This window comes from Rhamphochromis sp. 'chilingali' (assembly GCF_963969265.1).
Source record: "Rhamphochromis sp. 'chilingali' genome assembly, chromosome: 10".
NCBI lineage: Eukaryota > Metazoa > Chordata > Actinopteri > Cichliformes > Cichlidae > Rhamphochromis > Rhamphochromis sp. 'chilingali'.
Window position 1 is genome coordinate 19,548,952 of NC_137937.1, and position 72,089 is coordinate 19,621,040.

General features: G+C 43.7%; 1 protein-coding gene across 3 annotated transcripts; it reads left to right on the forward strand.

Annotated features, from left to right (window-relative positions):
* The first annotated feature begins 4,909 nt into the window (after nucleotides 1–4,909).
* Nucleotides 4,910–42,829, forward strand: setbp1 (SET binding protein 1). Of its 3 annotated transcripts, none has more exons than XM_080895193.1 (8): nucleotides 4,910–5,725; nucleotides 6,552–6,617; nucleotides 11,228–11,820; nucleotides 29,269–29,690; nucleotides 29,918–31,858; nucleotides 31,980–32,187; nucleotides 32,305–33,373; nucleotides 37,931–42,829. In XM_080895193.1, exons 3-8 carry the CDS (start codon nucleotides 11,386–11,388, stop codon nucleotides 38,434–38,436), a joined length of 4,581 nt encoding a protein of 1,526 aa, XP_080751319.1. In that variant the 5' UTR covers nucleotides 4,910–5,725; nucleotides 6,552–6,617; nucleotides 11,228–11,385; the 3' UTR covers nucleotides 38,437–42,829. The 3 variants fall into 3 exon arrangements, with proteins under 3 accessions (XP_080751319.1, XP_080751317.1, XP_080751318.1); XM_080895192.1 differs by lacking the exons at nucleotides 4,910–5,725; nucleotides 6,552–6,617 and adding exons at nucleotides 9,446–10,982; nucleotides 11,098–11,137; XM_080895191.1 differs by lacking the exon at nucleotides 6,552–6,617.
* Nucleotides 42,830–72,089: the final 29,260 nt, after the last annotated feature.

Below are 72,089 nucleotides of genomic sequence, written 5' to 3' on the forward strand. Positions count from 1 at the left end.
TTGAGGTGTGAAGGTTCACACAAGCCGTGACAAACAATATCTGTTTCTCAGAACAAATTATTCATTATTTATACGTCTAATAGATGCTGACATTTGTATTTTTACTTTTTTTTCACCTCTATTTTTTTATTGAAGCACATAGACCAGGTTTTGCACACCATTTTTTTAAACTACTGACTTACTGCTAAAGCATCAGCCACACATGGTCCACAAACATGCTTCACTTTGCCCCTTTCATTCTCTGCAGATGTCTGTAGTGACAAGACAATAAGAAAGCAGAAGGACAAACAGAAGGACAATCATTATTTTCCGTGCTGCTGTGTGTTTACAACCAACGCAGAGATTTGTCAAATTGGTGCTGTCAGTCCTGGGCTGCATTGTTAGATGCCAGAGCTGTCAGTCTGAATTAATATTAGGGCAGAAATGTTTTTGTTCACCACTGTCTTCCTCAGGCATCTGAAGCATCTGCGTACACCGGGGCTTGTGGACGACTTCAAGATGAGCCCACTTGATAGCTGAGCTCGTACGGAGCCAACATTATGATAATGTCCTTATAAGTAGCAGGGGGATGGGCGCAGTGTCATCTCTTCACATAGACAGAGCCAGCGGGGAGTCCACAGTCAGCTGCATTTAGGGCGTCTTTGTTGTTGTGGTAGCACCCATCTGTATTGTTGTTTTGTTCTGGTCTGTGTCTTTTCTCAGACATCATTATTGCTCTCATTAGAAAAATCTCTATCGCAGCCTCAAATGGGGAACAAAGTCTCGCAGTGTTTCTTTTCCTTTCCTTTGTTTGTCTGCGTGTTTGTGCGTGTGTGCGCATCTTCTCTTGAATATGTAAGTCTGGCTGTATTTGCAAACTACATGTGGCCACTTAAATCCTTCAAAGAGGCTGAACACTCTGTGCTGAGCTCCCTTGTTTTAATGCTGTACATACAGAAAATATTCCATTGTTTGCCTTACCTCTTATATAGGCTTATTTGTCTTCTAGTTTGCAGCAGGGTGTTGTAAGAGAACTTTGGGATGAAAGAATATGTGAAATGTAGCACCAAGATTAATTCAAAACCCACAATGGCCAAAAGCACAGTGAGGGAAGTTATAGTTGGAAGGCAAAGGAAGAAAAGGCCACTTTGTTTGTGTGTATCAGGATCTGGAGAGATGGCCCCAGTGGTGTGCTATCCAAAGAGCCATTTACTTCATTAACCCAGTCAGATCACTGAGGCCTCAGTAATCAACCTTGTCACACGTCCCATTAACTTCTCATTCCATCAGCACGGCCCTCGCACCTTCTGACACACACAGACATGCGCATGTGTGCACAGATGCACTTTGGTTATGCACATTTGTGTCTGCATCACACACAACTGTGTTTCTTTATTTTTTTCCCCCCCTCACTGATGCCCATATACACACTCCTTCTCCCACTCTCTCAGCTCACCCCATTACCTCCATCAGTCCCAGAGGTCTCGGAGCTCTGATGAGCCCGCCGCTGCCCTGCGAGATTAGTGGACTCCCTGAGAGAAGCCCCTCGCTGATTGACCGTGAGTCTCGGCTGCTCACAATGTCAGCTCAAGGTTAGTGTGTTCACTCACGGCGCAGTCAAGCTGCGTAGCTCTGTTATGAATACAAGTGCGTTATTAGTATTTTACCTCTGCAGATGCCAGCGATTATAATATTTATAAAGATCCCCAAATCAATTACTGCCATTCACCTTTGCTTTCCCTCTCAGCTTTTGCATCTCTGCTTTGCTCTCTAGTGGCCCCCGCACTTGAAACATTTGTCAAAGCATTTATTAATTAACTTGTTTTTTTCTCCCCTCCTACTCCACGTCTTCATCTCAATCTTTCAATCTCCCCTCTCCCCATTGATCAAACCACAGAGGAGCCCAGCATTCGGCTAAAGTGGTTTGAATTCACTGTTATGTGCTGCACATCAAGCACAGGGAAGCATTTACTTTGCATCCCACTTGAGGGAATGAAGATCTTCCACACACAAAATGGCAGGGAGAGATGAAGGAATGAGGGCAGCTCTCGGTCTGTTATAGAGCGTCACATAAGTGGCTGGATCCGTAAGACAGATTGATCTTTTTATGTTGAACTTGATGAGCATGAATGATGCACCAGATTTCCTGTAGCGGTGAATAGAGATGAAAGGATTATCCAGATATTTAGATCATTCAGGCAGGAACGTTGCCCTGCACTGCTGTCTCTTTTCTCCCCATCATAATTCAATATTTACAGTTTAAGCTGGAAAACTGCTCCCTCTTGGCCGCCTGTATCTGGTATCCATGGAAACAGATTTGAGAAGAGAGTGCTGTCTTTATGTGTCCGGGCGCGTGCGCGCGCATATGTGTGTGTGTGTGTATGAGAGAGAGAGAGAGAGAGAGAGAGAGAGAGAGAGCGAGAGTGTAATGTTTACTGATACACTGCAATTGATTGGTTGTTGGGGAGCAGCTGTTGACCCCTCTCTCTCAGGGGTCTCTTTCTGTTCTTGCACACAACCCAGATCAATAGACACACACGGACGTGAACACAGACACACACAGATTTTGCTATTTTAAATTTATTCTAGAGTCAGTTTCTGTTTCTCTCCTCCAAAACCCATAAAAATCACCCCTTCCCAGATTAATTCAAATTTAAAGGTAGCCTTGACTCGTAGCCATAAACCTGAGCCTTATTTTAATGAATATGTTGAGCAGATCATGCCAAATCTGTTTAGAAATCCTGGGACTGTTGCTTTCACTGTCATAACATTTGGTCTACATAAAGATAAAGTAAAACACGCAGAAATACACACACGCTATAATGTAATACCGGCCCCATGCCCTTATATGGAGAGATGATCAAAGGCGCTGTTATGAAAGCGCTCTCAATATAATAAAGACACAGACACACAGACACAATTGTGAAACTAGTCAATGTGGCACAGCAGGCAACGTGCAAAGCAGTAGCATCCACACTGCTGATGGCATTGCAGATTTTTAACTACAAGTCTGAAATTGTGCCGAGTGTTTACGTGCTACTGAGCACACCACCCTGGCTAATGAAACATCTCCCAGTGGGTGCTCTACACAGGGACACATGGGCATGCATGCACTCACGGACACACACATACAGACAAACACACACATGCCAGGGATGAGTAACAGCTAGTAACTGTGGGGCACCAAGAGAGAAAGGTCATCTGACATCATTTGCATTGCTTGTTAATGTTAAAGAATGTTTTCCATACAGGGAAGGTCAAGTTTTGCATGGAGACCCGATATAAACATAACTTCTGACAAAGATGAATTAATGGAACAACTCCGGCTTGTTCATGCCTGGTTGATGTGGGTTTTCCATCCTCCTCTAATGTGACATATTAAGGGGAAAGCACCAGCACTAGCATGACACACACACACACACACACACACACACACACACACACACACACACACACACACACACACACACATGCACACCCCACTCTAATCTGCCTTTTTTGTTCACCCACTCAACCCCACCCACGCACCCACCTTGTCTTACTCTGAATACAACGTGTCAGCAGCGCAGCGTGGAGTGGCAGCGTTTGTCTCGCTGAACACACACGTTGAATTAGAATAAATGAATACCACGCTCACCAAATAGCACCATCGCAGCTCATTCCAGTAGTAGTGGTTTGCGCACAAGCCATTTCGTACGAAGACAAAGGTGATAAACTTTATTTATAGTTCAGCCCACGGGCTTGCAAAATGTTTCATGTCAAACACCCCCAGAGGATATGCATTAGAACCACTACTGATAAGATTTATGTATTAAGTTATGACTCAGCAGAAGCCGCCTATTCTGGATGAGCGAAGTGAAGGCAATGATCACAGCATCTCTAATATTCTAAATCGGTTATCTCTTATTCATTTTGACTATATGGAAAAAGATAGCTTTTATTGTAACCCCAACCCTGATAAGGATAAGCCAAAGAGAATGAATGGATGGACCTTTTTTTTGCCTTTAGTATATCTGTTATATCATTAAGGCTGCTAATTGTGTGCTTTTTAATTTGTTTTCTGATGACAGAGCTTTTTTCATCTTAAATTAAGTGAAGCCCTTTACTGGTTAAATAAAACGCTACAGCTGAATTATGCCCAATTGTTCATGCAGGTGCCCGGTTAGTGTTCAAATGAAGCCACAGTAGCTCAGATGCTGATTCAAACAGGACTGGCCAGATGTTGAGCCGAATTAACATCTGTTGTCTGGTATAATTGCTCTGAGACAGTGATTCTCAAACTTTTTCTGGCTTGCCCCCACTTCAGAAGTCAACAGCCCCAAAACACCAATGCATAACAATAAAAAAAAATCTACAACTTTAATGAAACTTTAGTGAATTTAAACACCAACTCTTAGTTTGCCTACAAATTATATTCACTCAAACTTAGCTGTAGTCCATATTTTACCCCTGTTTGTTTATGTCCAGCCAATTAATCAAATCCCACAGCTCTAAGACCATTAAATATTTATTTATCATTACAATTCAGGCATTTTAAAGCCAGGCTCAGTAGACTACAGTTACATAGTATCAGATGCATATTTCCCTTAAAATATTTATTTCAGTCGCAGTCTCTTCTGCTCTGTATGCAGGTACGTATCTGAACCTGTTGAAAACCAGTGCCAAACATGTTTCTCCTCACAGCAGTGACTCAGTCAAAACAACAAGCCTTTTGCCAGATGTTGCTTTCCCTATTTGCATTACATTAAAATAACACCGTGCCAGTATGAGAGCAGTCCCACGGGAGAAAGCCCTGGGAATTAGGGGGAGGTTTGGAAAAGAAAAAAAAAGAAAAAAAGGGGGGAAAAGGGAGACTCGTTGAGGTTGTTTGCTGCCAGGGGGAGGCGATGTCGCTCCTCCTCTTCTCATCTCTCCCCTCTGCTTTGCTCTGCTAGAGCTTTTAGTCTGCTGGGTGAGATCATTACCAGACACCAGGCTCCGGGACCTGACATTCACCGATCGGAAAAGCAGAGAGAGAGAGAGCAAGAGCGAGCGAGAGAGAGGCACAGAGAGAGAGAGGTAGAGAAAAGCTTGACCCAGTGCAACCGGCGACGAGCAACCCCCACCACCATCTCCTGCCTCTTGTGCAGCCCACTGACGACTAAAAGCGCGGTCTTGTCGCTGAAATTCCACCCCCCGCTGCTGGATTTGGGCTTGTAGTCGGATGCGGGCTTGTTTTGACTGCAGTAACAGTCCTGCTCTCACCCCCTCCTCCTCCCAAACCAGCCGAGTAGCGGATTTGCGAGGGATCTCAGTGCCGTGCAAGCTCCCCGAGTGACCAGCGATCCCGCAAGGCATCGGAGATTCAGTGCGCACGGCGGCGGCGTCAGCGGCGGCTCTCCACAGCGCGAGTCAACACGCCAGAGCCTCTAAAGATCTTATTTCTACCAGGAACTGGACCCAAGTTTCCGATTGGATTTTTTCTCCTCCCCTGTGCGGCTACCTTGATTCTGCCACCAGATCGACTGCAAATCCTATTTTCTCGCTCTCTTTTTTTCGCTCTTTGCTTTCCAAAGCACCGTTGACGCCATTTTCCCCGGGATTTTCTGTCAAAAAACATATCCGTCTCTTCTGGCACCGTTTGACAGCTCCACGGGAGGCTGTCACCCCATCCGTCGCTTTCGTAAAATGTCTCTAAATGGATTGTAAATGATCGTGATAAAATATTTACACGTTAGAGCCGAGTGTGAGACAACATTAGACATGGGTAAGTAGCCCCGGTTGACTGACCACATTCCACACCTGAATGCACCTCTCCGGTGAAAAACTGTGTTCGTGTTTGTAACGCCACTTGGCCGCCTGTGTCTGCTTTCCATGTGTGCTGTTTGAGCTGCCTGTCACCTCCTACAAAGCCTTCCACATTCTGCCCGCGAGACTGTTATTCCTTAAATGTGAAATTGCTTGCAGTCACATGCCAGCAAAATCGCCCGAAACACACGCGCACGCGCGCACATGCTCGCGCCACCACTCAACGAGACGCACACCAGCCCCAAACAACTGTGGTACTACTCGGTCTCCATCTGTTATTACTGTGTAATACCTTGGTAATTAGATGGTGGTGGTAGGGGCGGGTAAGAGAAAACAACCAATTAAGGCCAATGGGATAAAGTGTCCACTGCTCAGATCAGGGTTTAACTCAACCACAGCTCGGCCTCTTAAGTTTAAATCTGTTTCTGCTGTAGTGGACCACCTGCGCCTTCACTGACATGGACAGTCCATCACATAGCATCACAATCTGTGGCATGCAGCAAGCAGATGGTTGTCACTCTTTCGACCTGTCAGTTGTTCCTTTATCTGAAGTTAAGCTGTGATTTTTGTTTGCATGTTTGTTTCTAAATGTTTTCAGTGTTTTTTTGTTGTTGTTGTTTTAGAGGGAAAAATGTGATGTCATGTTGACTTTATCTTTATTCTGATTATCATCATTTTTTACTAGTAGCACAGTGTGCACAAACTGTAGCATCGTCATCACAGATGTGTGCCCAAATGTAGTAGCTTGGTAAAACAGCTCTGCCCACTGTGGTTGCATTTATCAGCAGGTCATCAATTTCACGTGGGTGTCAGAAACTACGTGTCCAAATGCCATGGCCCTGTGGAGGAAGGTAAGGACCGGGGGTCGGTGGTTATCATTAGCACCTAGAAACCTCTGTCACAACCAGACCACCAAAAGATCAATGGATAAACATGACCAAGTCTCACTGCGGGCTGACGTGCGATCAGGTTCTCTTGGATATATATGAGGGCTTGATTTTATAAAAAGAAAAAGAACAAGGGTTAAAGTAAAGGACAACTGTAAGAGAGGTGCGTGAGTAGGTGGAAGGAAAGGAGGCTGAGGAACGGATAATAGAGGTGATTCAAGCTCGGATGGAACCATCGATCTTGTCTTGTTAACAGTTTCAGCTCCCCCAGACCTGGCGGCATTTTTGTGGTGCGAAAGTATGAAACAGGCTATTAGACTCCCGGTTAAGTAATGAGATGCCTGCATGCCACCTTTAAATTAAAGTATGAGAAATCGATTAGGTGTATCCCCTTCTGCGCTGGATACCTTGGGTCGAAATAGGATAACAGAGAAGGTGGGTGGGGGAGGAGGGAATGTGAACGGGATCCAAGGACAAATCTAACTGTTGGCAGGCTCTCTTAACAGAATATCAGCACTGGAGCACCTTTTGGCAGAGCGCACAGAAAGAGGGGAGGGAGGGATAGGGAGGTGGAGGGGAAAGGGAAGAGGTAGCAATGAGGAGAGGGGAGAGAACAGAGGTTGAGGGGGAGTGAGGTGAGGGGAAGGAGGAAGACAGTTGGGGAGTAGGGGAGGTGTTTTTGCTGACAGCCATTTTGTGGCTTCTGCTGCAGTTAAAATGGTTTAACATTCATCTGCTTCAGCCGGGGAGTTACGTGAGGATGGTTTTAGTGCTACCTGGCATATGGCTCATCCAGTGGATGTGCGCGCGTGACTGCGTGAAGCAGCTTTAAGGCCATCTTTTTCAATTATGGCTGTCCCACACATGATATTTTACGATTGTCCTTCTCGCTGCCCTGCAGCTGAACACATGCACATGAACTGGGGAGAGAGAGAGAAAGAGAGAGAGGGCTTTATTTTGTATTTCATATCCAAATATATATATGCATTTATCCTGCTGGGAAAAAAACCAAATAGGCACTTTTTAGGGCTTCCATCACCTCGCTCTGCTCCGAGGGACTAATAGACATCAAACTTGAAACCTCATGCTGTGCCCATTGGACTTGTGAATACTAGAAATCTGGGCCCATTCTCTTTGGTTTGTCTCCAAGCAAAGACTGGAACCTTCTAGAAACATTGGCATATGTGGCTACACTTCACTTGAGAGCCCGAGGAACAAAATAAGGGGAAAAAAACTGCAAATGACAGCCAGACTAGGATCATCAGCTCACACCAAGATGCTCATCTACATCCAGGGATGGTCGTGCTTCTGCTACGTTTGCATAAAAAAGCATGAAAAAAAAAAAAAAAAAGGATATTCACCTTGTGCAATCACGCAGGCGTTTGGTGCGTGTGCGCGCGTGCATCTGTCTGCATTTGTGTATGAGCTATTTGTGTGTGCACCTCAGGCACTGGGCTGCTGGGTATGCAGCCTTAAAAGGTTGTGTTTCTGCTGCCATCCCTCTCTCTCTCTCTCTTTCCCGCTCTGTGTCTCTCGCTCACACTTGGACTCCCCTACCTGTTTTGTCTGCCGTCTGTATCGTTCACCATCACCGTTCTGTCCATCTGTATTCCATTATCAATGCTTTATCATAATTGTCGGTAAAAGTACAAGGCGAAATGTTGGAGGACTGTCTCATTCACAGCCTTTCACATCCAGCACAGGCAATGACCTTATGCTATTTAAGAGGGAAGCTGGTTAGCACTGGCAGTTTTGAGAACATAATAAAGCTATTTATGCAGCGAGTCTGGCCTCTTACAATCACCCTGCTGTCTGAGGCTGGTCGAGGTGTGTGTGCGTGTATGTGTGTGTGTGCATCGCTGTGTTTGTGTGCATAAAAGAGAGAGTGAGAGCGGGGAGAGGAGACAGTGAGGCTCAGGCTAAGTAAGTGAGGGAGGCCCGAGGAGGGGTCAGTCTTACATAAACTCTCAGCTTGTCTGCCAGTAACAGAACTAACACCGCTTAGGGTAGCGAGCAGGGAGGGGAGAAGGAATAGTCATGACCCAGCTAAGGGGCTTATGCAGTAATGGCCCAGAATGACCAGAATTGTACTAATGCACGATGCCATTTTGCTGTCATACTGAGCGATAGCTGTGAAGGGGTACTAAGTCGTAGGCACAGAGTGGATGTGTGTCTATTTAATGTGTGTGTGTGACTGAGTGAGTGATGTTGTGATTGGCAGCTGTCTCTTTTTCCTGTCTTTGTCCTCAGTCACATGACATCCAGGGCAGCTTTCACACATGCCATTAGGGCGAGTCACCGAGCTGACATTAGGAACTGGGAGGTTCCTGAAGGACCAAAGGGGGTCATGTGGGCACTGTAAGACCAGGCTGGGACTACACCTGGACTGCACCGCCTTTTGTTTATATCTGTAAAACTTTGTATGCTTAAAAGTGTGATTGTACAAGCACGGCGATGGCTGTGGAGTTTGCGGGAATGAGTTTCTAACTTCCAGGCAGTCAGCAGTTTTCATTCTTGCTGGCAGGGTGTATGCAAAATCACTCTTGAAACAGGCTATCCATCAAACTGAGCATTATTTATGTCTCAGTGTTACTGATTGATGTAACACTTGCCATGGTGTGGTTGTGCACTGAGCACAGTCTGCTTTGAAGACTCGTGTTAGGAGGCTCTGGGATGTGAAATTTTACCCTGCCAAGAAAGCTTTGCACTTAAATTCTTAGTTGTCACGATGTCACCCCCCCCCCCCCCAAAAAAAGCAAAAAAAGTGAATTTGGTATATTCTTCCATTAAACAGGCTGCTGTCGAGGAGCTAAGTTTAAAAACCAGTTATTTTGAATGAAAACCTGTGATTTCCAAGGTAGGAAATCAATCTGAGAATGTATTAATGTGCTTTGGGAAATGTTTGGCAGTACAGCCATGTGAGCAATTTGGGCTTCATAAGCTTAAACATGCAAAACCGCTGTTACGCTCCCTTAAATTTTTTGATCCTTGACCGCCACTGGGCTACCAGAACCTACATCAATAACCCTTGTAAGTGGTTTCAGATTGGCAAACTTTACGGTTAAAGAGAGGGTTCGTTGAAACAAGTCTTTTTTGACTTTTTTTAATTTAAGGGCATGCAGAAGAAAAAGGACACACGGCTAACTTTGAGAGCTGGACACTGTGTGCAGTCTTGCAATGGTTTGTTGGAAAATTTGCTGTGGATTAAGACTGCTCAGTCACACTGCAAGCATGTGCTCTGAGGCCCCTTAGATATTATGATGGGATCAGCTGTTTGTACAGTAGCGTGGGCTGGTACAGTACAGCACACTGAGAAAACACATACAGCTAAAGGAAAATGACTGTAGTAGTCATGCCAGGGAGTGTATTAGGTTAATAGGTATGCAAATCTTGATATATGCTCTGAGCCAGTTGTGCTCTTTCAGATCTTTTTAAGTCTGCGGGAAGCAAGATCCCTTTACTTGAGTCATGTCGACAGGTAGTGGTCTAGTCTGGGTTCACATCAGTGTAAATGGTGTCAGGCTAAGCTCAGCATGTGAGACAGCATTCCCCACTTCCCACTCAGTCATGCCTCATGTCATATTGACTGATGGGATTCCCTCGAGCTGTAGTGAGAAGTGTAGTCCACTGTTTGTTTTGGTTGCTTTCTGTTTATACGCCTGTGTGTAAGTAGGCCTGTGCAAGCGCACGTGTGTATGTACGTATGGCGTGAGCGTGTAATATGGATCTGTGTCTGCACGTGCAATGATCCAAAACAGAAATCCTGAATCCTCCTGACAAGCAGCGGCCACAGTGTTTTTCTCCAGAGAGCAGGAATAGCAGCAGGGGGTGCAGCATGTGTATGGCAACGTTGTCATTTTGGATGTGCGTCTGTGTGGATGCGCGCACTGTTTTTTTTTACTGTGTATGTGTGTAGCAATGCGGCTGCATGCGTGTGTAAAATGGTTCAGACGCTAGTTTTTCCAGACCAGCTCGTAAACCACATCTGGGGAAAGAATTTAGATTCCTTCTCTCCGTTTTTCTCTGCTGCTTTTCCTTTCCCCCCTTGTGTGTTCCCCTCCCTCCTCCTTCACTCCTCTGAAGAAGAAAAAAACAACAACAAAAAAAACGGAGCCAGCTTCGTTCATTTTTTTTCTGTGTTGTGTCCTCAGGCTAACTTCAGCCTGGTTTTAGTGCAGAGAAGAGGAATGTCTTATTTTGCACTGATCACTCTAGTGTCTGCGCAGCTCCGCTTCAGATCTGTCACAAGGATGGAATAAGTAATGAAGGGTGAGAGAGAAGATTTAGCAAAGAGGGAGTAAAGAAGAGAGCAGGAAGAGAGGAAGGCAAGTGGGTGTCAGAAATGAGTTTGTTTATGCGAGGTACAAAATGCAAATGATAGCTAGGCAGCATGCCTCTGCAGCTCTGTGATGAGTGTGTGTTTGTCTTCATACTTAACAGGCAGGCAATGATGGCGATGACAGAGAACAGGCCTGTGCTGAGAGGTAGCAGTGGAATGGAAGCTATGGGGATGACGGAACGGGTCTCATACGCCCTTTTTTCCTAATTATGTCATTCACCTGCTCTTTCTGCAGACTGTCCCTGGCTTCGCTGTGTTCCTGTGGGACAATCAACACAACCTCAGTAGCTGATTGACAACAACCAACCAGCCCGACAGACTACTGCTTTCTATCTTCCTATTGGCTGGCTGCCAAGGCTTCCCCCATCCTGACTGGCTCTGGTGGGAGAGTGGATGGAGCAAAGGGATCTGGTTGGCTCAGCCCGACCCAAAGAGGCTGACCTTCAGGGAGGTAGGGTGGGGCCAAATGAAGGGGACCAAGAAGGAGCAGGAGGCATCGGGTTGGCACGCAGCGATGATGTGATTAACGGTGCCATCAGTGAAGGTGAGGGGTTAGAGGAACAGGGGGACGGGCTAATGGAGGAGCAGGAGTTCTCCATCAAGGAAGCAAGTTTCCAGGAAGGAAGTCTAAAGCTGAAGATACAGACCACCAAGCGCACCAAGAAGCCCCCAAAGAGCCTTGAGAACTACATTTGCCCACCGGAGATCCGGACGACCATCAGACCTGCAGTTGGAGAGGGCAAAGGGGGACGGCAGGGGCGAACAGGTAGTGGAGGAGGGGCGGGGCGGGCCCCAAAGGAAGAAGAACGAGGGCCCCCCAGAAAAAGGGTAAGTCATGACACTGTGATGCAAGTTTGAGCGTTATTGAGTGAAAAAAAAGGCTTCTCTCACTCTCGAGATCTCTGAGTTGACCGCTCCCTTTCTCACACACACCTTTCTCGGTAGCTCCCTTCCCGGCTTGGTTACACGGGGTCAAAGTTTGCCCCGTAATTGAAACCAGCCTAACTGAGATCACACAGCGACACACATACAAGCACACAACACACACTCACATAAGAGCTGAGAATAGGGCTGACATAAGCAAGTGACAGCTGGCGTCTGCTCTCTCCATTTGTGGTCATATACACAGAGACCTTTACTGTCTCCTCTCCTCTCCTTTCCTCTCCTTCCCTTTAATGAAATCAGCTTTTGCGGGTCAGTGCCTTCAACGCCGCCCCCCTCCTCTTGCCTCCATCACACCCTCTACACACTATACTGGTGTTGTACAGGTCCTTGGGGGAATCTAGTGTTGCAGTGTGTGTTGACCTACACAGTGGTGTGTGTGTCCAAACCTGACAGCCATCTCGATGTCACCGAGCTCGACAGGCCAAGCAGGAGTAAAGGCGTCATGTTGTCAACATGATGTTGTGTCGTGTTTTCCTCCGCTGTGCCTCACTTCTGTGGCTTCGGCTCTTAATTGGCTCGTGAGACGCGCCCGTGATTGGTGTTTTTTCATCAGTGTCAATAACAGTCCTGCCTAGTCTCCATTCAGTAAACGCTTTGGGTCAAAGTTCAAGCGAGGGCTGCTCCAAGATGAACATGATATTGTCACTTGTTGGGATGTTTTTCTCATTTTTCTCAAGTAGATGGATTTAGAGTAAGGCAGTGAAAACAAGCGCAGCATTCAGCTATTTGGGGCTTTCATTTTACTTGAAAGGGTTCGCGCATTCAGGCTAGTCACCATCGAATTATCTGCCACCCTGCTAGCTACAGAGGTATTGTTAGGCTATTAAAGAAGTTTTTATTGAAATTGTTTTCAATAAAAGTTTAGTTTATGGCTGTCAAGCAGTGTGGTACAGCACCTGCGAGGGCAAGAGTGGCAGAAATAAGTGCAATCATATGGCAGGAAGAAGACAGCAGAAAATAGACAAAACCGCAGACTAGAGTGCATATGAGGTTAGTTTTTAATATAGCGAAGGGTTCTTTGAAATATCTTTAGTAAAAAAAAAAAGAAATCTTTGTTGACTTTAGCTTTTATGATGTGTTTAAAGGCTGTATTGTAGTTTTAAGTGTTTAGCTTACAAGTGGAGTGTCATGAGTAGTGAGAATAAACACAAAGAAAACTAATTTTTTTATTTCTATTGACAGTAGGCATGTCAAAACAGTAGAATTTTAAACTTGATACCGATACCCGTGAAAATATTTGGTACTCGTCACGACATTTATATTCCAAAATTAAGAGGCACATTTTAAAAATATATATTAGAACAAATGATGGTCCAGTCAAATGTAATCAGCTACAGCCCTGTTTCATTTATACCTCTGCTTCTGACTACTTGGTATCATAATTCTTTGCTGAGCAAAGCTGCTGAGCACTGTTTCTGTCTAGCTGCCTGTGGACCTTTCATAATATACTTATTAGACACAAATAGTTCTATTACCCTGTCAACTTATCACTGTTTAGTAGCAGTAGTTATAGTAGTTTAGTAGTAGTTTACACACCGATAGGCAGGATTGTGAATAAAGTTTGCCGCTAGCATTAGCAATAGCTGCTACTTTAGCCGCTACCTTATGATAACCTAACTAATTTGGCTAATATGGCTGTCATATAATTGCTAATAGTTAAACTGGCCAGGGCAAAACTTCTGACTATTGTTTGGCAAATTTCTGTTGTTGAAATGAGAACTTTATTAACCTCAGGAAACTCTTCGTAAAGATTGGGGGTTTCAAACTTTAAGATGCTTTGCTACGTGTTTTGCTAGTATTCGTGTGTTCACGTGTTCAGCTGCTAGTGAGGGCAGCGGCTGCACGCCTGTCTGTTTGCAGAGGTGCTGTATGAAGTTCTCTGTCAGCTGGAGGAAGCTAAGCCGGTGCTGCTGACATCGATACTGTTGGAAATGAGTATTTCAGCTGATTGTTTTTTGTAGTATCAATCAAGGATCAACTTTTTCCGATGACATTATTCACTACAAATGCTGCTTCTGGTGAAATCTTCAATTGACAGTGCCGTGCCCCATGTCTTAGTAATTTGGTGCATAATGAAACCCTGCAACACGTCAATTCAATGAGCGCCTCGGTCGATAAAGTAGAATTAAAAAATGCATTATTGGCAGGTTGTTAAGTCACAACTCAGCGAGCAGATTGTTCTCTAAATAAACTGGGAGTGAGTGGGTGTCAAGTGTCGCCCCACGAGTGACCTATCCAGGCAGCAATGCTAATGCTAACCCGAACAAACAAAGCATTTCCAGTAGTGTTGTGTATTACATGTGAAATAAAACAAATTTTGTAACTTTACAATTGTCCAGACTTCATGTGTGAAAATGGCTTTGACAAGTTGCACTTTCATAATATCTTTATGGGAAAAGGTTTTGTTTTTTACGTTTTTTAATGAATTGCTGGATCGTTCTAGTCCTCTCTAAGTTTTTGGTTGTTTATAGATATTTGCAATTGGTAGACAACAGTTTACGTAAAGATTGCTCGCCAACATGATTGCTCTACACTTGTGTTTTTCCAACAATTGGAACACTGGCTTGGAAAAGAAATTCATGGTCATTTCTTTGTTGCTGGCAGATTTCAGTGTGATTTACAGCCACAATTTCCAGTAGTTGTCTTCAGGATGTGTATTCTTGTCTGAGCTTTTCTGTAAATAAAGTATGAACAGGCCTCTGAAAAATTTCAGTGTTTACATCCATTAGTAAGCTGAATGAGCTGAGCTCGGCGCTGTGATGTTTTTAGCAGCCATTCCTAATCTAGCGCCATCGGCCCCCACTGGGAAGCCCACTGCTACAGTATGATTGACAGGGGTTGTCATAGTGACACGGGCAGCAAGCTGGTCTCTATTGAGGTTTGAGGTTTGGGGAGGGGAGAGGGGGGTTGTGGAGGATGTGTTGGTGTTGATTCAGATCAGTTTCAACCCTTCATCCCTTGCACTCTGTCCCTCAATCACACCCCCACCATCCCTCTCCCCCTCTCTTTCCCCCTTACATCCTTTCCCTCCATCTAGCCATCACCTGCCACCCCAAGGGTGTAATACAGGCAGGCTCAGTGGAGAGGAACGGGTTAAAGAGAGAGGCCGGGCTGCTTTTTCTGTCTCACTCTTTTTCTGTATGTGTGTGTTGAGGTTAAATACTCTCTTTGTGGTGTACGTGAGGCTGTGAGTCAGGAGGGGGACGGGAGGTGAGGGGGAGCAGATGGACAGCCTCTCTCCTCTCTGTTGTATTGTGTCCACATATATGCTTTCTCCCTCTATTCTTTTAATCAATCTCTCTTTCCACACGTTTCCCCCTCCAGCTTTTCTTTCCCTATGTCTTCCTCTTTCCAAGCACTGTCTTTCATCGTGCTTTTCTCTCTCTTTCACCCTCTGTTGTCTTGTAGCAGATGGCAGCGTGGGGCAGCAGCAGCAGCAGCAGCAACAGAGCAGAAGCCAGAGTGTGAGCAAGAGAGAGGGGTAGAGGGGAAGGGGGTCGTGGAACGAGGAGGAGGAGGAGAAAGGAGGTGGGGGTCAGGCATATGGAGAGCCTGGTTAAGGGGCCTCCTCAGAGGGAGTGTGTATATGCGTGTGGTAGTGTGGTGAATAGAGGAGGGGGAGAGGCAGGATACAATAGAAGCCCATTAAGACAGAGATTTGACTCTAATAGACAGAGAGGGAAAGAGACAGGCAGACAGATAAGAAGGCAAACATGTAGAATGGTGCAAAGAAACAGATGGAAATTGTGTTTTTTAGCCATTCTTTCTTTTGTAGCAGCCTAAGAATCTGCCGTCAGAAAGGCCCCTTCTCCTCTCTTCCCTCTGCTGACTTGTAATAACATTAAAATTTTAGGTTATTCCATGTGGGAAAGCTGTCGTTTTGCAAACCCCAAAAACAGCAGCCTAAAAAGATAAATCCGAGTTATGCAAATTGCATTTTTACACTAGAGACGTGGCAGAATGTCAACAAAGGCTGTGCTTGCAATCCCTTGTATTAGTATTTACCCCTGACCATTTTATATGATTGTCCATATTCACAGTGTAAAATTTAAATACCGCACGGATCCATCGCTGGCATTGATAATTACAGTGCACAGTGCAGTGCATCACATTTTATAGGCTTAAAAGTTATATTCATTTGACTCTACGCCTGTCAATGATGACCAATAATGGCCTGGATTTATTTACCGCTCTCTATAAAATGCTATTTATTATGCAGTGAACATGGCTGCAAAGGCAAGAGAAAAGAGCAGAGTTAGCCTGTCTTAAAGGGAAGGGAAAGGGGAGTTTCATCCACCTATCATCTTCATAGCGAGCATCCATAACCGAGGAGTCAATGAGGAAGCGTAGTGTGTCAGAGGACAGACCCAAACACACATTAACGGGATATGATGGGCTCCCCTTCTCTGTCTCCAGCTGACATCACACACATGCTGAACGTCCTCTCACACACGGCTCTTTGTCTGGGCGCGCTGTGTGTGTTTGGAAGATGAATGTGTGTGTTTTAATGGATTGGGTCCTGGGTCAACCACTGCATCACTCCTCCAGACACACACTCTTCTCACGCGCACACACACACACTTAGAAACACACACTGACACACAGTTAGCGGTCCGATGCCTTCACATGGGGGAGCGTGCGCTAGCTAAAATACATCCACTCTTTTACTATCTCTTCTATACACACACACACATACATACAAATCATGTTGAACAGCGATTGCAGTTAGAGAGAGTGTTTTCCTGGTTATCTGTCCAGTTCCCTGGACGTGCCAAATGTGGCTCTTAATCCATTTCACTATCTGTGGGGAGAGATAAGCCAGAGCTTTTCCAGGAGTCCAGACCAGGCCTTGTGTTGTTGTTGTTGTGTGTATATGTGTCTGCGTGTGTGTGTGTGTGTATTAGTGGGTGCACGCGAAAGCTCGACGGTAAGACACACACTTATCTTGTCTTGACAGCCCCTCTGCTTGGTGGTCCTCCTGGCTATGTGTGTGTACGTTGCTGCTTGGTGGTCTCCCAGCAGTGTTTGGGATTATTATGTGTTAGTCAAGTGCATTCACAAGGAAATTAATGCTGCCACAGTCGCCACGCCAAGTGTGTGTATGCAGTACGTGCACATGCGTGTGTGTGAAATGGTTTGCCTTTTGATGTGAGCTTTTTTATCCCTGGCTGAAATGGCGGTTGGTGACCTGAGGGACTTGATGAGCTCATAAAATAGGAGTGTGTATGGGTGTGTGTGTGTGTGTGTGTGTGCGGGCGTCAGCTTGAGCGGATAGCATCGTGCTTACCCACAGAGAGCACCCCCTGACTGATTTATGAATATGTATGAACATGAAATGATCACCTATAATATGGCCTGACCCACCTGTCATATTGGAGTTTTTTTCTCTGGTGACTGTCACTGTGGTCCAAAGACCCAGGCTTTTATATTCAGTGTGTGTGTGCGTGTGTGTGTGTGTGTGTGTGTGAGTGAGTGTGTGTGTTTGTGTACGTGTGCCCTCACTGTGCTGTCTTTGAGAGTACGGATCGGGAATGCTTTAAAGGGGCGTTTCCCTGTAGTGGATGGGGGGATGGGACATGTGAATGTGTTTGTGTGCATGTGTGCTCGCATGCTGGGGAGGGGTGAGTGATTTAGCACCGCTGAAACACCAGCTGTCCATCTGTGTCTGACCCCCCATACACACCCCGTGCACACTTGAAACACACACAGACACACACACAGACACGTCTCCTCGCGTCTAAACTCTGATCTGCTCTTCAGTATCTCTCAAATCTGAAGAAAGTCCAGACAAAACACAATCTGTTCATCGGCCTTTCTCCCTCCAAACACAGGCACACTCGTGCTCACATTCATCATAACACAGACTTACATTAATTTCCTTTGGATATAACTACTGTTTGCTTAACCCTAACCCTCAAGCCAAGTCTTCCTACTAAAATTTAATCATTTGCCTTATTATCAGAAGTGAGATGAATCCCCAGAAACTGATTGTCTGTCCCTACAACACACACACACACACAAGGGCACACACACATCTACACACACACACTAAGGAAGACTGCTCCCTAATAAGCTCTGCGGTAGTGCTGGTGCTGCAGTGTATCCACAATGAATGACTCTGCAAGGTCACTCCTAGTGAGCACATGTAAATGCTACACACACACACACACACACACACACACACACACACACACACACACACACACACACACACACACACACACACACACACACACACAAAGGAGCGCTGAAGGCTGGCAGCAGAAGAGATGAACTTTGACCCTGCTGGACATTCAGAAGTCGAGGTGATAGCTGAACTCCACAGTTGTATAAGCCCTAGTGTCTGTGTGTGTTCGTGTGTGTATGCTGTGTGTTTCTGCCTGTGTGTGTGTGCTGTATTGTTTGTTTGTGAGAGTGGGTCAGGGTTGAGACAACTGGAGTCTGGCCTTTGCTTTCTTAGCCTCAGGGCTGGATTTGGTGTCTGTGTACGCGCATGTGTGTGTGTGTTTGTGTTGACCATTTGGTTGGAACTGTAGCTAATTTCTCAATCAGACACACACATACCATCTTCTCAATCTGTCCTAAAGGTCAAGACCTATTCATTCACTATTGTATCCAGTCTCAGTGGGTTGCTTTTCCTCTTAAGTCTGATGCAGGGCAGCAATAATAGGCAGTCTAGCTGAAGGTACATTTTAATAAAGACCTGAGGCAACTACACTTAAAGAAATGCCAGTGGGTCACTTAGGCAGCATCTGCCAGTGAACATGAAGGCATTTTGTGTTGCCTTTTTTTTCTGGCAAATATATTTTTATATTTTCCAAAAACAAAACAAACCCAAAACAAAACAAACATATCAGGTTCTGTCTTTTAAAGATACAGCTGATAGGCTTCAGCCTTTTTCAAACAGCGTGACATTACCCAACAGAGATGCACGTGAGAACTGTCTGAAGCTACAATTAAACATCAACTTCGATTAATTTAACCTGCTAGCTCTGAATTGCAAAACCTGTGATATTGCAATATTTTATTTTTTTGCATCATGCCTGTCTACATTGGGTAGTGTAGACAGGAAAGCAGGTGAGGGAAGAATGGGAAACTTGGACCTCTGCATTGGCCTTTTGCATATGGCTAATGTAGATGTATGAACTATACCAGTATCAGTGTAACAGATATTTGATTGCACAGGTCATTTACTAGTTAAAAGGTTGGTGGTTGAATCCCCGCCTCACTCAGTCTGCACGTTCACGACCCAGCCCCAAACTGCCCCTTCGATTCTGATGTGTCCGTATAATGAAGCCTAGGTTATACTCTGTTGCAGACATGGAAATGGACATCATTCATCAGTCATTCCTGTTATACTTCTCTAAAATCTGCTGCTTGTGGTGGATTCTTGGTTGGTGCATTATAATGAAAAGTTGGCATGAACAGCTCTACGTGGTCACAAAAAACTGACAGGTGTCTGCACTGACCCTCGCACCTTCTGAAGATGTCATTTACTTTTACCAACTTACCATAATTTGCCACTGGGATCTAAGTGGACCCTAGCGGACTTTTGGACAGCAAGCCCTTAAAGGCATAGCATAAAGTACACTATAAATGTGTGTGTAAATGGCTGTGAAAAAAGTGCTTTGAGTCTTCCATTACAAGAGCTCTTTAAGTGCCAGTATGCTTACCATTTAATAATCTGGTGAATTTACAGCGAGTGACTGGTTATCCTGCCATTTGAATCCTCTAGTAAGGCAGTAATCTCACCTAAACCAGAGTATTTCTAGTAGTGAGAACATGTGCAATGTCTAAACCAATATTTGTGGTTCTCGTGTCTAAAAACCTCATATGGGTCATAAAAAGAACAAAAGTCAAACTTCCTGGAATATCATTCCTGAAATTAAAATAAGGCATAATAAGCATATGTTTACCTCACATTTGCTGTTGTTTGCTGCTGTGGCCAAAATCACTAAGTTTCACAAAGCTGTCATGGTTTTATGCCACTGGGCCATTGTTATTTTTCTCACTCTAGGGGGGCTTCAGCCTAATAGCACAACTTTCACAGACTTCCACTGTTCCATTACCAACTCGTTTTTTATAGCATCAGGATGATCCCTGTAATGTAGATATTGACTGAAAAACCAACGAGAGATCGTGTAATCTCCCTTTACTGATGACTGATCCAGGCTATAATTTTATAAAAAGCATAAAATATTTATTACTGCACTGTTGAATAGTTGTAAACTCAACTGGAAGTTATGACTTGTTTATAAAAACGTAATTGTAATACATCATTTTGACATTGTTTGCCCTTTTTTATTCATTGAGGTCTTCAAAAAGAACAGATTGCAATAAACATCAAGAGCAAACTGTATAGAAAACACACAGGCCTGAATTTGATTTGTGCGACAGCACAGCGGTTGACTGTGACTCACTTGACTGTGGGATGATCTGGAGGGCAGCCATTTTTGATGTCCTCTGCAGGCACGGATGATGTTGAGTCACAGCATCATGTGTTCCCGGTGGCTGCTTTGTTAGTGTGGCTCCATCATGCCTCTGCCTCTGTGGTTAGTCAGTGTGTGTGTGTGTCTGTCTGTGTGAGGAGGAGTGTATGCTGTGGTTTTCAGAGGAGGTCCGACAGGAATAGATGCGGATGTTTGGTGAGAGGAGTGAAGGAGACGGGGAGTCAAAGGAAGAGAAGGGAAGAAGGCGACGAGTATTGACTTTCACTGTGTCTCACTGCAAGTGTGTTTGTCAGTGAAATCTGATGGGGCCCATCAGCTGTCTATGATGTGCCTGTCAGAAGGTTGGGGGCGTGTGTGTTTCTGAAAAAGAGGTTACAGTGTTCACAACACATAATTCGATAAAAGACATTTTGGCATTTACAAATGTTTTCATCAAATTTAGTGGATTCATCTCTACTTATTTTTTTTTTTACACTGTATTGATGTATTGTATTGCACGGATGGATACGAGAGATTCACCAAGCCGACCTTTTACAGTTGTAATCCTTCCTTTATGATAGGTACCGATACCAAGCCACAGTGTGATAACAGCATTAAATTATTAAGCTGTTCATCACAGCCTGGAATTTCTTTCTTTTATGCATAAGGCTCAACTTCAACATTAAAAAATTTAATGTAGCAAATAAATATTTTCTGAATTGGTATTTATTAGTATCCGAGATAGGCTCCAGCCCCCACATGACTGAGAATTGGATAAACTGAAGAGGATTCATGGTATTTGAAAGCATATGAAATTAAAAGTAAATAATGTATTTGTGTTAGTCACCCGATAGATCACGCACTAGTTTCGCTTTCAGCTCAGTATGAAAGTCATCAGGCTGCTGCAAACTGCTGTTACATATGGTGATGCTCATGCTTAATTTACGGTACCGCAGTTGTGTCCTTTTGAACAGTTTTCGACCTACGCAAAAACGCTTTTGTGCCATCCTCCAAAAACCCAACACCACGCAGCATGCATGCATGAGGCTATGCCGAGCGCTAATTGGCTGCAATAGGCAAGGGAGCGACGAGCAGAAGTGCAAACAAACATCAAAGATTATACATATACAATATATATATAAATATATATATATGTAGACGAACGGTAGAGCTTTCCGTACGACCACAACAGAAGCATGTTTGAGCCCTCAGTCTGAGGGCACCGCCTTTTACTGCTCGTCACACACATTGTGTGTGAAGTGGAGCCTACTGAAGATAGTTAATGTGTAAAAATAACAGGTTATGTTACCGTAACTTTAGCAAAACCTTCCGTACAACAAGTGTTGTATGAAATATGACAGTGAGATCAAGTTTAAAAGAAAGAGGAAGCTCGCTTAACCACAAATCAAAAACTGTTGTAAAGATACAAAAGCTGTCGGTGGAGCTCCAATTAAATACCTCCACCCTGTTACACCTTTGCTTTTAGCTTCCTTCATGCTGCTTTAGTTCTCCTGCTAGCACCTGACGCACTGCTGCTAAAGCTGTAAAGCTAAACTGAATGGATCAGCTGTAGATCGTCACTGACTTCCGATTCAGTGTTTTGAATGCGGATCAGATCGATACACAATCTAAACATCGTAGAAGTGTATCGCTAAAAATTTTCAACCTAGCCCTTCCAATGTTGGCCAGGCTCTAAAACTGTTAATATTCTTCAAGTGTTTGGTTTGAAAAGATTCTGAACTTTATATAAACACATCAATGCGCTACATGTTTCACACTGAACATTCAAAAGCATGGAAGCCAGCTGCTTTTTACAGTCTTTTTCTTTCTGCCCAGTTTTATCTCTTTGCACCAGGATTTGTAAAATAATCATGCTGCACTTCTGCTGTTTATGCTCGTTGTCTCTTAAGTATGGATACAGACATGAATAAATGATATAAATGTGTCTGTCTATCCCTCTGTCTGTGTGTCTGTCCCTTGGGGCAGCTCAGACTAAACAAACAGCTGTGTTTATGAAGCAAAGAAGAGCCACAAGGGTCCTCTGTTTACTGGTCCATTTCAGCACACAGGCATACAAAATGTTCACATGCACGCACTGAAATACACACTCACGAATGCCCCGTGCTCCTCATCTTTTACCTGCCCCGCTCTGTTGCTTATTTGACCCCTGGTGTTTTCTACTCTCTCTCTTTCCCTCTTCCCCCTCTGCTCAGTGCTCGCTCGCTCTCAGACCGAGAGGAATGCCACTTTGTGTGACCTCTCACCCACACCAAGGAGGGGTGCTGCTTTAGATGAGGGAGTGAGGGGGCAGCTGCAGTCATGTGCCTGGGCTTGAAGGGAAATGCACGTACACACTCACACGCACTCACACACACATACACAGAGAGCCAGGTTTCTAGCTAGCTAAAAGACATTAATTCTGGCAGGTTTGTATATGCATACATGTAGTTGTTGTAGATGTGCTGCTCTCCTTCACCCACCTCTTTTTGTGACCATCTGAGAAAGTGTAGGATGCTGCGGTCTGTGTGTGTGTGTGTGTGTGCGAACACACGAGTGGAGTGCAGCCTCACACAAAGGCGTTATTGTTGGTGAGAGGGGGCCTGAGGGGAGGCAGGCAGTCTGATTGGTTAAGACTATTGTGTCTCACTTTGCCCATTCTCCCTGTCACTGAGGATGTCATTACGGTGGCTCTCTAACTTGTTCTCCGTCTCCTTCCTTGCCACCCCCACTCCCCCACACCCTTACAAGCCAGAGATCATCTGAGGACTTGAGATATTCACAGAAACATTCAGACCGAGCAATGAAAATGTTCCTTCGCAAACTTCAAAACTTGCCTTGCAGACACCAGAGTCCTTCTACAAGACATATATTTAGTCATCCATTAACAATTGTTTGCAGGCATTTTACATGTGACATGTGGCGTGACACGCTAAGGTGTCCTTACTCCATATGCCATGACAAGCAGAAAAAAACATACATGAAATATACACTAATACATGAGATGCATGGCTAATGTAATGTGCAATGAGTTTTTCATTTGCTTTTCTTTATCAATGTGAGTATGATATTGCAGTGTTATATAGTAATATATGCTGGATGGTAAAGAAGCGAAAAAACCTGCAGGTGATGTGGCTGCATATCGATTCACTAACCAGACAGACAACAATAACTTGCAGTGAATTATTTTTAAGTAGCTAATCAGTGAGTGGGGCTGTTACAGACTGCTGTTTGCCAGAGAGGAAGTGTTTAATCTCAGCGCAGCTTCTGTCTTGAATTACCCATCATTCCACACAGGAAGTCATCCCTAAGGACTTTGAGCAGCTCATTGGAGCTTAATTGTTTCCTGTTGTACAGAAGTGCTATGATTGGGTCATATGGTGCACAGAGTAAAGTGACCAACACAATGCGTTGGTTTTATACTATGTGCAGCAGCACATGTGCCTGTTTTGTTGTATAATTTCCTTACCCTAAAAGATGCGCTGTTCTAACAACTTTCTGTAGTCATGTTGCATCCAAAAAGCATTACACTTGTTCTAATGTTGTACATTTTCTTTGTTTTTAAACTTATGTGCTGACTGACATCTATAGATTGTTTGAACACGTACATACAGGGAACAATTTGTGGATAATTGCCATTTAAAAAAAGTCAAATGTGGTTGTTAAAGCTATTCAAAAACCGGGCACACCAGCGCCCATGCACACCATTAATGCTAATCGCAGGGATTAGATATACACTATATGTAGCATGTAAATGTGTCTGTCATTACTGAGGGGGTGAAAACCTCCAAATGCACCATAATAGCATGCTTCGGTTCAGCCAATCACGGGCTTTGTTCAGATTGAGTCATCTACCTCTGAGCGTGTCTGAAGAGAGTGTGACAAGGAGACTCTTTGGTGTTTCGCTGCTATCTTTAGGAGCACTCCAATCTGAAGGATTACTGCTGTGGACGTAGGAGGAAACATTTTACTTGAGACCTACTGCTGTGCCTTGAATGCGGCTTGTGCTTTACAGCTATCTAAAGGAAGAATACACAATAGATCGAAGGCTTGATCATGCTCAGCAGGAAGGGTACATAAAAAGGCACGTAAGAAAGAAAATACTGCAGAAAAAGTTAGCTCGAGCCCCTTTTTCCTACTGTGGCTGTAGGCTGAACGCATAGTTTTGGAATTGCAGCATTAAGTGGAGAGTGGAAGTTTTTCAATGGAGCCCAGTTTCCAAACTTTCCCACCCAAGTTTCCCAGATGAAGCTTTGTCTGGCACAGATGCCACCAGATCTGAGATAGTAAAGCGCTGGCTGAGCGGGAATATGCTGAGTGAAAACAGACATGCAGACACACAAACACAATTTTAGGCAGTAGGCCTGATCCCAGTGATCCACAAACTGTCCCACCTTGACAACCCCTCCTTTTTCCTCCCATTTCTCCTCCCTCTTTTCTCTCCCCTGCTGTGGGTTGCCTCAGGCGCATGAATGGAAGTCTTTATTCCCGGGAGAACTGGTGGGAAGAACGAGAGAACGAGAAACAAGGATAAGGGGGTTGGCAAGGAGGGAGGGGGGAGGTCTGTGAGAGTGGCCACAAGATCAACACAGTGCCACAGCTCCTCTTTTCTCCTCCATCGCTTTTCCCTCCTTTTCTCTGCGCTCACCCCTCCGCCCCCTCCCTCTTCCAAACCCGCGCCTTTCTATCCCGTTTTAAGTGCTGTGGATACAAAGCCCTGTTAGTATTCATGGTGTTTGTTTGCAGAGGAACTCTGTGTGTGTGTGTGTGTGTGTGTGTGTGTGTGTGTGTGTGTGTGTGTGTGTGTGTGTGTGTGTGTGTGTGTGTGTGTGTGTGTGTGCAGACCTGTCAGAAACACAGATCACAGAGAAGCAGCGCTGTGAATGGAGCTGGGGAGAAGCGGGCGGGGTGGTGGGGTGGTAGTTCCCACAGGAGGAAAATGGTCAGCTCCAAAAAAAGGGAAAAAAGAAGAAGAAGAAAAGGACGATGGGATGAAGGGGGGGGGGGTTAGTGCACAAGGCCACGGGGGCAGAGGGAGACAGTATGGTGTCAAAACCAAGAGAGGCTGCGTGACAAGGTGTTACAGAGAGGAAAGGAGAGGATCATATCAATCATAAGGTTTCGGAGGGGAACCAGTAGCAAACGAGTCTAGGCACCTCTCTTCTTGTTTTTCTGCTGGTCCTCTTCTTCCCTCCCTTTCTGCTGCTCTCATTCTTTTAGTTGCACCCCATTCCTTCCTCCCACTCTCTCCCTTCTCTCTCTCTCTCTCTGCCTCTCTCTCACTCTCTTTTTCTCTTTGTGTGTCTGTCTGGACAGCTGCCCAGTTCCATACACAGGGAAAAATGAAACACTCTAACCGCTGGGCGTGCAGCCAAATAAAAGGCTGCGAAAAACTATTTGAAGGGCAGCGTGTTTGTGTGCGCCTGTGTGTGTGTGTGTGTGTGTGTGTGTGTGTGTGTGTGTCTGTGTGCGCGTGCAAGGAGGTTGTGTATATGTTTGCCCCTGTATATGTGTGTGTTTATATGCGGGTCTGGTTGTGAGATTTGGGTGTGCCTGTTTAGGGTGTTCTTTCCCAGTATAATGGTGCAGCCAGGGTGCTATGTGCATGTGTGTGTGTGTGTCAGGGAGCGGGAGCAGTTCCTGAATTTCAGTTTGTTGGTGGAGAAATGAAAGGTTGCAGGAGAGGAAAAGGACAGCAGGGACCGGCACATACCTCCCCTCACATCAAACTGGAGGATAGAAGAACACTGTGTTTTACATCCAGATTGTCATTTAAAACAGCCTGCTCAGCGTGATACATTTATACACACACACACACACACACACACACACACACACACACACACACACACACACACACACACACACACACACACACACACACTTATTTGTCAGTAAATATATGCTGACTCATTTGCAAAGTGCCTTTCAGTTGGGTGATTGCAGCACTTAGTCACATATTATCCATGACCTCCTCCTCCTGTGCTCTGACCTTATCTGATGGTTACGTCACCACCGGAAAGGAATGTACAGCTCCATATCTGCCTGCACTCAGGTGTTGGACAGCCAGCATTAAATCCATGTTGCTGCGGTGCTGATCCAGAGAAAGACATCTTAGAAAAAAGGCAGTTGACTCAGCCGTGTTGTAAACACAGCCCCAAGAGCTCCAAGGGCCCCGGGGGGAAGAAGAGTGCGTCGGATGGGTTGAGAAGCAAAGATGCTTTGGTTCGGCCCTGAGCTGGTGTTTATCGTTATGTGATCAGTAGGGGTCTTGTAGAAAGATGGCCTGTGTGGAAAAAGGTTGAAGCTTCACAGTTCTTTTTCACTTGTGAGCTGCACACGGGTCAGAGTCCAGCGCTTATGCTCATTTCCCGACCGCTGCCCCCTGCTGCAGGTCAGCAGTAGCACAGGGAGATAATGGCTTATTCACAGAGTGCACCACAAGAGCAGGCAGTGTATAAAACAAACATTAGAAAAAAACTCATCTGAATCAATTTGCTTGCTTATGCAGGCTCTGGAGACCTATGAGTAACAAGTTTTTAGTGAATGGTATTGACCACCAGTGTGGTGATGAAAGGGCAATACAAAGCATGCAAGTGCAAATTTGGAGTTCTTTATGAAATGTAAATCAAAATGTGAATAAGTGAATGGTTAAGCGAGTAAGCTGACCCTGTCAGGAAAAGACAAAGAAGGAAAGTTTCACTGTGCTCACAGCAACAACAACAACAACTATGGGAGTGCCTCAGTTTGTATGGCAACTATTTGTATTTGCTTGCTGGAATATCAGACATTGCGTGTTTTTTCCCTGGAAATGCTTTGTCGAGTATAAGAGGCATAGAGGAGGGGAGACGGAGGAGAGTGGTAGAAGGGAGGAAACTAAGAACAAAAAGCTGAACTGGTGCCAGCAACCCAGCTTCAACCGGAAAAAAGTAGGAGGAGGGGGCTTTCTATTTCTTAATTTTTTTTCTTCTCTTTTGCTCTCCGGTCTCTTGTAGGAAAGGTGTCCCTCTCTTTATTATCTCTCTGTGGTTGTGTGTGTGTGTGTGTGTGTGTGTGTGTGTGTGTGTGTGTGTGTGTGTGTGTGTGTGTGTGTGTATACACATTTGGTCCCCACTGACCACAAATGTGTATGTGGTCAGTGGGGAAGATACATTTTCTCTGTGTGCGTAGTGTATGTCTGCCGGTCGCACTCTTAACTGCCCCCATCGCCCTGGTGTCTGTTTTTTTACCTGTGCCCTCCTTTAACCTGAAACAGCAGGTATTCTAGGACAGGTTAAATGAGAAAGCAAGTGTGTATCAGGTGTCTGTCATCTTACCCCTCTGTGGACTCACAGCGCCTCTTCTCCAGTGTCAATGTGTATACACACACACACACACACACACACATATACTTCACAACTGAAAGGATACCATGGCAGTGCGTTCAGGAGATAAATTTGAGGGTGCATTTACATACCTGCATTTGCTGGCTTCGTTAATCATTTACAGCGCTCAGCATTTGCGCACGTGCCCAGTATGTGTTTTCACCCATGTGTTGTGAGTGTTGTGCCTCTCAGCATTTTTGTGTGTGTGTGTGTGTGTGTTTTTGTGCTTGTGAATTCGTGCAGACTGCTTCTGGCCAATAAACAGCTTCTGCAACAAGTGTGGAAACATAATGAGTGTCACTACTTGACTACCGACAGCAGTCGGGAGAGCAGAGAGAGTGATAGGGAAGCAACAGAGGAGATGAAGGCTGAACTGGATGTTAGCAGGGAAGGGAAATATATGGCACTCTTGACCTCGCAAATATGTACGCTGTCATAAAAGTGCACGATAGATTTTATTGTTGTGCGTCTGTGTGGCTGTGTATATTTATCTGTGAAGAGGAGATATCTTATCAACTGACAAGGAGCTGCTCCATCTAGACCAGATTAGCGTTTTCAAACGTGTGTAGCCGGGATTTTGAGTCTTTGAAATGTGTGCATCTACTGTATACAAGCGTGAGTGTGTGCGTGTGCACTTGCACGCCCCTGTGTACATGCTGAGAGGCAGGCCTGTGGTTAGGTTACATCTCCCTGCAGCGCAGCAGAACAGTGTCTCGTTGCGTCATACTGAGTCTGTTAATAACAGGCTAAATCACAAAGGCCATCCGCTGCTCTATTTCTCATCTTCCAGCAGTACACTGATTATGCAGCAGTGATACATTAAGCAGAGTTATGTGGGGGCAATACAGTATATTAAGGTTTAGTATTTTCTCCTTTAAGTGGACAAGTCTAACCGAGCAGAGGCTTACTTCAGATTTGTGGCGTTTCAGTGAAAGAAAATGTATATAAATTATATCTTACTTCCGGGACATATGTTGTGCACGGCGCCTTCTTGACAGCATGACACTGCAGTTATAGTTGAGAAAAGCGTATGAGAGCTGTCACAAACATAAATATGATCTGCAGTAAATAATGATGGATCTAGTGCAGGGACGCAGCTTCGCTATGCTACTGTGTTTAGTACTCAGACACCCCCAACTTGATTCCCTTAGCTCTCACAGCATGTAACATCCTTGCCACAGGAATTTAATTACTCTGTAAACAAGCCTTTTGTTCTGTTGCACACTGTTTTCTCATGCACGCGAGACGCATGAAAATCTTCAGATCTACTGCAAAAGCTGTCATATTAGAGAAAATCAGAGATGTGATAAGTGCTGACAAAAAAACGATAATATATGCTGAACTGGTTGCTGTGCTATGCACATGTTATATCTGTGGAGATAGGCCAATGTTAAGAAGACATGAAATATAGCAGTCATAGTTTTACGATCACATTATCATTATCATATCATTTGTCTATCCCTGCAGCTATATAAGGCTGTCTCATGATTGCAGTTTAAATGTAGTCACCAGTCTTTGTGTCTCTTTTGTGTCATCCCCAGACATATGAGCGCCAGTTCAGAATGCCAGAGCAGAGAGAGGGAGGCCTGCTGCAACTACTGGGAGATAATCCTTCTCTCAAACACCAGCTTCGCAGCTCCCTCCATCCTGCACACGCACTCTCGCACACACAGCAAACGCAGCACTCCCCCACTCAGAAATTTCAACACACTCACGCACCCCAGCACCAAATCGGTACAGACTGGATCCCGTCTGCAGCACCTTCTGCGTCTCCAGCCCATCCTGCGGATTCTGAGGCAGCCAGAGACTTGGCAGCAGACAGCAGAGGCTCGTTGCTAGATCCGAGCCAAGCTTTCTCACGAACGGCGACGCAAAGTCCCTCACCTCAGCGGTCTCTGACTCCAGATCTGCAGCTGCCAGTGGTCACAGATGCCAGTATTCTCAACTTGACCTCTCTCAGCAGGTATATTTTAATTTCCTTGTGATGCATGATATCATGAACTGTGCACTGTGAATGGAATGTGAAAGTTAGAGTAGTGAAATTTAAAAGGAAGACGTTTTAATTAACTTGACACGGTGATTCAAATTAGGCAGTAAGTATTCTGCGCAGTGTTGGTGAAATACAAAACTATCCATTCTCTTCATTTTATCGCACTCATCCTAATTATTTCTCTGTGTAAATCTCTCCAGGGGGAAGGGTCTGCAAGAGGTCAGTGAGCAGCTCTTTGGGAACATTAAGAGGAAGTACGGCAGGAAGGACTCCCAGAGGATGCTCTGTAATCCCCACAGTGCTGATTCACATTGGGGACAGCCAGAGAAAGGATCAGAGAGCCCAAATAATTCAGAGGAGAGGCAGAAGTACAGGCAAGAGGAGACAGCTGAGCGGTTCCATGAAGAAAGAGAGGAAAGGAGAAAAGAGGAACGAGAGCGAGCAATTGCTGGGAGGAAAGGAGACGAAGAAGACAGAGGGATGCCCATGCTGGCAGAGGAAGCGAAAGGAAGAAAGAGGCGGAGAAGGCCTTCTTTTGACGATTCGTTTTCTGTAGAGGAGCAATCTCAGCAGCGGACTCTGGACTCTGATGCAACAGAGAAGCAGCAGCCTGGGCCTTTAGAAGCCAGAGGAGCACATAAGATAGAAACTCACAAAAATGATTCTCGATTCATGAGTCAAGCTGATATCAGCGCAGAAAGGCTGGATAAAGCAGAAAGAGGAGATAAAGTTGACAAAAGAGAAAAGGGAGAGAGAGTGGACAGGGTGGAAATGGGAGAGACAGTTACAAATGGGGCTGACCAAGAGTCACATCTGAGCGCAAACAGGATGAAAAAGAACCCCTTGGGTCGTCCTAAGATCAGCGCGGACACCCTTAAACCCAGAGATCCAGCTCACAATCACATCAGCAAACCCAGTCTCAGCTTGAACCCTAGATTCCCCTGCCCAAACCCCAGCCCCAGCCCCCGGAGTAACATCAGCCCTATCCCCAGCCCCAGACCCAGGGCAAACATCAGCCCCAGTCCAAGCCCCAGATCAAGAGCCGATATGAGTCCGAGCCCAAGTCACAGCACCAGCTCTACGGCCAGTTCCAGACCGACCAAGGCCAACGACAGGTGGTCCTACCTGAAATCAAAAAGCCATGCCAGCATTACATCACCGCAGAGAGAAACCTTGGGTAGCCTCGCAACCTTAGCTGACCCGCCCTCTGCTTTCCCCATTACCCCTTCCAGCCCGCTCTACACCAACACTGACAGCCTGACAGTCCACACTCCCATTAAGAGGAAACGAGGACGCCCCAAGAAACAGCCACTCCTAACTGTGGAGACCATTCACGAGGCCACTTCCACCTCACCTCCAAGCCCATTGGCCCAGGAAACCACTGCAGGGCTAAATCGTAGGAGGAAGACGCACACACTGAACACTTTAGTGCAAATGGCTTCCACGATGACCAATGCCAACAGTCTCAAACTAAAGCGTGGAAGGGGGCAATCCAGGCCAGTGAATAAGACGAAGCTTGGGAAAATGCAGAGCATTCTGAATGAAATCCTTTCAGGATCAAGTCAAAATGGCACTCTGGCTCTGAAGTCATCTTCTGCTCCTGTTACCTCAGCTATGAGTGCCATGGCATCCACCATTGAAGCTCGACTGGGAAAACAGATAAATGTGAGCAAAAGAGGAACCATCTACATTGGTAAGAAGAGAGGGCGGAAACCTCGAGCAGAAACTCAAGGCTCCACTCCTCCCAAAACCACTCGGGACAAGCCAGCATTGTCTGTCTCCACATCGAGTCTCTACGAATGCCCCGCAGTGCCTTCCTCCACCTCATCTCCCAGCTCTAGTGCTCCGTCTATAAGAGCCAGTCACTCTGATGCTGCTATGCCCAGTTTGCAGCCCATTTCAGCCTTGCCCTCTAAACCAGCAGGCAGGAGCTTTCTCACTGGGGGATGGAAATTGTCTCCTCCTCGACTTCTGGCTAATTCACCATCCCACCTGTCAGAGGGGGCGTCAGTGAAGGAGGTAACTCTGTCCCCCATCAGCGAGTCCCACAGTGAGGAGACTATTCCCAGTGACAGTGGGATTGGGACGGACAACAACAGTACCTCAGATCAAACTGAGAAGGGTCATGCCTCTCGACGAAGGTGCAGTAGACTGCTGTTATACTCCTTTACTTGCTTTATAGGCATTTTGTTCTGTATGTAATAGATTGGCACGCATTCATTTACCTGCTGTTTTAATGTGATTTATGTTGTGTTTATACAGGTACTCATTTGATCTGTGTGGGTTTGAGGCTGCGGAGGCAGCAGCTTTGGAAGCATCCAACAGAGGTGGCAGAACACGCTGCGAGCGCCAAGTAACGGCTGTCGATAACTTTCTGTCGCAGCAGGAGAAGAAGCAAAAGCATCATCGGCGGAAGAGGAAGTGCCTACAGAGTCGGGATCATCTTCATTTTCTCTCTGAACTGGACGAGGTTAGAAACACTGTAACAAATCCTGCGTGTGAGCCTTTAACAACCGCTCTAATGTACAAGCGTGCACTAAAGGGTGTTTGTTTTTCTAAATGTTTCCTCTTTCCTTCCTCCCTGTAGGTCGTGTTAAAGCTCCAGCAGTTACGAGTGTCTCACAGACGATTCACCTGCTACCCCCAGCATCCCTATCCTTCCATTTTCCGCCTCAACTTCCACCATTACTACCCTATTACCTACGACTCGTACCCTTGTGACTCCAGTTCATACCTCCGCAGGAGTGCTGATCTGAAGGCTAAGAGGAGACGCGGTCGTCCAGCCAAAGCCAGCGAGCCAATCACATCAAAGCTGCCTTTTGTTCAAGGATATGGTTATCCGCTGGCAGGGGGAAATTACTATGCAGCACCGTATGCGATGCCTTACGCTCCTCCTCTGAGTCTGGGCTACTTTCCCCCTACTCCCCCATTTTATCTGCCCCATCACTCGCTAGGACCGGCGCCCCCATCTCCCTTCATGAGACCTGCTGTGCCCCCTCCCAAGGCTTTCCACTCCAGCGGACACTCAAAAATCCAGCCTGGTGCCAAGCTTTGCACCACTAGTGGTCCACTTCAGGGGCCATCTGTAAGGGGAGAGGGTTTGGGATCCCTGGGCAGCAGCAGCGCAGGTGGTCTTGCAGGGGTTCGTCTCCACAAGAGGAAGCACAAGCATAAACATAAGCACAAGGATGAACCTCTTCTTTCACCACGAGACCGGCAGGACCTGGGAGGGCTTTTCAGCGGAGCTAAGACCAATGCACGCCTCAGCATGCTGAGTGAGAGGAGAGACTTGGCCAGTCAGGGTCCTTCAAAGCTTCTGGACAAGCAGAGGAGCAATGGCAGAGGCTCTTCAAACCTGGGATCCAGCTTAGGGATTTTTGAGTCTGACCAGCTGTCATCACACTCTCTTGCTGACAGTCAGTTCCATTCCCTTCAGACTGGGCAGCCTAAAAAGAGCTTCATGGGCAGCTATAGTAGCCAGTCGCAGCGGTCAGAGTCAGCGTCTGACCTATTTTCGGGGTCACAAGAGGACGAGTGCGGCGGAAGGAACAGGCGGACGAGGCTCACTGTGTTTGGAGATCAGGGCTTAATGTCATTCCAAACGACGAGGCAGGAGCCAGAACAGATGAACAAGTGTCCCAGTCCCTCCCTCACTGGTAAGAGAATACGCTATATTTATGAGAAAGCGCACTGCATTGCATGTTGGACTTATAATAAAAACAGCAGCAGTTGTTTTCTGTTCACTGGGACAGCATGATAAAGCACATTGCTTTCTTTAATGAAGTGTTGGAGGTTTGAGGTTTGCCTAAAACGCAGTAACTCCTGTTGTTTGCTTGTCTTTGCTTATCCAAGCCGTTCATTCATGGCTATACACAGGCTCACCCAGTGTTCCAAATCTGAGCTGTAAATATCATTCACTGTACGGGGCCTACAGAACCATAATGTGACTCCCCTAAAAGTAGCATCCAGGAGCTGCATTTTCCAGTCTAAACTACAAACGTGCTCACCCTGTTAAATATCTGCACACCCGCTATAACATCAACACGGCCACCACTTTGAAGCAAATGGTTATGTTAATGTATTTGACTGCTCTGCATGACTGATGTTCATTTACAATTAATATACTGGAGATTAGCATATAATTGCACAGTTAGAGCTCCGGTTCCCATTGTGCTTGTAGAGGGGGGATAATGTTTAGCTGAAGTATGTTTTATGTTAAGTTACATGTGCACAGATTTGCGTTTTGGATTGGTGGTGAGAGAAATATGTCCTTTACAAAATAACAGCAACGTTGTTGTGTCCATTATCTTAAATGTGGTGCACATGTTCTGTTACGTGTTTATGTGAACAGACAGCGGTGCGTCCAAGTAATGTCCAAAATGTATGAACAGCTGTTTGCACTTGTTCCTTAGTGATTTCCCAATGTTTATATGCGCTATATAATGCGCGAGGGAGTGAAGAGTCCAGACACAGGCTGACTTTACCTCTAAATAAACCCATGAATGGATCACATGTGGAAAGCTTATGATCTGAAGCATCGGCAGCGTGTAAGCAGCTGACATTACCAGCAGTGGACCTTATTACATCACATCACTACTTATATAAAACAACAAGGTTCCTATCTGTTAGACAGAAGTAGGAGGCCGGAATTTATTAATGAAAGAAAAACCATACGAATGATATTTGATACATGATACTATGCTAGCCCGTGGAACTGGAAGAAAGAGACACATACATGCTTTTACTAATCACTTATATGTGATCAGAACTGTTAATGTAGCCAAATGAGAGCATGTTTGCCAAAAAAAAAAAAAGGTTATACACTAATATTAAACTCTGTTCCTGAGTGTTAATTGACTTCAGTTATTTGCTGGATTATCACATTTAGTCAGTTAACTGGGTTTTCCCATTTTAAATGTAGATTTAGTAATGCATGTCAAGGTGATTCCTATTATAAATATGCTTATGCACATCATTATCGGGGCTTAAAGCAGACAAAGAGACTGGGTAGCACCGAATTCTCACCACCCAATGAATGTGTATTTTGGTACATTCTGTATTCTGCTGTCTTTGAGCACATCTGGCTGGGGATAAAGAGAACGTAATGCATGGATGGAGACGACTATAATTCACCAATCTCTCCTACCTCCCCACCCTGCCTCCCTTCCCTCTCTCCTGCCAATGCTTTTGCCAGAGATATATTATTCACACAGTATGATTTATTTTCTACAGACACGCCGTAAAAGGCCCTTGCCTGTGTTAAAAGAGCTGGCTGGTAGCCAGGGGTTTAATGACTGGGGCCTAGTCCAGTGGCGGGGAGGAGAAGCCAGGGGCTCAGTTAGAATACACCCCCCCGCCCCAGGGGATCCAGGACGGATGACTCATATACACCCCCCCCTCCCCCCATAATGACTCCTCCTCCCCCAACCCATCCATATTATCCCTCTAGTGTTGTTATACCTCTTCTACCCTCTGTGTCCTTCCCTTCCCTTTTGCTGCTTCTGCAGTTCTTGCCCTTGCTTTCCCCCTCTGCCTCTCTCCCGTGGTTCCCACATCCACACGCAGATTTCCCCTTGTTCCTCTGCCTCATCTCTCTCTCCATCTCCCCCTTCTAGCTCTCTTCTTCTTCCCTTTCACTTTTTGCTTTTTCCCTTGTCTCCCCTCCCCCTCATTTTCCCATTACTCTCTTTACTCACCCCCCCACCCCACACACACACACACACTCCTCCTCTAGCATGACTTACTGCTTCACTTCACAGCTTTAGTCCAATTAAAACACAGACGCATGTGCATGAGAATGCTCGCTGCACATGCAGGCGCAGGCCCCCGCATACACACAGATATACGGGTCCCCATCCAGATGTAAAATTCATACTATTATCTGAGCGTGCAACAATGAGTTTGTCGGTCATGGACAAATCATTAAGCACACGCGTGTCTCTGCGTGTGTTGTGCGTTTGCTTCTTAAGCAGACCTCGCTGAATCAGTTGTAACTTTCTTACATGAATGTCTGAATGAAAGTCTTTAATGAATAATTCGGAATAATTTTTTGTGGCAAGTCAAGCCAAGTTGTATTTATTTTGCCCAGTATAACAAATCACAGATTTTCCTCAAGGGGCTTTGCAGTCTGCACAGCATATGACACACTTATCTGGACTGATCCCCGGTCCAGATAAGATAGGACATGTGATAGATGCTCTGTGTACGCCATAAAACAACATAGTAAATTACCAGTGTAAACAGACAGGATGACAGAAATAATAGATAATAGAGAAGCGTAGATTTGGGAGGACATCAAGCAGCTTTCGGTTAGGGGGTCGAGAGTGCAAGAGGAGAAGACGAGGATATAGATTAAGATCCAAAACATCTGGAAAGAGGCACCCACTGCCAGGATAGAGAAGTGACTGGACCTGTGGTAGTCCGGCAAGTCACGCAGCTTGTTTAAACACATGCACAGACCTTCATCCAGAAAAAAAAAATTACACTAAATGACATACATCAAGGATTATTTTAATCTGTCTCCGAAAAGTGCTCTCAGCTACAGCACAGGCAGTGGATAAGTGAGCATAGCTGTGACTTCTTATTTCACAGAGAAACAGGTTCTCGGTACTATACTGCCTCTCACACTGCTGAAGGTCACTGGTTTTATGTTCCGTGTATGGAGCTCATAAATTTCTGCTACTTTGTAGTGTGTGTGTGTGTGAACTGAGCATGTGCTCACTTCTGCTGCAGCTCATAAACCACTGCTACTTAGTGCTTTGTGCATTAACTAATTTCACTGTCAGGCCCGAATTTTTGACCAACAACAGCGTGATATTCTTCTGCGGTTTGTATGGGAGGTAGTTAGGCGGCTTTTTATCTTTCCCTTACTCTTAATTCATTAGCAAACAGCTCTGTGCGGTGCTTTTCAAATTTTCATCCCCATCATTACCATTTGGTCTCTTTAAGATGAAAAAAATATTGTATTCTGCTAGTTGTGGCAGTTCACTGACGTTGTGCAAATCTTTAAAAAAATCTATTAAATATTAAATGCTTCCCCCTTATGTTTTATGAAAGAGACATATTCTAAATGTCTTGAGCATCATTTTTCACACATTTTCCTGTAACACAGCCAACAATATTTAAAGTATAAAACTGAAAAAGCATCTTTGATTTAATGTACTCATCAAATGTTAGAGCACTGAAGAAACCTGCTACACCATATCAGCAGGAGTCTGCGGGAAAGGAAGAAAGGCTAGAGCGCAGGAATCCAGCAATAGGAGTAAAAAGCTCAAGGAAAAGAGACGAAGCATGTTGCGTGCACACTGCTTGGGGACTGGTGGTTGATTGTGCTTTTCCTCCATTTTGGCTGTGGCTCAGTCCGAGCCCCGGGAACAGTGCCCAGACAGGGAGGAGGGGGAAGCGAAGAAATGGGACATAGATGGGAAACAAAAAGAATGACAGAGACAGACTAAGATCAGGAAGCGGTCTCTGAAATAAAGATGGAAATGAAATGGTGCAGTGTTACCAGTTTAATTGAAAATTAGAGAGTAGCACATTGCCGCCCATGAAGAGACGAGTGGAAGAGAGAATGTGAGTGACGGGGAAAGAGTAAGGATAGAGCAATGTGTAAAGGGCATACTGCCCAGTTCACCAGTGTGACGGAAACAATATGGCTCCAGTTTCTTCTGCTCAGCCATTCTGAACTGCTGAATTCATTTTTTGTGCATGTGTATGTATGCATCTGTGTGTTTTTGTATCTGTGTCTGTATGCGCATGTGCATGTGGACAAGAGTGCCGATATGTGTGTTTGTGTTGCTGTGTGTGTTTAGCTTTTTGGCAGTCTGTGCTCCAGATGCACAGGGTTGTTATTGTGTAGCGACATATTAAATGGCTGAAGGAGACATTTCCTGCTAGCAGAATAGGATCTCCTCCTCTCCCCTCTTCTCTCTGCTCTCTAGTAGACAATTACAGGATAGGATCTGCTCTCCTGGCTCAGCTGGGATTTGAAAAGCTTACATGAATATCTCAAAATTAGCAGGAAGCTCTTAAAGCAAGAAAATACTTTCTCTCCATGAGCTAAATTGGCATGATGTCTTTCCTAGTCTTTCCAAGACTGCTCTTTTTAACTGACACGCAAGCACAAATGGTCCTTTCTTTTTATAGACCTTACTTTGCTCTTTATTTTCCTTGACATTTCTCACCTGATTCTTTCTCCCTCTCTCCTCTTCCAGGTGTTCCCAGTAAGCGGAGGTATAAACGTCGCGAAGTGGAACAGATCCAGAAGGACGTAAGGAGGATGCATTCTCTGAACTTTGAGCATGTGCAGAAGATCCTTCGTGCCAAGCGCCTGCAGCGACAAGCCAAAACAGGAAACAATGTCATCAAAAGACGACCCGGACGACCCAGAAAACAACCTCTGGAGGAACCGGAGCCAACCAAGACGAGGAAGGAAGATTGGGCTGAGGTTCGAGGCTTGGACATGCTGGCTAGCAGGAGAAGTGATGAGAGGACTCTGGGGATGCCTGTTCTGGAGAGGTGCGATAACCTGCCAGGCAGACACAGCCTCAGGCCGAGCCTGACCCCCGAGCCTCTGGAGTTCTCCAGTCACGATTCCATCTCAGCAACTATTGAGACTGTGGTGCATCAAGCGCGGTCTGTGAATCCACTGGCCAAAGGGGGGAAACGCAAAGGAAGGGGCCTCAGCAGGGACGAACTGTGGGCTCCCTCCAGTCACTAGACTCGCAGGAGAAAGCACCTCCAGCAGAACTGGAGAGCAGTTAACGGAGGCAGTGTTTCAAGCCTATCAGATGCAGTGCCCTTAATCTTGGGACTCCTTGGTGCACTTTGACTTGTTCCTCCTCTCTGATTTGTCGTGAGGAATACAGTGGGTTGGTGGAGCCAGAGGAGAGAACACTGGCCTGTGCCATCCCTCAGTTTGCTACACCCAACCAGACATGGGCCTTTCAAAGATTCATTGGACCTTTATTTACAATGGCACTATATGGTACTATTTGATACTGAATCTGATGCTCTAAAACTGTGTGGTACTTATGATAGTGTAGGATATTATGTGACTCTTTATGTATCTGATACAGTGATGTGTATGGTACTTTATGATACTGTATCTGAATGTGGCTTCAGCCATATATTTACCAGCAAGGGGAGGGGGGAATGGTTAATATAAAACTGTGCAGCTCTGCTTATTTTTGCCTTTCTGAGGAAGCTTGTCAAAAACATGTGGAATAATAACTTCAGTAATTAAGCCACCTTACCCTATTACTTTCCCTGTTTTTCTCCCATTCATCTATACCTTCCTAGTGTCCTCGCTCCCTTTGAGAAGTAACTGATACTTCCTGGCAGCTCCGCACTCGTGGTCCCCCTCCCTGCTTGACGCTCACCCCAATTCTTTAGCCCTCCCTGGTGCCTGCCGCTTAAATCCATCCCCCTTTGTCCTCTCACCTATTCCCACTAATGTTTTACATCTCCATTTCTTGAGCTCCCTCAACCTACCCGCTGTGTCATTTTTTTCCCTCTCTCCCTGCTCAGGCCTCTCCTGGGCAGTGACATAAAGGCAATATGGTGGGTTAGACTATCCCAGACTGTACATAGAAACAAAGTCCACTGTTGCCTGCCTTGTACAATGGGAAAACCAGCTCATAGATGTGTACTGGCACACAGTATATTAAATAGAATTGTTGTACCATAGACAATGAAAGTGTGTATTGTTTTATAACCAAAAAAACAGACATGGGTGTGACTCAAGACAAGCTTGTTTTCAGACAGACAAGAACCACATGTATTCATTCATACACTCATTATTGTGTTTATAAACAGGGGGCATTGCATACAGGAGGAATATCAGGTGTATTTTTGGTAAACCTTAAAAAATTGGTTAAATGCACTATTAAAAAAAGACAACAACAAAAAAAAGACATACACTTTCATCAATCAAATGCAGCACTTACATGCTTGTTCCAGCCTTATGTTTCGGCATTCGACGGTGTGGTTATCCAGTCCAGAGACCATACATTATTTTAATCAAATTGTATATGCAGGCTGCGCAGCCAAAAGCGTCAAACCGAAGCCCGCCGAGTCTGAATTGGACAGTTCAGCAGAAGAGGGCTCACACAGTCAGTGTTTTGAAAAAGCTAATCCCAGTCTTTCTACTTAACATAATTTTCAATCCATATCCTTGGAAAAATATTTTTGGAAAGTAAATCCAGTATTTAGATTTAGAAACCAAAGTCTCAGTATTCAGTGTATAATTTAAAAGTATCTAAATCAGAGTTTGACAAACTCTCCACCATGTTGGCACCAATGTAAAGCATTCCTATGTGCACTGTAGAATGTAGCCATCTTGGATTTTTTTTTTTTTTTTGCGTGTGTCAATATGTTAAACCTTTGTTAAACTCTATCGACAGTATCTGTGGCTTTGGGTAGTGGTTGGTATTTTCTTGATTAGGTGTTTCTGAATAATAAGCAATGGATCAGTGTTTCTTTGGCAACCTTGTTGAAATTTTGTTTCAGGAGATTCTGTTTTGTTCGGCCGGGGGTGGGATTCTCAGTTGCAGCAGTTCGACTTGTGCCTTATGTTTCTTTCTCTCACAAATTACCATTTGACCTGAGGAATATGAAGCGGCAAGGAGTGCCCCAGACAACGACCCAAAATGTTCATGATTGTGCAAATGACACGTGTGTCTTATTCACGAGAACCCCGAAACTGCCGGCGTCCCTTCACAACTTCCATAGTTAGCATCTTCTGTCGCTGGACACTGCTGTCTGGTGTCTCCCAGCTTCCTCCTGGTTTATTTTCTGACTCATATCATCATAACAGAGGTAGAAGGGCTGGACTGAAGGAGCTATTATATTACTGTTTTAAATCCGCATCATATACCTACCTACATACTGCTATAGCAGCGGAGGTGGACAGTGTATCAGATGTGTCTCCATCCAGTGATATTGATTGTACCCAGAGTCTTAGATATATAATTAAACACCACTTACTCTGCCCAGTAAATAATGAGAGATATAACTGATTATATACTTGGCAAAGGAGGAACAGCCGAGATTTTTATGGAAATCACGTTCTCGTACATTGTTGTTTGCTATGCATCAGGCCATGCCTGGCAGTGACCTTAAAAGGAATTTCTGTTCTGGGTCCACCCTTCGACAAAGAGAAATAAGTGGTCTTATTTACTCAATAAATTGAATTCATGTATCAAGAATTGTGAATAATACCAGTAATAATTTGTAATAAGTTGTGCAGAAAGTGACTATCATCTCATGAAAACTATAGTGACTGCAGCTCTATGCAGTACAGCCTTAACCAGATGTAAAACTACAGTATTAATGTGTCTGTTGTAAATAGTGTTAGTATGTCCATCCTGCATGGATACCAGTTAGGCTCAGCTATGCTGGGACTGTCTCCTCAAACCACAGTAGACCTTATCTCTCTATCAAGGCTGCTCAAGACCCAAGGAACTATTCAGAAAAATGACAACTTCAAGTGATTTTAATATTTGACAAATTCCACTGTCTATTGACAGTCATGGCTCCGGCCGGCTAAATTACACCGAATGCTAAAACGATTTGCCTTACCGCGCTTTTTAAAAGTTGAGGATAGAAGCCCCAACGTCGTGCACTCGACCAAAAATAGGAAATCCCGGCTGACTTGTAGCTACTTTGCCTGCGGCCAGCTTGGGCAGCGCCGTAGCAGTGAGTAAGTAAGAGGGTTGTTTTGTTCGGGGAGCTCTCAGAGGAAATAGCCAAAAATACACTCGCCCTGATGTTAGTGTGCGTAACCTTGCTTTGCTAGGTGGGTCTGCAGTCTGTTGTGGCAAAGATGGGGTCTAGAAATGTGAGGCGATGAGGTGTAGAGGATACACACTTGGCAGCTTACTCCTTCATACTGTGGTCAGTCAGCGGTCTCTGATGCTAGAGTTAAAGACCCCAGGTGTTGTCTGTCCTGTCTGTCTCTCCTACCAGCCAATGCTTCGGTGCCTTCTAACACTGACAAGTATTGTCCTAATCCAGAGCTTTCACTCTACACAGAGACCGCAGAGGGGATGTGGTTATGTATAGGGTTCAAGGTCACTGTTGTTGTGATGTACTTAGCAGCCAATCTGGACCGGTGGCTACCGGAGGCCCCTAAACACTGATGTAAGGATCCCTTACCTCGTCTTTGGCTTCAGCACCAAGGGCGGCGCAGCAGTGTTTGACCTTACGTTAGCGGTGTGGGGTGTATTTCCTGTAGTGTGCATTTACCACTTCAACACAGCAACTAGGATGAGAGATAATGGCACCTAAGTTTTGATTTCGCCCCTCGTTCAATATGTAGCGTGCTTTGATGTGCATCCTACACATGGAGCAAGGGGGTCGTGTGGAACAGAGCCTCATAAATGTACATGTAGTCATCCTCACAGCATACGTTACCATTTCTAAGCTATAATGTTCGAAGCTGAAAGTGCAGATGAAGCATTGAGAAAACCAATAAATGTACTTCTTTAGAGCACAAAGTGAGCTCTTCTAACAGTGTGGGCATATTTTAGTTTGTATACATAGTGTATTTGAGCCTTTTTCTAGAGTGGGTTTCCTTTATTTGCATGCTCAACTTGATTGTATGCATAAATATTTTAGACAAGCCGAAAGTTGAATTTCAATTGAATTTGAAGGAAGACTTGTACATTGTTTGATATGTTTCTTTTTGTAATGAATTTTTTAATTCATGAAACATTTTTGTACATTGTATGAATATTAAAAACTGCAAATATTTGACATATAGAGTAAATACTAGAGGCGCATGCATATGCATATATCCTTCACAGTATGTATGTGTAAAATGTACACATATATTTTGTATTTGCATTTGCTGGCATACAGATATGTGTCTTAAGCACATATATACCTGTAATATATATGTATATCCATGTCTGCTGGCATGCTTTTGGTCATGTTTATCTTTCATGATCTTGTAGGTTTCTTTTTTTTAATTATTATTTCTCTTTCCTCAAAAAGAAAGGCTCATTCTTTTGCTACCCTTCTGTTGGCTGGCAGCGTTGAGCACTTATTACGAAGAACTACAGTTCAAGTTGTTCATGTTATCCATTGTGTGAAATAATAAATGACTTTATTGACAGTTGATGGGATCATTTGCTTCTTTCTGGTTAAGACCGTATCGCATTCGATTTTCCGATCTGTCTGATTTTGTGATGAGAGCCAGGTGCTTCGTGGGTGTGTGTGAGTGTGTGTGCAGCATGCATGTGCACGTAACGTGTGAGGGGAGTGCGATGACAGGGGACTTGCTGCACTGTTGGTGCTGAATGTCAGATGGTCTCGGTGAATGAGTACTACTCTACAATGTGTCGAGGTTAAACGAGAGGGAATCCTCTCATCAGATTATAGCACAGCCTCATTCAGTCTCACACACACACACACACACACACACACACACACACACACACACACACACACACACACACACACACACACACACACGCATACCTACACACTCTTACTCTTGTACTTGTTCATTAACCAAGCCTACATCTCTAAATCGTCACTGCACTAGCCCATCAGTGTTAGTTCTAGGTGGGCTGGGCTGCAGGCTGCTCTGTTATTGGACAGAACTGAGTGGGAAGTGCCCCACTATTGGCTGCTGCCAACTAGTAAAATTCTTCTGTTACCATGGTTGCAGGGTGAGCTGCCCAAATGTGTCTCAGTGTATCTTGTAGTGCTGATTGAACCGTTGGCACCGCCGGTGTTGTGGTAAAAAAAAAAAAAAATCTCCCCCTTCATTTGATGGCAGTCAAGGCTGCAGTGGTGCTGCACCCAAATCACTCACTACTGATGCCTGTAAATGAGCCCACGGCCCCACTCCACCCTCTGCACAGGAGGATGAGATAGATCACAGTGAAAAAAAAAAAAAAGAACAGCGAAACACATCCTGTATGATGGATGTACTCTCAAGCAGAAGCTACAATTAAAGGAGGGAAAAGAGAATCATCAATCTGATGATAGGTGGATTTTCTCACAGGGTTTAGTGTCAAACCGCGGTTTACTCTGAGACACTGTGGTTGACTACATAAAACACATGCAATATTATCAATGATTGGATGAATGCCCGTGATAATTAAAAGTCATCTGGCTGAAATGGGCAGACAATAACTTAAGTGATATTACTTCAAAAAGGGAAACTGGAGCTTTCAAAGGGCACCAGCTTCCTCCAGGGTATCCATGCAGAGAAATACTAACTACAGCTCTGCCCATACGAATATATATATATCTATAGATATATATATATAGATATATATATGAATCTGTTTATAATTAAGTTAGAAATAGATTCTAAGCAGTCAGAAGATGGAGCCACCATCCTGGACAAAAGAAAGAAAACCACTGGGAATTTCTGTCACAGGTACTTTTTGGTATTCCTGTCTTATTGCTCCACACTGTATCTAAAACTTTTCTGTTTCATGACAGTTCTGTGAAGGCTGATCTGTTTATGCTGAATTATTCCAGTAAAAATATTTTGACTGCTGCCACTGTGGCCCACCTGTTTGCACAGAAGACCTTTAAATCACTTCTGCAGGGGCCATCCCAGACCATTTCCTGGGTGACATTCCCATTACACTCAGTCTCCAACTTTCCTGTCCAATAGAGCCTAAAAATCCTAAAACACACCTTTTTCTTTTTTTCTTTTTTTGAGTAAAAATAAAAAGTTAACCAAAATTTTGGGAGGCTTGCATCAGTGTCATGCTGATGGTATTTGAAGATAAAGACTGTCTTGGAAATGCAGGGCTAAATACTTGGACTCATGGAGTGTAGGGGGAGAACATGTTTTATGAATTGTGGTTTGTAGCAGAGGCTGAAGGTTTACTATTCTCAAACTTAAACAAAAGGCTCAAAAATTTGGGAGGATCTTCCTCCCAACCCTGTGTAGGTCCACCCTTTTGTGGAATGTAGATTTGGGGTTGAGGGAGAAGCACAGGCTTCTTAAAATATGCATAAATCAAGTTGACCAGCAGTTTTTAATTTCTAGGGTAATCTACTTAGTTCTTCTGACTTTAGATTGTCTCTTTGCAGACTGTACATTTTCTTGCAGGCAAAACTGACCATTTGTAATAACTTTAATTTTTTACAGATTGTAATTTGTAATGTGTTGAATTGTTTTTCTCATGGTCCAAAAGCTGTGCGTGTTGAGCATGAGCTTGCTTTGGTGATAGTGGTTTTTGGTAGTATTGTGATTGTGATCTCGGCTTGCTGATTTTTCTTCCTAAAGTCTCACCAACTCCTCAAATCAGTGTTTTAACCCCACTTGTATTCATGCGGCAAAGAAGCAAGTCTGTGGGAAGAAAAAGTACAGAAAGTGTTTTCTTTTTCATACCAACATCTGCAGCACAATCGTCCTAACTAACTGTAAACTAAAACAGCTGCTTGTGTCGTCTTCTATTCACGTCCATATTTATGCAAACCAAAGCAGCCTTTGTACCTCTGGAACTTTTATTTTCATGTTTTAAGCCTAAAATAATTTAAAACATATTTTCATACACATATACCACTTGGTGACAGTGTGCTGTAGTGGTTAGCACTGCTGTTTAATAGCAGGCCTGGGGCATTTACTGTGAAATCCGTATGTTCTCCATCTGCCTATGTGGGTTTCCTCCAGGTGCTTGTGTTTCCTCCCACAGGCCAAAGCCATGCATGTTGGGTTTATTGGTAATTCTAAATTGACTGTAGGCTTCGAATTGATAGTTTGTGGTTGTCTCTATCTTTATGTGATGGACTGCAGTTGCCAACCACTTACCCAGTCAGTTTGACTTAGTATGGATGTGTGTTTCAGAAAATTGATGCCTGGGTATATATAGCCTTAAGATATTGTTAATGTGGTCTAATATGTAGTGACACAAGTGGCTTCAGGAAGTTTTCTATAGCAAGTCCTCTATTTTTGACCAATTTTAAAGGAGCACTTACACTATGCTTTACATTAATGTCAAATGACTATTGATAAACATGGATAGCCTGGCTTCCCCTTAGATTTTAATTTATTAGTTCTCATTGATTTGTGTTACTTTCTCATATCTTATATATGATGCTTTGTGGATGTCAAAACACTTAGTTTAAGATTTTAACTAGACCTTGAGATCCATTGAATGACTTCCATCTTTTATATACAGTTTATGATCTCTCAGTGTCTTTATGCCTCACATGAGCAAAACACAGAGTTGTATTCAACCAGCAGCCCATCACAATCTTCAATGAAAAACAAGACCAGCCCCCCCACCTCCCCAAAAAGGCAAAAGACTGCATTGACACCACACTGCCATTTATTTAGATCCCTGTGCAGTATTTTATCAGTAAGCCATGCATTAGTGCGTATCAGACACCTTGAAGGTTGCAGGATAATTATTTTTTTATGTTAGTAAAATATTTTTTTGTAATCACTCTTAACCATTTTTTGCTTTAGTTATTGAGTTATAGTGCCCTTTTCTTACGTTGCATAAATCACTGTGGCACATATTCACCCCGCTTTATGCTGTGATAACCTCCAGCTTCATAATTACCAGACAAACTCAAGAGTAATGATTCGATCATCTAACATTTGACAAGAAAGAGAATATGTGCATTTACCAAAATGTTGATCTGCTTCCAAAATATTTCTAATAAACATCAAAGCCTAATACTACAAATACAAAAATCTTCATGGTGAGACTCAAACCGCAGAGCCAGATTTGTTGAAAATCAGTTTTGTTGACCTGAGTCAAGATGCACGAGTGATTGCCAATGAATATCAGTGTCTGTTTGAAGCACATCCAAAGCCACACAGACCACCAACAACAGACAGAGTCATAAATTTACAACAGATAGCCCTGCAGTCCAGGCCAACTAACTAGGAAGCCTGCCGTAACCAAGCATCCTCTCAATTTATCTCTGTTGGTGTTTTCAGAGGATGACTGTTGCTTGTGTTTATGAAGATGGATAGAGCAGGCAACATCTAAAGCGCCTCCTTCCTCCCTCCTCTTCTCTTCTCCTCTGCACAGCGATGGGAGACACCATCTGGTGGTGAAACGTATCAGTGCGACTACAGTCCCCTCAAAAGCCTTCATGTCATATCCACAGGACAGAGAGCAACAACTAACTCGCTGCGGTTACAGCAGAAAATGTGGCAGCTGAACAAATGCACTTTGTGTAGCAGAGAACAGGGAAGATGCAATGCTATTTTTAAGGATTTAAAGGATAAAAATCTGCCCTGTGACCTGAAGGACTCACACCTGCAGTGCTTTGCTCAGTGATCCACTTGAGAGATCAGTGCAGGAATTACTGCAGCTGAACGATGGTTCGGTGTGTGTGCGCGCTGGTGTGTGTGTGGGGTGCAAACAGAAAATAACACAAGAGACATGACAAAGTGCGTTCTGCATGGAGCCGGCCACTGTTGCCACGGTGACAGTGTGACTCAGAGCAGTTTGATTTAGGTGCCCTGTTTTGTGTGTGTGTGTCTGTGTGTGTGTGTATAAGCATTTTCCTGCGTATACAGTATGTAAATGTTTTCATATACGGTTGCAGTTTGTGTGCTTTGTGAAAGACGGGGGGGAAAAAAACTGACAAAATTTCCTCTGTGCTGAGAGTAATTTCCACCTCTCATGTCTCCTTGGTCACAGTTAGAGTCTTTGTTAGCAGATTGGCTCTGCCTGAGTCTTATTAATGATGCCAACACTTAGGTAATGTGCCTTTTTGATGAGAGTAGGCCACTTAATCTCACTATTTAGACTCCATCTCTCACACACACACGCCTCCCTCTCAATCCTCCTAATAAGCCTCCTCTTGTCTCCTGTAATTTGGCAGATGAGTCTATTATATGATACAGTCATATTTTATTAATGGACCCCCATAGTGAACACATACACCCCTTAGTGGATGAGATTATGTGGCGCACGGGGAGTGGTGTCTCAGTTTTAAAAAATGATTTCAACTCCTCTGTTAGTTTTCATCTGCGTCGCCCGTCTGCTGCGTTGTTAGTGTTGGGCTGGAAGGCAGAACCACAGGCATTCCTGCTGAAGCTGGCACTGTTCCTCCACACTTCATTACACTTCCATCAGCCCCGTGATAGCACGGAACAGCGCAAGCTTCAAAAGGCCGAAAACAGCAAAATAAAAGACAACATTCAATTATTAACTTTAACATTTCTGGGATTTAAAAAAAAAGAGAAAGAAGATTTTTGTTCCATGTCTCTGTGTCTCGTTGTCTCTCCCACTTCTGCAGAGCTGTGCAGATAATTCATACCATATGTTTCAACAGTGCCAGGCAATTCGAGCAACAGTGGTGAAGCACGCTCATCCAAGACAAATTTTCTCCAATGCTATATTGCTTCAATGATATATTGTCTTACAAATTTGGGAGTGCATCAACTTTTCCTCTATGTGACTAAGTTCATTTAGAGTCTATGGCCACACAGAAGGCCTCTGTGTAAGTGTGCTTTGCACCAAATTGTAGTGTCATCAACCAAAGTCATGAGAAAATATTTTCTTGATATTCTTGATATATCAAATTAAACATTTCTAGAATTCAGAATTTGTCTCAAATGCTATCAAATGTTGGTGATATTTTTAGTAGTTTATGATATACAGTTGCTAAAAAGCCAATACAGAAAGAAGTGAATCTGAGAGCATTTGCATTACAGCATGCATGCACGCAATCTGCATTCTGAACGGTTTATTCCTTCTTTCTCATTTTTTTGGGGTGGTTGTCTAGTCCTGTTGGAAGTTATGAATAGATTAAGGTCTTTATCAGGCACTCATTCCCTTCTTCTGAGATAAAGACAGGCCTGCAGTGGCTTGTCTTCTGCAAACAATGACAAGGATAAGCCATCTGATTGCTAAATTCCCAGGAAACGGTAAACCACATCTCAGCAACAATATCTGTTTGTATGTTTGTGCGTGTAATGTTATCTGACTAAACCGTCACTTTTGTGAACGCAGCCGTGCAGATTTGCATTTGGTGTCAGGAGTTACATGCTGAGAACAGGCATATGATTAAAGTCACTGGACTGGAACTGAGTGGCTGCTCATTAAATGCATGGGACAATGTTTGGTTACGTACCGACATATAGAAACATTTTCAGGCAGTCGTTAGATAAAAACACCTGTGCAGACGCTTCAGTCTGTCAACACAAGAGTCTGTGACAGAGAAGGATAGTTGAAAACAAGAGCTCTACTCATTTTGATTTCTAGGCGAGATTTGGATATTATGTCCCCCTAACATTTGGATTTATAGTTCACAGGGTATCAGTATGACCACCGTGGGAATCCCCATTACTGTTGAGCTACTGACACACTAACTCATACAAATTCAGACTTGCACATACCAATATTATCCGCATTATAAGTTATCACAGAGTGGATTATATTACACTAATGCTAGTGGAGAACGTCAGAAACCTGGTTACTCATATGTTAATCCTCCTAGCAGTGTTAGCAACTGAACTGCAGATCAAAAAGCTTTAAATAACTCCAGGATATTTCAGAACCAGTTCCCCTCAGACACTTTTCCTTCAGTCTGTCTGCATTAGCTGGTTATTGTAGTGTAACAATGTGTGGTATGCACAGGATGTCAGCGGCAGACTTTCAAATGTCAGATTTATTAATCCCTAAGGAAATTACGTCTGTATGTATGATTAATGACAAAATACTTTCTCTCCTGTTTAATGCCCCTCCAGCTGGTGATGCCCTAGGTTGGCTGTCTAGTTAGCCTATAACAAAAAGTAGCCACACAGGGCAACATTAATGTGCAAGCAATCACGCAACATGAAAGAAATCATCCAATGCATCCAATGTTTATGGCTATTTCTGCTCTTTTTCAGAGATTCAGATTTTTAAGAAATGCATAGACTTTCCATAGACGGATGCACATGCACAGGATGATAGGATATGAATCAATGAAGGTAAAATACATTTCATAAATAAAATGAAAACATTTAACTCAGACAATCCGGAGCACACACTTCCTGGATAAGCTGTTGTTATGTTTAAACCACAAGGGCATGTGTCAGATAATTAGACTGAAAATAATCTTAAAGGAAGAGCATGGTTTAAAGCTCCAGACAAAAACCCAGACTTCTGCTCACCCCGCAGTCCAGAATGAATGGGCGCTTTAGTGGGTGGCTCTGAGTCAGAGGATAGAGTGGTTTGTCTACCAATAAGAAGGCCGTGGTTCAATCCTCGGTTTCTCTAGTCTGCATGTAGAAGTGTCCTTGGGCGAAATAATGAACCCCAAGTTTCCCCCAATGCAATCATCTTAGTGTGAGTGCATGAAATGCTTCAAGACATAGAATAAACCACACTATGAATATATGTTTGGATTGGTGAATGTGGCTAGTGGTTAAAAAAAAAGAGCCCTCTGAGTGCTCAGTTAGAGTAGAAAACATCTGTGTAAGTACCAGCTCACTTACCATTCAACCCCAAAATCAAAATTTCATGGTCCAAACATGTTTTTGAGACAAAAGATGTTTTGATTTCAGGCATGAGGCTGTCACCTGATAGCAGTCACCTCTGACCACCACAACCAGCTGCTTCTTATACACATGTGTAAGTTTCATCTGTGTTTATCTAATGTTTCAAACGTCCAGTTATCATCTGCAAACTGAAGCTATTGAGGGAATGTGTATAAATCATTAACCAAAAAATAAGCAGAATGTTGGTTTTCCTGTAAGAAAATCTCAAATGAAACTAAATATCAAATCAAAAAGCAGGTGTATATATTTATTGTATAGCTCCACTCACTCTCTTTCACTGATGACTCTCTAATGAAAGCGCTCTGCTGCAGTCCCAGCTGAATTGCAGCAAATTCTGCGACTGTGTTATTAATTAGGAAGTTGAACGACTCCTCTAGCCTGGCTCTGACGCAGTTCATTGAAAGCTAGTGGTAATAGCCACCTGTCAGTCAAAGCTGCAGAGGACCTGATTAAGCACAAGTTTAAGTCTAAACTACATTTAAACAGTTGTTTTAATGGGGAAAATTAGCAGCAGAGACCTAGACCTGTTTTTTTTTTTTCCGGTTTTTTTTTTGCTGTAAACTTAACAGTGGAGTCTCACCTGTGGAGCCAGCCTCAAGTGGCCCCTCAAGGAAGTGCAGTTTCTGACAGTTTTGCACTACCTTGTTATTTTTCACCTTGGAAATTATCATGTGGGAATGAATTGTACAACTTTTGTTCCTCAATCCTGCAAAACTAGTTCTCACTGACTTTTTGGAGGATGGAAAGGAGGTCAAGGGGTTGGAAATATATGAGTGACACTGCTATAGAAAACAGTAGGTCCAGACTGACCTTTACTGCCCCAATCTGTGTAACCAGAGGTGTTTTTCCTCCCTCTTTGCCTGTTGCAGTTCCAGCCCTCCCGGGCACATTACATAACTACACTATTATTTTTCCATCCCCTGCCTCACTCTGTCTGACTGACATAGCGGGGGAAATACAGATCCAAACAAGGCAATGATAATGACTCGCTCCTTTCTTTTGATCACACTATTTGTCACATGCTCTGCTTTCTGCCTTTCTCTACTTTCTGCTATACCAAACTTTCCTTGTCTTGGTCTCATCTCTCTCATCTGTCCCACCACAAGTTGGTATGCCTTTGCACCCAATGTGGTAACGTTGCTTTCCATTAGTTCATTTCCCTTGCTTTGAGAATGCACTTGCATGCTGTGTGTATGTGTGTGTATGGACTGTCTTTGTGCATGCATGCACACATGTGCGTGTGTCTCCAGAGTCTCAGAAAAGTATTATTGTAAACATATCATTTGATGGGGAGAGTGGTTCAGGTTGTTGGCCGGCTGCCCTGCTTTCATTTGGAACAGAGCTGCCAACATCTGGACTGTGTCAACACTCACTGACAGTGTTTGTGCATACGCAAGTGTGTGTGTGTGTGTCTGCGTGTGTACTGGGGTCCCTGCATCAGCCCCAGAGCTGTCAGGCATTGGATGGGGAACAGATTTGCTGAGATTAATCAAAGGTGTAGCATTAATAAAAGGAACCCTCTGTCTCCATGCCTCCAAGCGGCCATTTTAAGAGCCTGGGAGAGTAGCCTTACATCCTCCAGGATGAGCAGCAGACACAGGCAACCTGTGCTTTTATCCCAAACAGGTAAAATATAAGATACAAATGTGAACACTCCGGAGGTGAATGCAATCTTTTGTTTATTTGTGGTTATTCTTTGGTGCTCCCTTTAGACAGTTTGTGGCCTCCAGCCCCACACACACAAAAATTCATCTGCAACACAAGTGTCATGTATTATTTGTTATTTATATGGTAAAAACATGCACAACCTCCCTCAATGATTTATTTAAATATAGGTCAGGATGTGCAGCCGATGCACACAGACTCATTTCTCCTCTCTGAACTTTATCTCTGGCAAATGTTTTTTTTTTATGCTTGTGTTCATTGCGTTCATGCATGTGCTTCTATATGTGTCCCCTGAATATGTGTGCATATAGAGTGTGAGAAAAGCTGCTAATCTCCTCCACAGCTGAGGCGAAAATCTCTGTCCAGCCTTCAGTCTGGGCTGCTGGCTCTGGCTAGCCATCTGATCTGTCCTCACTGGGCTGAAGATATTTGGGTGAAGCGAGCGCTGATGTTATTCCTGAGCTCTGGTTAGAGCTGGGCTGGGATGTATTTGGGTTGGCTGGCTGAGGGATGAAGCCTGTTTGCCTACCGGGGCCGAAGACTCTGCAGGGGGCCCTGCCTAATCTGCTGCACCATCCGACAGCTTAATTAGTGTTTCACTGCTGCACTCACTTACAGTCTGCACACACACATTTCCTCCTTTTCCACACGCACACACACACACACACTAGGGCATAGCTCATTAGTCTAATAAAGAGCCATTAGAAGGTTAAATGTGGGTCTCATTAAAGATTAGTCATTTACTACCATGCATAATAAGACTCTCTTGTGTGATTGTGTGATTCTGATAACTGCTCGTATTGCTGTGAAAGTGAAGACCACAGTCAATGTTAATTTACCATGCCATAGCCTGGGATTTGGCTCGTCTCCTGCTGAGAGTATAAACACCATGAGAAATGGATCCAGTCACTTCCAGTCAGTGTCTGAGGGCTTAAATGTCATTACATGATGGTGTCTTTATGTTGTGGCTATGCTCTACACACTGTAAATTGTTTGAGATGATTTTGACGAGCAGTGATCCAAGGAGCTTAAAGAGGAAGAAGCTTGAGAAGGATAAGCTGTATGAAGAGGGGTCTAGATTAGCTTGAATGGATTTGGAAGCCCTTGTGGTAGTTCGCACTAAAGGCTGTATTGAAATGTCAGAGATAATAATTTTAGTTCTCTTGTTCCTGAACATCCAAGTCCTAATACCGCTGCCATCTGTTTGAGAGCAGAGAAGAGGACATCCATCAGCGCAAGAGAGCGAGAAAAAGAAATGTAGAGAAAGCCGCACGGATTCATAGTTGCTCTTTCCAGCCCTCATCAAGCTTATCTGATCCAAATGGCGCTTTTGTCTTAACTCGGACTCTAATAACATTATAGTCTTGGTCACGGCCACATAAAAAACAGATGAGCATGAGGCATAAAGGGGAAAAATCAGTTTTCAAGAAGGAATTAAAATATTGGAGCTGCCAATGTTTAGACTTAGTGGATAAAGCCCCCAGGCAACTGGGGATGGAGGGGGAGAGAGCAAGAAGCTGTGAGAATGTCAAACAGCAGACGGCTTTACTGACTCAAGACTTGGATTAGCCATCCGAAGCCTTGTTTTAGGAGTTACAGTATCAGTGAACAGCCCGTGACTAACCTTCAGTGTAAGACAAAGTGTTAGCTGCATATCAATTAGAGAGATTTTCTTTGTAGACTCTAGAACTGAAAATGAGCTGTTAAACTGGCAGACAGATTTACTTTTCCACCTTTTATTTCTTCTTCTTTGCCTTCCAAGTAAGAAAAAAAGAAAGAAAGACATGTTCACACTTGTAAAGCCTCCTGCTCCCTGTGACACTGACTTTGAAAATGCTTATGTCACACAGCAAAAGTAGAGAAGACACGACTGTCGGCTGCTCCCGTATTCACAAGAGGTCACCACAGCGGTGGCAGTTTTTACACTGGATCCCCTTCGTGATGTGGCCCCAATGAGATTTGTGTCTCTTCCCAGGACTGAACCAGGGATCCTCTGCTTTTAAGGCAAATTTTGCTGTATTTGCTTTAATTTGTAGTTTCATTCGTTGATAGACATTGCAAAACTTTTCTATATGTTTTAACAATCAGCTCATGGATCACACCTGTCCAGTCCATCCCTTCAAAAAGGGAAAGTAAGGGACAAACAGCAGAGGGAACAGATGGGCAGGGTTGCAACCAAGGAAGGAAGGAAGGAAGGAAGGCAGGAAGGAACTAAAAAAATGATCCCAGGGCTCACAAGTCATGGAACCGCATCCTCTGGAATGAGCTACTGGCACAACAGAGAGGCTGGATCCAGGGTAGCTTGCACCTTGCAGCAACGAGAGCAACGAGAGCAACAACCAGTGATCAAAGTTTCTGCTGAGACTGTTGTAGCTGTTTATTTAGTTTTTGCCTGCCAGTTGTTGTTTTTTAGAGTTGTAGTTTAACGCCTTTTAATTGAATACATTTGATCCTAGTTTATTTGGAATACTTGGTAACCATCCCCCTTTCTTGCTGTTCTTTACCCGATCAAAAAGGGACTTCCTTTTTACACCTACAAATAAAAACCCCCCAAAACCACAAACAAAGAAAAAAAACCTGTCCTTTAACTGGAAATGCCAAAGTGTCATCCTGAGAGCAATAAGGGGGAGCTGTTCAAGGCTGTGATGTTCTGAGTAATACAGTATTCAGCAATTTAATATTAGTTTCATTTTGGCAACTCATCTGTCTGCGTGCATGACGAGCTAATTTAACACTGTCATAACTGTTTGGAAACAAGCCCACACGAAAAGCAGGCTGATTTTTCCGTGTTTCTGTTTTTTTAAAATACAAATTGAAATGTCTGTCACCTCTTAATTAATCTTAATCGATTATTTGCAGCATTTTGTAGCAGTGCCATTGTTAACACGGATCTTCTTCGACTGTTCGCCATGTTTGTTTTCTTTATGTGAGTGTGATGTGTGGGGATAAATTATTTTGACTGACACGATTCACTTGCAGGCAAACTTGCTAATTTACTGTCTCTCAAACAGATGTCACATCACGCCTCCTGCAGTCAGATCGTCGCGAGCGTATATCACATCTGCCCATATGTGCTTACATCGACTGTCAGAGAGTCTTTGTCGCCGGGAGTTTGACGTCTCCAGCTGAGTTTCAACAACTCACAAGAGACTCATTACAACAGCATATAAAAAAGTTTTAATCATCAGCTAACTGTTTTCTGTCTCTATTAAACACAGACTATGTTCCTATTACTGAAGTGAGCTACTGGCCTAATATCATTCCCTTCATAATGCAGACGCTGGTTATCTGCACCTTAGGGGGAGATGAATTGCCTGGAAAGTCTCTGCTGCAAAGATACATCTCTAACAGAATTATTTTGGCCCCTCAATCCTGCAGGCGGTATAACTGCATTTTATTTATGTTGCACACCTTCAGCACTGAGCACAGGAAGGAATCTGCTCGTTACTGAGAGGAACAGGTCATTATTGCAATCTCACGAAGGATTTTTCACATTGAGCAACCGAGCATGTCACAGTTCCTAACATATATTGTCACAAACTACCGAGATCTAATGTTTATGGTGCACAACTCCCTCGAAAAGTGTGTGAATGTGTGTGTGTGTCTGTGTGTGTCTGAATAATATGAAAAGTTGGTTTGGCCAGGTGCCATGCAGCTGGAAGCCATCATAGAACCAATTACTTTCTGTCTTTTGCTCTCCTTTGCTCGGCCTCTTTCTCTTTTTTCCTTGCTTTGTTGTCCTCTTGATCTCTTCCTTCTGCTCCCATTTTCTCCGTCTGTCTGATTTTAATTCTTCTGCATAGTCTTAACTCTCATCCTCCTTGCCCCGACAGATTTAACCTCTCCAGCACCACCAGAGCATACTTCCACTCATGCTTTTGTTTTTCTTTTAATCCTTTCTTGCATGAAGACTACTTCACCTTCCTCACTGTTAGCTTAAATGCACTTTCCTTAGGTGTGATTCTCCTCCTGAAACGCGAAATGTTTGTGAGTCGCATGCTCCGCCAACACGGCAGACAAATTTACAGTAACATGTCGGAGCTGCAGCTCATGCCATGACGAAGGGCGTCAAGAGTGTAAACACTGATTACAGATTGTGGACTAAATGAATCGGAGGTGGGGGAGGGGGGCAGTGAAGGATGGAGGAAGTGAGAGACTTAACAGTGTAAACAAATGAGGAGTGTAATGAGGATAAAGTACCGCTGTGAACAAGCGAGCCTTTGTTTTCCCTTATACCTGCGGCTGTCCCTCGCTCTCCGGCTGTTGAACACACACACACACACACACACACACACACACACACACACACACACACACACACACACACACACACACACACACACACACACACACGAACAAATGGCTGGATCATGTCTGGGTTTCTGGGAACTGCAGTTTATTGAATGTTAAAGAAAGCGAACAGCATCCAGAATAATGTTTGTTTTGTTTTTGTTTAAATGGAAACACCAAAGTACTGGTCAGAGATTTTTGGAACAACAGATGAATTCATCCAGTCATCCAAAAGTAGGGTTGCAAAGGGGCGGAAAATTTCCGGTAAATTTCCATGGTAAGTTAAGCTTGGGAATTTTGGAAATATTCCATATTGGAAACTGTCCATGGAAATAATGGGAATTATGGAAATTAATGGGAATTTAGGAGAACTAACTGGGAATATATTATTTCCAAGCATAAATATAAACAGAAATCATAAGAAAACCTCCATGCAAAATGTTTTCAACAGATATTTAAACAGATTTATTTGTAAGTACAGTAGAATAGAACACGTTTCAATAACTTGTTTCATGGATGAATAAAAACAGAAATGTTGAGTTCAATATTACCATCCCCTAACCCCGCTCATTCAAAAATGCCCCCTGTCCAAAAATCTCCACAAAGTCCCATTCAAAAGGTTAAATGAAAAATGCCACTTATCCTCCAAAACGTCCCATTAAACATTCAAATCTTCCTTCAAGCAATCCTCTTTTCTCATTTTTGCTCAGTCAATAGACTCTTCCTGGACCTCATCATCATCCAACAACATGTCCACTTCCTCAGCATCCAACTCTGAGTCTTCCTCTTCAGTGTCACTTTCCAGCTTTGTTGAGGATGGCTCTGTGTCAGGCTCAAAGAGCCGTAGGTTTGCCCGAATGCCGACCAGCTTTTCCACTCTCACATTTGTGAGCCTGTTGCGAACCTTTGTGTGGGTGTTCCCAAACAGTGACCAGTTGCGCTCGGAGGCGGCTGATGATGGTGGGATTTGGAGGAGGATGGAGGCTACAGGTGCAAGGGCCTCAGATTCACATAGTCCCTTCCACCAGGTGGCTGCAGATATGTGCTGGCATGACTGCCATATTCCATCCCCTTTCCAAAGGCCTTGCTTTGTTCGATACTTTGCCAAACTGCCTAGAACTTTGCCTTTATCGAGACCCAGGTGGTCAGACATGGCTGTAATGACCGCATAGGCACCGTTGATCTCTTCCCCGGAAAGTATGCCCTTGTCATATTTGGGGTCCAGCATGTATGCTGCTGCATGCACTGGCTTCATGCAGAACTCCCTCCACTGTTCCAATGACTTGACCACAGCCGTTTCCTCTGCTTTCAGTAGTAGGGAAGTGGGCAGAATTGTCTGGATTTCTTCTTTGAGTTCTGCAAAAAGGCACTGGACATCTGACAAGATGGCACCATCCCCCTCTATCTTCGCTATTGCTGCTGCAATAGGTTTGAGGATTTTCTGACTGCTAGATACTCTTTCCCAGAACACATCATCCAAGATGACCTTCTTGATGTCACTGTCGATGCCTACAGACTGGGATATGGCCATCTCTTGCAGAGACTCCTTTCCCTCCAGAAGGCTGTCAAACATGATAACAACACCACCCCATCGCGTTATGCTGGGAAGCTTCAGTGTAGTACTCTTGTTCTTTTCCTTTTGCTTTGACAGAAATGTAGCGGAAGTTACTTGTTTGCCTTTAACATATTTCAGAACTTGCTTCACTCTCTTATTCAGAGTGTCCATTGTTTTTAGTGCCATTATGTCTTTTAGGAGAAGGTTTAGTGTATGGGCTGCACAGCCAATAGTAGTTATATGAGGGTAGGTCTCCTCCACATGTGCCCAGGCAACCTTCATGTTGGCTGCATTGTCAGTGACCAGTGCAAAAACCTTATCTGGTCCAAGGTCATTGATGATCACTTTTAGCTCATCTGCAATGTATTGGCCTGTGTGTCTACACTCTTGTAGAACACAGGCTGAGGAGTGGTGATTATGTAGTTAATAATTCCTTGTCCCCTGATATTGGACCATCCATCAGAGATGACTGAAATACAGTCAGCTTGGTCAATGGTCTGTTTCACCTTTGCTTGAACTCGACTGAACTCTTCATCCAGTAGATGAGTAGACAATGCATGTCTGGTTGGGGGAATGTATGCTGGTCGGAGAACATTCAAAAATCTCTTCCAGTACACATTGGATGTCAGCATCAGGGGTGAGCCAGTTGCATAGATTGCACGAGCGAAACACTCATCTGCGTTTTTCTGGCTAGTGTCATCCATAAAATCAAAGAATCCTCTGATGCCAGAGGGACCAGGAGCTGATAAGTGGGTATCTGACTCTGATACAGCTGAAATAGATTCATTTTCCCCTTGAGTGGAACTCCTGGCTGCTGCATGTGTTGGGCCTTGAGGAATTTTTTTGCACTTTGCAATGTGCTGCTGCATTTTTGTGGCATTCGTCACGTACGTCTTATCACAATACTTACACATATATACAGATTTCCCTTGTACATTAGCTGGTGTAAAATGTCTCCACACATCAGATAGCGCACGTGGCATTTTTCTGTAAAATAAAACAAGAGCTTGTAAAAATGCTAATGCAATGCAAGAGATCGTAATAATACAATTGCAATATGATAATAAACAGATATAAATAGTAAGGCTAGCTAAACAACTGGAATGATCTTCAAAACAAAACAACCAAATGAGGAAGCTAGCATCTTCTTTATGTTATACTAGCTATGGCTTATTTAGCATCTAACAGATGCTAGCATTTTATTTAGCATCTAACAGATGCTAGCATTTTATTTAGCATCTGATTAGATGCTAGCATTTTATTTAGCATCTGATTAGATGCTAGCATTTTATTTAGCATCTTATCAGATGCTAGCATTTTATTTAGCATCTTATCAGATGCTAGCATTTTATTTAGCATCTTATCAGATTGCTATCTACCAGATTAATACATTTTATGTGATATTCACAATTTAAACATTTAATGAATATATTTTCCCATAATATCATCAAAACTTACCTCACTTGTTAAGTCCACAGGCTCAAATGTGTGCCTTTAATACTCTTTGTCCTTCAGGCTCAAAAGTGTGGTCCATGTGTACATGTGATGGAGGCATGCACAGTGCCAGTAGGTGGTCTCAATAGCCATGCAGCAAGCTTGTGCTCTGTACATGTGATTAAGGAATGGCATGGATATTCAAGTGTATTTGAATTGCATTTGTTTGTTTTTGTCAATATTATGCTAAAATATACTTTCCTCAACTATATTTAAGTTCCCTAAGAAGAGCCAACCTTCAATTTTGAAAATTCCCACTTTATTCCCATAAATTCCCGTTAATTCCCGTTTATTCCCATAAATTCCCGTTAATTCCCGTTAATTCCCATGGAAAGATTCCATCTTTGAAAATTCCGGGAATTTTGCAACCCTATCCAAAAGTCATTTATAATTCATGTTGCACGGCTGTAGATACAGATATTTTGTGGCAGAATGCAGATTTAGTTTACTTTAACATGCTATTTTGTGTTTATTATTCACTTGACCAGTCTGAGCGCCCATAGCCTTTGTTTTTTCTTGAATTTAATTGTTCTGCAGTGTTAAACAATTTGCACACACTTACAGTACAACCTTGCACAAGCTTTCTCATAACTCCAGTGTGCACACAGCTTTGGGTTTAAAGTACACAAAATATCTGCATAAGTGTTTTTCAGACTTTTCTGGAGTGAAAACCCATTTCTATCAGAAGACAGAGTTATTGAGGTGTCCACCCCACCCCCAAATTAAGTGTCTACAAATGCTCTCATAGCTTGTGCACTGTGCAGTGATACAACACTGAAGTTGTGTTCTTGACAAAGAAGGGCTGGAGGTTTTTTTATACGAAGTGTTGTCAAGTTTATTGTGCTAACTGCTTCATTCATTGCTTGTTTGCGGTCAGGTATAGTACTTTTAGCCTCAAGGCTTGTCTATGTATGATGCCACACATCAGCACAGCTAGCTCAGAGCATTGCAATTCTAAGTCTAAAATAGCAACACACTGCTCACCCAACTGTGCATTTTAGTAAAAGGTCAGCAAAGCAGAATATTCGTGGTAATCTTTCATAATCTAATCTGCCCTTAAACAACATATGCTTCTCAGACAATATCTGTGGTCACATCAAATTGTAAAGAAACACACCACACAGCAGTATCAGTGGTATCTGATCTGCTCTACCTTTCCCACATAGATAATAAACAAGCCTTGAATGATTTCTGCAGGACTCATATTTGACCAGACATTTTTCACGGTGTATGTTATGTTTTGCAAGATCCTCAATAACCTGAAGAGCAAAATGTTTTTCTCTCTTAATCTATTTCCACATATTCTTTTTTTTTGTATTTTACTGTCAGCATTTTAGGATTTTGAGGAGTCATTTTGGTCATTAACCATAAAACTATAAATCAAGTAATTTATGCCATCATTTAAAAAAAAAACTATTTTCTGCAATTAATTGCAAATTAACTTGCTTTAACACCCTTTCCTTGACCTTCTGGCTTTGTCTCAGACTCCCATGTTAACTCTCAACATCAAGCCATGGATCATTAGGACTATAATATAACAGCTTTCTTCAAGTAAGAACTCATTCCCTTGCAATTCCTCAAACTATTGAGTTAATCAATAAATACAACAGTCATGCACCTAAGGCTTACTGTCACATGATGGCGCTGAAGGTGTGTTACAGGTGTGGAAGGGAGCAGGTCTCTGATACTGGAGGGTTTTAGTGACAACAGCTCTAAAATTAAGATAGAGACTCTACACTCTATGAGAAGTTATAGCATGTTGTGTATATGTTAATAATGCATGCAATTAAAATGAGAAATATCTGTGCTGCAAGAGAAATCCAGTAACAATGCAGTTTTTAAAAACAGTCCATGCACGAGGTATCAGAGCTGATTTTTGTGCAACATGAATTTATAAAAGAAAGGACGACTTACCTGCAACCAGTGGTGGCGATGACTTTTAGAGAAATGCAGGTAGAGATAATAACTACTATAGCTGAATAAATATTTACTATATTACCAAAGAATAATTATTATTAGCTAAACATGACAAAGTAGGTGTTCTCCTAATGTTTTATTGCTTCTTTTTCTAAAGGAATGGTTTGAAAACATTTCTCCACTCACTACACATGAAACTGAATTATGAAAAGTTAAAATAATTATAATCCAGAAAAATGTTCCCCATTAGTGTTAAATAGATTAATATTACTGCTGCATAACTTTAGGGTTGAGCTCATTTATTTAAATATAAATTTACTATATAATTTAATACTATAATTGAGATTTTGTTAAATGTCCAGCATTATATTTTATAAATCATATGCCTGTGCTGTCCAGTGAGGAACATATATCTAGTAAAAAATAGTTGTTTGTAAGTTTAGAAAGACAGACCTACATTTGATTTTTTAAGGTATATTAAACTGTGTTTATTTAAAAAAAAAAAAAAAAACCTGCTGGTTAAACTTATTACATTCAGACATTCTCACAGATGCTAATTTGAAACTGTTGGCTAAGCCTACACCTGCTCAACTTGCCTGTTTTATTAGATGGGACACGGTCAGAGCTGCTGTCCCCACGCTGTCATGGTTATAATTATCCTGGTTGATGGCCAAGCACGTTAGCAAAAGGAAAACTCGTCTGTTATAATGTTAAATCACTGAAGCTTGTTTAGTTGCTAATGGTAGCAGAGTTTCCATATTAGGCGCAGATTGTAACTGATCTCAGAGCAGCAAAAGCTGAGCCAGTGGCAGCTTGCCTCACCCTCCGGTTTTCCCTGGCTGTGTCCCAATTCAGGTTCTGCACGCTTGAAGTACGCATTTTAAGTGCGATTACGTCACCACCACGCGACGACGGCTGATTGAAAATGTGACGTCATTCAGGGGTAAAACCGCAAAGGATTCTGGGAACTCGTGTCAAGAGGTACTAGCGCACGCAGACTTTCAATTGAAATCAGTTATACAGCGATAAAAAGAAACACAAAAATGGCAAGATGCTGTTGTATTATTAACTGCAATAGCCGGTCGCATGACAGCCACGGGAAGCCGACGGGTAAAGAGATCGGTTGTTATCGGATTACGTCGTTGAAGAGAAATTGTTCGAGCCATGTTTCCGAAGTAACAAAGAGCCACGGATGGCCTGGATTGCAGCCATTCAAAGACCAAATATAACGTCCCAGAACACTCCAGCTCACATGTTAGTCTGCTCCAAGCATTTCCACAAAGGTCAGTGTTTTGTAGTAGTTAATACGTCATTTTTATAACATAATTGGTGATATAGGTTACAAGCAAGTCTGGCGCTGAACAGAAATTGTCGCGCTATTCTCCTTTGTTTATTGTGCATAAATAGTGAATTGTCCTGACACAATATTGCGTTTCGCCTCTGTTATTATGGTACACTGACAAAAACATATACTTTTATTCACAGGATAAAACAGTTTTTTTGTATCACTAATTGCACAGTAGGATTACAGCATACAATATTATTGTCACTGCTACATTTCTGTGATGCTACCAGAAATTATTTCCACTACTAATTAATTACCGTTGAGCTCAAAGGTCCTATTAATAAACGGTTAACGAATGTGTATTTATGAAGACGATTTGTGAGGTAAACTTACCTTTGTTAGTACGATGGTCTTTCGTTCTACACTGTGCATTTCAAGGTCCTGTACCCATCCGTTGATAAACTGTACCTGGGCTTGTTGCAGTGACCTGAAGTTACTAAGCTTCATGAGTGTATGCACTCACTCCAAGAACCGTATAATTATAAATATGAGCGTGGTGAAAGTTGGGCAGCACGCTAACGTATTTTGTCCACTCTGTGTGCTCGTAAGGGTCTAAACCTTTCACTCCTTTGATTTTTTCCTCGTATCTTTTCTTTGCCTTTTCATCAAGTCTGTCTTTGTACGGACTGGCATTGTTCTCCTTCGTTTTGTACATAGCTTTTTGGGGGGCAAAGAAAAAGCAAAAAGGGATTGGAACCGGAGAATGAACGTTTTGCGGTGCTGCAAATGCTTGCATTTGATGCGGTACTTGGATTGTTTTGCCACGAGTTCCCGGCATGCAATGCGCGAAAGTCACGTAGTCTGTCAATCTCTATTCGAAGTGTACTCCAAATGCGCTGTCGATTTCCCCAAATATCAAGCGTGGTCCGGTGCACACTTCGTGGTCCCATATATCCCACAATTCATAGCACGGCGGTCGGTGTGGATAATTTTGCCTCAAAATATGGCAGAAGGGAGCGGCCGAAGAGTGAACTGTCAAAAGTAAGTACTGAATATGATGTCACTTATTTATGTGCGAATCTTTAATAACGAAGAGCATTAAAACATTGCTGTTGGTCACGTGTCGGCAAAGTTGTGTGACATTAGTGATGTTTGTACTTTCAGAGTTAACTTGGTTGTAAAGCCTTATACACACACACACACACACACACACACACACATATATATATATCATAATAATCTGACAATACTATAATATTGGCCATATTATATTTACATTACCACAGTGAGATGATTTTAGTCTCATGAACAACATTAGCTAATTGTTATTTACTAACTAATCTTAAATAACTGTTCAGCACTGAAATGAAGCCTAACAATCATGTTTTACAGTCCCGTGGTCTCAGCCTCAGATACTCAACTAATCACAGTGATGTCATGACAAAAATGAATGACCAACAAAACATTTTTCTCCTTCATTTCTGTCACACAAAGCTGTATGTAACGTTTCTCGCGGTTAGTATCATGGTTGCTTGGCAACCTGAACAGCGCGACGAAGGCTAGACCGTCCCGTTTCACAAGCCTCTCACTTCCGCACTTCTCGTACTTATAGTACGCACCGTACGTAGTACGCGTAGTGTGCGTACTTCAAGCGTGCAGACCCTGAATTGGGACACAGCCCCTGTTTCCTGTCAAAGACCTGTTTATCCATGATGCACGGGCAAACCACCAGAAACAAGATGCTGCTCAGTTTGCCTAGCTCCAATAATTGTTAACACGAGATGGACACAAGACCTCAGAGACAAAGACAACAACACTTTGCTATAAGATTGAAATAAGCACAGACGTCAGCAACAATATCCAAAAGCGGTTTAAAGATGGCAGTAATGTCAAGGACGGATGCACATATTCATTGACAGGTGAGGAGCTGTAAGACAGTGCTGTCTGAGATGAAAGGAGAGGGTTCACTTTACTTTAGTATGTTTTAATTGACGTCTACAAAACGTACCAAAACACTGCTTGCCTTGCTTGTCCTCATGAAACGTCAATACAAAGAAGTAAGTAATAAATTAAATATAAATAATATTTTTACAGTCTGGTAATTGAGTATTTGACATCCTGAGGATGAAAACTGATAACTGTATTGGTTTCACCTTGATAAAAACGGTCAGTATACAGGATTTTAAATGTTTTTTGTTTTTAAAAAAAAATCTGGCTTCACAATATGTCTTTTTCCCCCCTGACTCTCCTGAGGAGGCGAAGGAGCTTAAATATTTGACCATTTTTGTCCTGTTATGTCTTTTTAGCACAGCACAAATATGTCAGGAATGCAGAAAGTGCTGGGAAGTTGTTGTCATGAACACATACACACACATTTGCACATTTTTCAAGTGAGTGGTGCACCATAAGAATTAGAGGTGTCTTTCACTTTAGAGCACATTGTACAGACTTGCAATTATTCGTAGCAAAACTGTTTTCTTGGCTAGTTCGACTTGGAGAGAACTCATGCAGACATGGAGAGAACATGTAAAAACCCAGGACCTTCATGCTGTGAAGCAACAATGCTAACTACTGCAGCTGTCAGCATTGTTTCTGTTCATTGAAGTTTCTGGACATTCATTCGTCTTCTCTTAAAGTCCCACCACAGCATTTCAATCAGGTCACCCCTCCATCACTGTGTTTGACAGCTGGTATGAGGTGTTTGTGCTGATATGGTGTTTGGTTTTGCATACTGTGCCTCTCGGCATTATGGGCAAACGTTTTCACTCCAAATCTATATTGTACCAGAATTCTGGTGGTTTCCTCAGATGCTATTTTGCAAACCTAAGCCCTGCTGTCATCTTCTTTTTAGAAAGAAGATGTCTTGTTTTTTTAAATTGTACAGTCCTGAACTTTTAACATTTAAGATAAAAATCAGGGCCCATAGAGTCGAAAATGTGACTCCTGGATTTATTAAAATTTCTCTGAGCATTGTGCGATCTGACCTTGGGGTGAATTTGCTGTTCATTCTTGGGAAGATTATGGCAGAGTGAGCCAGAGGAGCAAAGTGCCAAAACGGTTTTTATAGATGTGCTCGCACTTGCTGCTGATCAGTTAATCAAGTTTGATTAGCAGCTCATGGCTGCTACTTACCCACTTAATTCTTATGGAAACAGCCAGGCTTTTTCAAATGATTGTGGATAACACCAAATAACAGTTAAAGTTAGGATAGGTGTGTGTAAGCGAGTGAGTGAGTGAATGGCCTGTTTGTGTGTGTGTGTGTGTGTGTGTGTGTGTGTGTGTGTGTGTGTGTGTGTGTGGGTGTGGGTGGGTGTGTTTGTCTGCGTGTGTGAGAGAGTGTGCATGGCTGTTGGACGTAGTCATAGAGGGAGGGGTTCACCCTCCCCCCTGGGATGCAGGTGCTTGTTGGTTCCAGGGCGCATGGCTGTCGTGGTCATTGACCTGCTCCCTTGGTGGTCCAGGGTGGCTTGGATCTCTTCCATGTCAGAGGGGGTGGCTCTGCAGGGTACTGGGCTGCCTGACACCCCGGGACCCTGATCTCGAATTACACTGGTATGGCCGGCCTCTAGTGGAGATTGCTACCCATGGCCGCTGGTCTTCTGGGAGTCCCACCCTTTGGTTGTGGCCGCACCATCTGGGGATTCCTTCTTTCTCCTGCTGGGATGGGCGCACAGATGACACCAAGATATGTGGCCGCAGGTCTTCGGTAGTCTTGGGTGCTGTGGATGACCCGGTTCTCCTGGATCCATGTCTGTCTGCCTCTGCAGCTTCACAGCTTTTTTTTCAAATACATTTCATGACAAAGACACAAGCACACTCACACTCTACTCTCTCTCTGTCTCTCTCACTCACTCACTCACTCACACACACAGTAACTTTGTTGATTTATGTACATCTGCATTTTCAAATTGTTGTGTTCCAGGTGTTGTTTATTTTTCTTACAGGTGCGGCAGATGGTGATATATTGTGCATTTCTATTTGTACTCCGTTCTTTTATTACATCTTCTCCTACCCCCTCCTTTTTTCTCTCCTTGCCTGTCTTTCCTTGGACATTGTCATACTGTATACTGCATATAATGTAATAACTGAAACAACACAAAGAGAAATGAAGAAATAAACAGATAAAAGAAACACCTGAACAAGAGAAGCCTATAGAGAATTTATAGAGCTGATCTTGGAAAAGCAAAAATGTTTGGCACAACAGTGCATTCAGATCATAATTGTGATTGCAGAAGCTGCCAGACAGCACAGGATTTAAAAACAAAATTACAAAATAAATAGAAATAACCTTTAAGTTTGAAGTTGCATCACTTTATACAAGGTGACAGAACCAATAGAGGCCTGCAATAATATTTTATAAAGTATGAATATGGCTGTTTATGTTAGTCCTCTGTTTAGTCATAATTTAAAAACTGCCATACCTCTCACCATGAAATAACACTTACATACCTTTTAAAGGGAATTCTTCTCAATTCTTCTCAGCCATCAAGAGTCTGTTTTGTCGCTACAACTCTACTATTTGGCTTAATTTCCTTCCAAAGCATTGCAAATAAAAGGGACAGTGTGTTAGCAAAAGACTGAGGCCCTGTTCATGCTTACTATTAAAATGCATTTTCAGTGATCTGATCAGGAGCGAACAGCTCTCACTAAACAAAAGAAAAACAAATCGAACAAGCATCACACAAAGAATGTCTCCCTGTGCTGAAGGGGCCACTCATGAAAAGGGGGCAAAATAGTAACAAGTAACACTCTCATGCACACACAAACACACACAGATGGAGATGTGGCCGGGCGTCGGGCCAGACGCTCCGAGAGAAGGAAACTCACATTCTTGTGATGAGGAGTCATCAAGTATCAGGTTCCATAGACTCTGGCTGAGGCTGGAGCCCCCTCACCACCTCAGTGCGTGCATGCACACACACACACACACACACACACACACACACACACACACACACACACACACACACACACACACACACACACACACACAGAGAGCGGGACAGAGATAAGTCAAAGAAAATAATAAGAAGAGATAAACACGCGCAAACACAGCCCACACCATTGTGTGTAGATAAAAATGCGCAAAAATCATGAACTGCTGCTTCTTGTAACCTTTTAAGACCTGTCTGTAGAGACATTAGGATAAAATGGTAGATTTAGTTATAATAGAGAAATGTTTATTTTTCTCTTTGAGTGTTTATACAATTAAAAAACAAAACAAGACCAAAGTTAAACAGGTTGAATGAATGCAGAGGAATGTGCCGGGTTGTTGCAATGTGAAGCATCCAGGTCAAATAATCATAATGGAAGGAGGAGGTAGAGTAACGAAGGACTGATGTGTAATTCAACTTGGTTCCACTAGATGTCAATGTCACTCTGTCTTTTGCTTTAATCAGTCACCAGGTTGAATTCTTTAAGTGTGTAGTGTGAGTGTTTCTCATTAAATGAGTCCTTTTATAAAAGATTTTGTACACAGTTAGGTAAAAAGTAAAAGATTTGGGGGATAGTTTGGTACTGTCCATGGATTTGGATGATGTCTAACATGTGCTATTTAGTTGTATTTTAATCTCAGAAACAGCAAATTTTGACACTTTTTTTTTTTATAATTCAAGTATTTATTAGATTTTGCATTTTATAACAGCAAATACAAAGATGCAGCAACCAAAAGCAAGAAGCAAACAAACAAACAAAACAAAACAAACAAACAAAACTTCCCTAATGTATAATCCATTGTTCGACAATGTAGAATCCCATGTACCTTCATCCATTGTACGCCCTAGATCACTTTCCCATGCTTTTTTCAGGCTCTTATTTATATTATTTTTAATTCATGGGCAAATATTATACTATTTCGCAGCTGTGCACAGAAATGGGGGTAGTAGCATAAAATTCTCTATCGGGTTACTTTCACATGTTATTGTAACTCCTCCTTTTAAATAGTTTCTTATTTGTAAATACTTCCAGAAATGACTGTTACCCTCTAAACAAAACTTATTTTTAATATCCTTATATGACATGAAAACACCCCCTTCAAATAGGTCACTAACAGTTCTGATACCTCTTCTTAGCCATTGTGTCCAGTAAACAGTCTGCTTACCAATTTTAATTCTAGGATTATACCACAAGGGGGCATACTTCTGTACATATGGCACAAGTTTATATTTCTTATGCCCCTCCCCTCCAACCATACCATTTTCGACAATTTCAAAATAGGGTTTTGCGTCTTACCGTGATTATTCACTTTTTGTGATAAAATATCAATTGGTGTGAATGGAGATGCAAGCTCTTGTTCTAATAAAATCCAATCTATATTGTTTTTCCCTGCCCAATGTTTGCCTAATCTAGCCATTTCAAAAGAGATGCTATAATACTCTATATTGGGCAGGGCTAGCCCCCCTTCTTTCTTAGGTTGGGACAGTCGATTAATGTTAATACGGGGTTTACCACCCTTCCAAAGAAAATCTTTTATCATATTATCGTGCCCCTCCCTTCCTTCCCTCCCCATCTCCAGCTGCCTCCCTCTTCCCGCTCCACCACAACCACCCACACATGCAGGACCTTGGAGTAGGGGTATGTCACCAGGGTGCAGAGGAGGCTACCCCCCCTCTGTCCCCTTCTGGCTGCCTCTGCCTCAATTTTATCCCACAACTTAGACATTCACATTACTCACACTCTCATTACACATACATATAGGATCTTGGGGGTGGGCACGATACACGGAATCCAAAGTACCATCAGGGTGTACACCCCACCCCTGGCGTCGTTGCCCACCTCTCAAGGTTAAATACACGTAGACATTGAGGGCTAGCAGGAGGGACCATGCGCTTACCTGCTGCTCTCTGGCAGGTACAGTGGGGCAAAAAAGTATTTCAGAATCAGAATCAGAATCAGAATGGGGTTTATTGCCAAATGTTGAGCAGGTTTACAACATTAGGAAATTGCTGCGGTGCTTCAGTGCAAACATGGTGTCATAAATAACACTTAAATAGACATGGAAAAAATAAAAGTGGGGATAAGAATTAAAAGTGCTACGTGGAAAGATATGTGCATGAGATATACATGAGATATATACATGAGAGTAAGAATTAAGAGTGCTACGTTGAAAGATATATACATGAGTGCAGGTGGTGATCAGTGCCAAACATAGAATGATGCAGTGAACACAGCGTAGGGTCATGTGTTAGTGGCGGGGACAGTCATATGGTTATTGTTCATGTGTCCAACAGCAGAGGGGAAGAAACTGTTCTTATGGCGAGAGGTTCTGGTGCGAATGGACCGGAGCCTCCTGCCTGAGGGGAGCAGGTCAAACAGACTGTGTCCAGGGTGAGAAGGGTCAGCTGAGATCCGAGCTGCACGCCGCAATGTCCTGGAGGTGTACAGGTCCTGCAAAGATGGGAGTCTGCAGCCAATCACCTTCTCAGCAGAGCGCACAACACGCTGCAGTCTCTGTTTGTCCCTGATAGTGGCTCCAGCGTACCACACGGTGATGGAGGAGGTGAGGATGGACTCGATGATTGCAGTGTAGAACTGCATCATCGTCCGTGTTGGCAGGTTGAATTTCTTCAGCTGCCTCAGGAAGTACATCCTCTGCTGGGCTTTCTTGATGACGGAGGTGATGGTGGGCTCCCACTTCAGGTCCTGGGTGATGGTGGTACCCAGGAAGCGGAATGAGTCCACAGAGGTGATGGGGGTGTCAGTCAGGATGATGGGGGGGAGTGGGGCTGTGTGCTTCCTGAAGTCCACAATAATCTCCACTGTCTTCTGGGCATTCAGCACCAGGTTGTTGTGGCTGCACCAGGACACCAGACGTTCAACCTCCCTCCTGTAGGCAGACTCGTCCCCGTCCGAGATGAGTCCAATAACGGTGGTGTCATCTGCAAACTTGATTAGCTTGACAGACTGGTGGGTGGAGGTGCAGCAGTTGGTGTACAGGGAGAAGAGCAGAGGAGAAAGAACACAGCCCTGAGGGGAGCCGGTGCTGATGGTCCGGGAGTCCGAGACATTCTTTCCCAGCCTCACATGCTGCTTCCTGTCCGTCAGGAAGTCAGTGATCCACCGGCAGATGGGATCAGGCACATTCATCTGGGAAAGCTTGTCTCGGAGATGGTCTGGAAGGATGGTGTTGAAGGCAGAGCTGAAGTCCACAAACAGGATCCTGGCGTAGGTTCCTGGGGAGTCCAGATGCTGCAGGATGAAGTGTAGGGCCATGTTGATGGCGTCGTCTACAGACCTGTTGGCTCTATATGCAAACTGCAGGGGGTCCAGGAGGGGGGCCGTGAGGGTCCTGAGATGGGAGAGAACTAGGCGCTCAAAGGACTTCATGACCACAGATGTCAGAGCCACGGGTCTGTAGTCATTTAGTCCAGTGATCCTAGGTTTCTTGGGGACAGGGATTATGGTGGAGGACTTGAAGCAGGCAGGCACATGACATGCCTGCAGTGAGGAGTTGAAAATGCCAGAAAACACTGGGGCCAGCTCGTTTGCACAGTGTCTGAGGGTGGCAGGAGACACGCCGTCTGGGCCGGGAGCTTTCCGAGCATTCAGGTTCTTAAACTGCTTCCTCACATCTGCTTCATGAATATGAAGAGTTGTGGTGGGAGGAGGTGGTGTGAAATCCTCTTTTGTGTGGGGTGAGGAGGGGGGTGTTGTAGGTGAACGGTTTGAAGGTGGTGATGGCTCTATGGAGGGGGGAGAGGTGGGGGAATTAGTGTCCAAAGTGTCTCTATTGTTGGGGCCGTTGGAGGTGTGAAGGCTGCCTGATGGCTCGTCAAAACGACAGTAGAAGTCGTTAAGGGTGTTGGCCAAGAGCAAGTCATCATTTAGTCAGCCACCGATTGTGCAAGTTCCCCCACTTAAAATGATGACAGAGGTCAGTAATTTGCACCAGAGGTACACTTCAACTGTGAGAGACAGAATGTGAAAAAAAAATCCATGAATTCACATGGTAGGATTTGTAAAGAATTTATTCGTAAATTAGGGTGGAAAATAAGTATTTGGTCACCTCAAACAAGAAAAATCTCTGGCTCTCACAGACCTGTAACGTCTTCTGTAAGAAGCTTTTCTGTCCCCCACTCATTACCTGTATGAATGGCACCTGTTTGAACTCATCATCTGTATAAAAGACACCTGTCCACAGCCTCAAACAGTCAGACTCCAAACTCCGCCATGGCCAAGACCAAAGAGCTTTCGAAGGACACCAGGAAAAGTATTGTAGACCTGCACCAGACTGGGAAGAGTGAATCTACAATAGGCAAGCAGCTTGGTGTGAAAAAATCAACTGTGGGAGCAATCATCAGAAAATGGAAGACATACAAGACCACTGATAATCTCCCTCGATCTGGGGCTCCACGCAAGATCTCATCCCGTGGGGTCAAAATGATCATGAGAACGGTGAGCAAAGATCCCAGAACCACGCTGTTTTTCTGCCAAGGGGACAGGATGACTGATCCGTGTTAAGGACAGAATGAATGGGGCCATGTATCGTGAGATTTTGAGCCAAAACCTCCTTCCATCAGTGAGAACTTTGAAGATGAAACGAGGCTGGGTCTTCCAACATGACAATGATCCAAAACACACCGCCTGGGCAACAAAGGAGTGGCTCCGTAAGAAGCATTTGAAAGTCCTGGAGTGGCCTAGCCAGTCTCCAGACCTCAACCCCATAGAAAATCTGTGGTGGGA

Excerpts from the sequence above, each read along its gene's own strand:
- setbp1 (XM_080895193.1), top strand. The coding sequence starts at position 11,386 with ATGGAGCAAAGGGATCTGGTTGGCTCAGCCCGACCCAAAGAGGCTGAC. Across the intron at positions 29,691-29,917 it reads AACTTGACCTCTCTCAGCAG|GGGGAAGGGTCTGCAAGAGG; the intron begins GTATATTTTAAT and ends AAATCTCTCCAG. Across the intron at positions 33,374-37,930 it reads TCCCAGTCCCTCCCTCACTG|GTGTTCCCAGTAAGCGGAGG; the intron begins GTAAGAGAATAC and ends CTCCTCTTCCAG.